A 72,089-nucleotide genomic window follows, 5' to 3' on the forward strand; every position below is an offset into this window, starting at 1 on the left:
GTTCTTTGATGCTGAAGAAGAGTTGATTTCTTAGTAAAACATTTCATACATTCTGAACATGAAAATGGCTTCTCCCCTGTGTGAGTTCTTTGATGTTTAACAAGATTTGATTTATCTCTAAAACATTTCCCACATTCTGCACATGAAAATGGCTTCTCCCCTGTATGAGTTCTTTGATGCTGAACAAGACTTGATTTATCACTAAAACATTTCCCACATTCTGCACATGAAAATGGCTTCTCCCCTGTGTGAGTTCTTTGATGTTTAACAAGTTCTGATTTCTTAGTAAAACATTTCCCACATTCTGAACATGAAGATAGCTTCTCCCCTGTGTGAATTCTTTGATGTACAACAAGGTATGTTTTCCGAGTAAAACATTTCCCACATTCTGCACATGAAAATGGCTTCTCCCCTGTGTGAATTCTTTGATGTACAAGAAGGTATGTTTTCTGAGTAAAATATTTCCCACATTCTGCACATGAAAATGGCTTCTCTCCTGTGTGAGTTCTTAGATGTACAACAAGATGTGATTTATCAGTAAAACATTTCCCACATTCTGCACATGGAAATGGCTTCTCTCCTGTGTGAGTTCTTAGATGTACAACAAGGTCTCCTTTCTGAGTAAAACATTTCCCACATTCTGCACATGAAAATGGCTTCTCTCCTGTGTGAGTTCTTTGATGCTGAAGAAGAGTTGCTTTATAAGTAAAACATTTCCCACATTCTGCACATGAAAATGGCATCTCTCCTGTGTGAGTTCCTTGATGCTGAACAAGATTTGATTTATAAATAAAACATTTCCCACATTCTAAACATGAAAATGGCTTCTCCCCTGTGTGAGTTCTTTGATGTACAACAAGGTATGTTTTCTGAGTAAAACATTTCCCACATTCTGCACATGAAAATGGCTTCTCTCCTGTGTGAGTTCTTTGATGTACAACAAGATGTGATTTATCAGTAAAACATTTCCCACATTCTGCACATGAAAATAGCTTCTCTCCTGTGTGAGTTCTTTGATGTACAACAAGATGTGATTTATCAGTAAAACATTTCCCACATTCTGCACATGAAAATGGCCTCTCTCCTGTGTGAGTTCCTTGATGCTGAACAAGATTTGATTTATTAATAAAACATTTCCCACATTCTGAACATGAAAATGGCTTCTCCCCTGTGTGAGTTCTTTGATGTATAACAAGGTATGTTTTCTGAGTAAAACATTTCCCACATTCTGCACATGAAAATGGCTTCTCTCCTGTGTGAGTTCTTTGATGCTGAATAAGACTTGATTTCGTAGTAAAACATTTCCCACATTCTGAACATAAAAATGGCTTATTCACTGTGTGAGTTCCTTGATGTACAGCAAGATGTGATTGCTGAGTAAAACATTTTCCACATTCTGAGCATGAAAATGGTTTCTCCCCTGTGTGAGTTCTTTGATGTTGAACAAGATTTGTTTTCTGAGTAAAACATTTCCCACATTCTGCACATGAAAATGGCTTCTCTCCTGTGTGAGTTCTTTGATGCTGAATAAGACTTGCTTTCGTAGTAAAACATTTCCCACATTCTGAGCATGAATATGGTTTCTTTCCTGTATGAGCTTGTTGATGTCCAACACCCCTTCTGTGACCTTTCTTTTGCTGAACATCCTGTGATGAGTGAGAAGACAGGACCTGTATATAAGGATGAGATGACAGATCTTGGCTGTGAAGGGCTGAGGGTGTATCTGGGATAATGGAATGTTCTTCATATGTATCTTGTGTGATATCATCATCTGCTTTATAATCTGAAGATATAAGATTCTCCTCTGATCTCCTGCTACAAGAATCTGCAGAGAATAACACAGATTTTATTATTAGTATTAACCCCTTATCAACCCAGGAAATTTTAGCTTTTGTGTTTTCACTTTTTCCTCCTCTCCTCATAGCCATAACTCTTATTTTTCCATCTACATTGCATTTGAGAGCTTGTTTTTTGTGGCACCAATCTTACATTGTATTAATGAGCATTAAAATTAAAAAGTCCGGTCCATACAATCACATCGATATCTAATTTGCTAATTTTTCTTTACACTTTACTACTTTTTAAAAACAATTACAACAAAAATAACTTTACATTTTTACAACAAAAAAGTTAAAATATTACAGGAGGGGGGTTTACATTTACATTTTTAAAAACATCTTTACATTTTTTTTTTTTACACTTTTTGGTCCCTCTATAGGACTTGTATGAGCAGTCATTGGATTGCTCATACAGATCAGTACAGTATTTACTGCATTGATCCATTAGAGCCGACCATAGACAGGTTGTATCAATAGCAGAGTCCCGGCAGTGACAGAGTCCTAGCAATCATGTTATGTGCCGTAAAATTGACTTGTTCTCCTCATAGATCAGGTTGGTACGATCGGTATGTATAACATAGCGTTATCTTTTACCCCATTTTTTTCTTTATTTAAACTTATTTTCCTAAAAAGTGAGTAAAGAGACGTACAGTGTAAGTACAGACCATGGAAGTCTATGACAAAATCCCATTCAGCACAGCATGATGTATACAGAGTGAGGACAGCTGCATAACACAGTCACTGACTACAGACACAATACAACCTAAACCGGGAACCTTAAAGGGGTACTCCGCTGCACAGCGTTTGGAACAAACTGTTCCTAACGCCGGCAGCTCATGACGTCATAGCTCCGCCCCGTCATGACGTCACACCCCACCCATCATGACGTCACACCCGCCCCCTCAATGCAAGTCTATGGGAGGGGGCGTGACAGCTGTCACGCCCCCTCCCATAGACTTGCATTGAGGGGGCGGGGTGTGATGTCATGACGAGCATGGCTATGAAGTCACGAGCTGTCGGCGGAACAGTTTGTTCCAAACGCTGAGCAGCGGAGTATCCCTTTAAGGTTCACGGTTTAGGGGTATTCCAAAAAGATAAAATGTCTGATCGTGGGGGAAGAAAGGAAGGAGAAAGACAGAAGAGGAAAGGGTTAAAAGGAGGAGCCAAGAGTGCGGAGGAGAGAAAAGAGGTGAAAGCCGAGGGTGAGTAACGGGAGAGAACCACATCGGGCCCCCCATACCTTATGGAACTTATCAGGGCACTTTTATTTTTTTTTTAAAGGAGATTTTTTAGACTTACCGTAAAATCTCTTTCTCGAAGGATCCATTGGGGGACACAGACCTTGGGTATATGCTGCTGTCTCTAGGAGGCTTGACACTATGGTAACCAAAAATTCGGCTCCTCCCAGCAGGATATACCCGCCTACAGGCCACTGAGCAATTCAGTTTTAGTTCCAGAGCAATAGGAGAAGACCGACAGGTCAAAGGAAAAAGATCATGAACTGTCCGAGAACCAGAAGAAAAATTAACTGAACACTCCCTCGGATAGATAACCAAAGAGAAACCCCAGAAAAGGCCGGGAGCTGTGTCCCTCAATGGATTCTTCGAGAAAGAGATTTTACGGTAAGTCTAAAAAATCTCCTTTTCTCTATCGGCTCCATTAGGGGACACAGACTCTGGGATGTACCAAAGCCGTCCCTTGGGTGGGCAGAGAAAAAAGGTCAGGCAGTCGGCTCTATCACCGCCGCCTGCAACACTTTACGGCCCAGACTAGCATCAGCCGATGCGAAAGTATAAACCTGGTAGAATCTTGAAAAGGTGTGCAAAGACGACCAGGTGGCCGCTTTACAGATCTGCGAGGCCGAGGCCTTGTTTCGGAGAGCCCAGGATGCTCCCACAGAGCGGGTGGAATGAGCCAAAACCCTGAAGGGTGGGATCCTCCCCTTGCAGCCGTAAGCTTCCGAAATAGCACATCGGATCCACCGAGAAATGGTGGCCTTGGAAGCAGGCTGACCCTTCCGACCACTTTCCGTAAGGAAGAAAAAAGAATCGCACTGATGAAAGGAAGAGGTGACAGAAAGATAAGTCCGAACAGCCCGTACCACATCCAAATTGTGGACCAGTCGCTCCCTGGGATGAGAAGGAGCGGGACAAAAGAACGGAAGGACGATCTCTTCGTTGAGATGAAAGGCCGAAACGACCTTAGGTAAGAAGGACGGATCTGGCCGGAAAACAACCTTGTCCTGATGAACTATTAGGAAAGGAGAATGGCAAGAGAGAGCTGCCAGTTCAGATACTCTCCTAATGGAAGTAATAGCTATAAGAAAAGCCACCTTCCATGATAGGAGGCAAAGGGGAACCTCCCTAAGAGGCTCAAAAGGTGAGTCCTGGAGAGCGCCTAGAACTAAGTTCAAGTCCCAAGGGGGAGAAGGGGACCGTTAAGGGGGGACAGCGTGTTTCACGCCCTGAAGGAAGGTCCGGACATGCGAATTGGAAGCCAGAGGACGCTGAAAGAGAATGGAAAGGGCCGAACCATGACCCTTAAGGGAGCTGAGAGCCAGCCCTTGTTCCAACCCCGACTGCAAAAAGGAAAGGAGACGGGGAATGGAAAAGATAACTGGAGAAAAGGTCTGAGTTTCGCACCAACGAAAGTAAGCCTGCCAGGTACGGTGATACATTTTTGCAGAGGAGGGCTTGCGAGCCCTGAGCCCTGGTGCGAATTACCTGGGAAGAGAAGCCGCGGGCCCTTAGAACCGCGGTCTCAACCGCTACGCCGTCAAATGCAGTGACTGTAAATTGGGGTGGCAAAGGGGACCCCAGTAGGTCTGGACGAAGTGGAAGACGGAACGGAATGTTGTCCAGAAGCAAGACCACGTCGGCGCACCATGCCCTTCAAGGCCAGTCTGGAGCCACCAGAATGCGGGGACTCCTACCGCCTTGAGCTTCCTCAGAACCCTGGGAAGGAGGGGGAGAGGAGGGAACAGGTAGGGCAGGACAAAGCCCGACCACGGAATTACTAGGGCATCCACGGCTAGAGCCAGGGGGTCCCTGGACTTTGACACAAACGTTGGAATTTTCCGGTTGTGTCGAGACACGAAGAGATCCACGTCTGGGGTCCCCCAGAGGTTGCAGATCTGTGCGAACACCTCCGGGGTCGGCTGAGGACTGACTGAGGAAATCCGCTTCCCAGTTGAGCACTCCCGGAATGTGAATTGCCGAAATGGCTGGAACTACTTGTTCCGCCCAGAGGAGGATCTTTGTCACCTCAGACATGGCTGCTGAGCTGCGAGTGCCACCCTGCCGATTGATGTACGCTACAGCCATGGCGTTGTCCGACTGGACACGGAGAGGCTGACCCTGAAGCAGGGACTCCCAATGCTTCAGACAAAGATAAAATCGCCCTCAGTTCCGGGATGTTTATGGAAAGAAGGGCTTCTTGGGGAGGCCAAAGGCCTTGAACCATCTGATCCCTTAAAACACCCCCCCCCCCCCCAGCCCGACAGACTGGCATCTGTCGTGATCACCTGCCAGAGGAGGGGAAGGAACGAACACCCCTGAAGAAGGGGGAAGCGGAGCCACCAGAACGATGGCTGAAGAGGACTGTAATGAAACTGGGCAAAGGGTACGGCCTCCATGGCTGCCACCATCCAACCCAGGACTTCCATGCAAGTACGGATGGTGACCGGGGATGGTATTCGGAGGGAGCGGACTCCCGACAAGAGGGCCAGACGTTTGTCCGGCGGGAGGCGAATCCGAGCTGAGGCCAAGTCGAACTGAAGCCCCAAGAAGACCAGAGACTGGGTGGGGGAGAGAACTGACTTGTCTCGGTTGACCATCCACCCGAAGCGACATAAGGTCTGAAGAGTGAGGCTCACATTCTCCAGAGCCTGGGCTCTAGAGGAGGCCTTGATGAGGAGGTCGTCCAAGTAGGGTATCACTGATACCCCTCTTGACCGTAACAGAGCTATCATAGGTGCCAGAATCTTGGTAAATACTCCTGGCGCTGTGGCCAGACCGAAGGGGAGAGCCACAAATTGATAATGACCTTCCGGAACCGCAAAGCGGAGGTACCCCTGGTGTCCGGGAAAAATTGGAATGTGAAGGTAGGCATCCTTGATGTCCACCAAGGAAAGAAACTCCCCTTGATCCATAGATGCCACCACCGAATGGAGAGATTCCATTCAGAAATGGTGGATAAGAAGATGTTGGTTGAGACGTTTGAGATCCAGGATTGGCCGCACAGAACCGTTTTTCTTGGGAACCATGAAAAGATTGGAATAGAAACCCCGAAAGCGTTCCCTTGAAGGAACCGGGACAATGACACCCTGGATGAGAAGGGACTGAATAGCCTCCCGAAATTCCCTTGCAAGCGAGGGAGATCGGGGAGCACGGGACTGAAAAAAATGATCCCTCGGAAGGGAGGCAAATTCTATCCGGTATCCATTGGACACCACGTCCCTGACCCAGGAGTCCTGAATGTGCATGGTCCAAACGTCTCGAAAGAGCTAGAGGCGACCTCCCACCCGAGAAAAAGCTGTGGGTGGGGGCATCCCTTCATGCACAAGTGGGTTTGCGGTTGCCCGTTTTGGCCGCAAAACAGTCAGAAAGGTTGGTGTCCGACTTCCAAGAAGGACGCGCCTTGAAAATGGGGACCTTCTTGTCACGTGGAGGTGCCTGGCTGGTCCCTTTAGAGGGGCCAGACATCTGAAAGGACCGAAAGGACGAAGGCTTCCTGCGGAAAGAAGTACTAGACTTATTTTGAGGTAATAAAGAGCTCTTGCCACCTGTCGCCTCAGAGATAATCTCATCCAGGCGCTTGCCGAAAAGTCGGGAACCGGTAAAAGGAATCTCGGTGAGAGACTTCTTAGATGCAGCATCCGCGTTCCATGTTTTAAGCCAAATGGAACGACGGAGGGCCACTAGATTACCGGAGCCAAAGGCAGCGCAGCGAGCTGAGTGCAAGGATGCAGAACACAGAAAGTCTCCAGCTTTGGAACATTGGAGGGCCAGAGCAGACAGTTCTTCCGGGGGAGATCCCGAAAGAATGCCCTGACGGAGTTGGGAATGCCAAACCGAAAGGGCCTTAGACACCCAGGTGGAGGCGAAGGCAGGAAGCAGAGAGGAACCCGTTGCTTCAAAGGCATACTTCGCTAAAGACTCAACCTTTTAGTCTGCTGGATCCTTGAAGGGAGCTGCATCCGCCAGTAGCTTTAGAGAGGCGGGAAACCGGAGGATCCACCGACGGAGAGGAAATCAATTTGGAGACAAGGTCCTTGGCAAAAGGATATCGCTCTTGAACTTTCTTCAGTCCCTGAAACTTCTTCTCAGGGTGCTTCCAGGCAGATTCTAGAATGGCATCAAATTCAGCGTGAGAGCTGAACATTTTGGGTGCCGGTCGGGCACGATGAAAGGATACATCTGGAGCTACGTCCGAAGTTCCTGGGTCCTCTAGGTTAACTCCTTAAGGACACATGGCGTACCGCTACGTCATGTGTCCCGGTCCTGCGATATAACGCGGGGTTACACGGTAACCCCGCATCATATCGCGGCGGGCCCGGCGTCATAGTGAAGCCGGGACCCGCCGCTAATAGCACGCAGCACTGATCGCGGTGCTGCGCGCTATTAACCCTTTAGCCGTGCGCTCAAAGCTGAGCCGCGATGCTAAAAACGAAAGTGAAAGTGCCCGGCTAGCTCAGGGTGCTGTTCAGGATCGCCACAGTATAATCGCGGCATCCCAAACAGCTGTACTACAGGAGGACGGTCTCTTACCTTCCTTCCTGCAGTCCGATCGCTGATTGAATGCTTCAAGCCTGAGATCCAGACTTGAGCAATCAATCACCGATTTCACTGATTGTTGCCATGCAACGGCAAGGCAGCAGTCTGTGAATGAAATCAGCCATTGCAAGCTGATAGGTCTCTATGGCACCTATCAGCTTGCAAAAAAAAAGTGTAAAAAACAAGTTAACCCTTTCAGGTATTCCCTTCTGAATTAAGTTAAGTTAAGAGTTAAGTTTGAATCACCCGGCATTTCCTAGTAACAAAATAAAACAGTGTAAATAAAAATACACATATGTGGTATCACCGCGTGCAGAAATGTCCGAATTATAAAAATATACCACTTTTTAAACCGCACGTTCAATGGCGTACGCGCAAAAAAATTCCAAAGTCCTAAATATTGCATTTTTGATCACTTTTTATACCACAAAAAAGTGAATAAAAAGTGATCAAAAAGTCTGATCAGAACAAAAATAGTACCGCTAAAAACGTCAGATGACGGCGCAAAAAATGAGTCCTCATAGCGCCCTGAACACAGAAAAATAAAAAAGTTATAGGGGTCAGAAAATGACAATTTTAAACGTATATGTCACGATGCCGGCTGGCAGGAGGTGGATCCTCTGTGCCAGAGAGGGATAGCGAGGACCGTGCTAGTGGACCGGTTCTAAGACACTACTGGTTTTCACCAGAGCCCGCCGCAAAGCGGGATGGTCTTGCTGCGGCGGTAGTGACCAGGTCGTATCCACTAGCAACGGCTCACCTCTCTGGCTGCTGAAGATAGGCGAGGTACAAGGGAGTAGGCAGAAGCAAAGTCGGACGTAGCAGAAGGTCGGGGGCAGGCGGCAAGGTTCGTAGTCAGGGGAGATAGCAGAAGTTCTGGTACACAGGGTTTTAAACACACAAAACGCTTTCACTAGGCACAAGGGCAACAAGATCCGGCAAGGAAGTGCAAGGGAGGAGGTTAGATATAGTCAGGGACCAGGTGGGAGCCAATTAAGCTAATTGGGCCAGGCACCAATCATTGGTGCACTGGCCCTTTAAGTCTCAGGGAGCTGGCGCGCGCGCGCCCTAGAGAGCGGAGCCGCGCGCGCCAGCACATGACAGCAGGGGACGGGAACGGGTAAGTGACCTGGGATGCGATTCGCGAGCGGGCGCGTCCCGCTGTGCGAATCGCATCCCCAACGGCCATGACAGAGCAGCGCTCCCGGTCAGCGGGACTGACCGGGGAGCTGCAGGGAGAAAGACGCCGTGAGCGCTCCGGGGAGGAGCGGGGACCCGGAGCGCTAGGCGTAACAGTACCCCCCCCCTTAGGTCTCCCCTTCTCTTTATCGGGTAACTGCCTCCCCTGGGATGAGGACACCGGGAAAGGATGGAGGGATTCCTCAACGGCAGGCAGAACCGCAGGAGTAGGAATGGGGAGAGAGGGCAGAGGGCGAGACCTGGCACGGGGCAGTGTGACACCAGGACGAGGGCCATGAGGGGACACAGAAGCTTGCCTGATGGAACTGGGAGGGGGGGAGGGGCATTTCCTGTGGCAGGCAGAGTCCTTAATGACCTTAGGGGGACCGGATACAGGAGGAACCACAGGGTCACGGCAGGGAGTACTGGGAACCGGTTGAAGGCAGTCCTTGGAACAAGAGGGACCCCAACTCTTGATCTCCCCAGTGGACCAATCCAGGGTTGGGGAATGGTGTTGAAGCCAGGGTAGTCCAAGGAGAACTTCAGAAGAGCAATTAGGAAGGACAAAAAATACAATCTCCTCGTGATGAGGTCCGATGCACATTAGGAGGGGCTCCGTGCGGTAACGCACGGTGCAATCCAACCTGGCTCCGTTGACCGCGGAAATGTGGAGTGGCTTGACAAGACGGGTCACCGGAATGCGGAATTTATTCACAAAGGACTCCCGAATAAAATTCCCAGAAGCTCCAGAGTCCAGGCAGGCCACGGCTGAGAGGGGAGAGCTGGCTGAAGTGGAAATCCGAACAGGTACCGTGAGACGTGGAGAAGCCGACTTGGCATCAAGAGACGCCACACCCACGAGAGCTGAGTGCGAGCGTGCGTTTCCCAGACGTGGAGGACGGATTGGGCAATCCACCAAAAAATGTTCAGTACTGGCACAGTACAGACAAAGATTCTCTTCCTTACGGCGATTCCTCTCTTCCAGGGTCAGGCGAGACCGATCCACTTGCATGGCCTCCTCGGCGGGAGGCCTAGGCGCAGATTGCAGTGGAGACTGTGGGAGAGGTGTCCAGAGATCTAAGTCTTTTTCCTGGCGGAGCTCTTGATGCCTCTCAGAAAAACGCATGTCAATGCGAGTGGCTAGATGAATGAGTTCATGCAGGTTAGCAGGAGTCTCTCGTGCGGCCAGAACATCTTTAATGTTGCTGGATAGGCCTTTTTTAAAGGTCGCGCAGAGAGCCTCATTATTCCAGGATAGTTCAGAAGCAAGAGTACGGAATTGTATGGCGTACTCGCCAACGGAGGAATTACCCTGGACCAGGTTCAGCAGGGCAGTCTCAGCAGAAGAGGCTCGGGCAGGTTCCTCAAAGACACTTCGAATTTCCGAGAAGAAGGAGTGTACAGAGGCAGTGACGGGGTCATCGCGGTCCCAGAGCGGTGTGGCCCATGACAGGGCTTTTCCAGACAGAAGGCTGACTACGAAAGCCACCTTAGACCTTTCAGTAGGAAACTGATCCGACATCATCTCTAAGTGCAAGGAACATTGCGAAAGAAAGCCACGGCAAAACTTAGAGTCCCCATTAAATTTGTCCGGCAAGGACAGGCGGAGGCTAGGAGCGGCCACTCGCCGCGGAAGGGGTGCTGGAGCTGGCGGAGGAGATGGTTGTTGCTGCTGTAGCTGCGACTGTACTTGCTGTAGTTGTGACTGGAGTTGCTGTGTCATGGTGGTCAAGTACGACAGCTGGTGATCTTGTTGTGCTATCTGTTGCGACTGCTGGGCGATCTGACGAGCTTGCTGGGCGACCAGCGTAGGGAGGTCAGCGACAACTGGCAGAGGAACTTCAGCGGGATCCATGGCCGGATCTACTGTCACGATGCCGGCTGGCAGGAGGTGGATCCTCTGTGCCAGAGAGGGATAGCGAGGACCGTGCTAGTGGACCGGTTCTAAGACACTACTGGTTTTCACCAGAGCCCGCCGCAAAGCGGGATGGTCTTGCTGCGGCGGTAGTGACCAGGTCGTATCCACTAGCAACGGCTCACCTCTCTGGCTGCTGAAGATAGGCGAGGTACAAGGGAGTAGGCAGAAGCAAAGTCGGACGTAGCAGAAGGTCGGGGGCAGGCGGCAAGGTTCGTAGTCAGGGGAGATAGCAGAAGTTCTGGTACACAGGGTTTTAAACACACAAAACGCTTTCACTAGGCACAAGGGCAACAAGATCCGGCAAGGAAGTGCAAGGGAGGAGGTTAGATATAGTCAGGGACCAGGTGGGAGCCAATTAAGCTAATTGGGCCAGGCACCAATCATTGGTGCACTGGCCCTTTAAGTCTCAGGGAGCTGGCGCGCGCGCGCCCTAGAGAGCGGAGCCGCGCGCGCCAGCACATGACAGCAGGGGACGGGAACGGGTAAGTGACCTGGGATGCGATTCGCGAGCGGGCGCGTCCCGCTGTGCGAATCGCATCCCCAACGGCCATGACAGAGCAGCGCTCCCGGTCAGCGGGACTGACCGGGGAGCTGCAGGGAGAAAGACGCCGTGAGCGCTCCGGGGAGGAGCGGGGACCCGGAGCGCTAGGCGTAACAGTATAAATTTTCCTGCATGTATTCATGATTTTTTTCTGAAGTGACACAAAATCAAACCTATATAAGTAGGGTATCATTTTAACCGTATGGACCTACAAAATAAAGATATGGTGTCATTTTTGCCGAAAAATGTACTGCGGAAAATCAGAAGCCCCCAAAACTTACAAAATAGTGTTTTTTCATCAATTTTGTCGCACATTGATTTTTTTCCCCGTTTCACCGTAGATTTTTGGGTAAAATGACTAATGTCATTACAAAGTAGAATTAGTGACGCAAAAAATAAGTCATCATATAGAATTTTAGGTGAAAATTTTTAAGAGTTATGATTTTTTAAAGTTAAGGAGGAAAAGTTGAAAATGAAAAAACGGAAAAAGCCCCGGTCCTTAAGGGGTTAAAGGTGTCTCTTATGGCCATAACCAATGAGCTCACCGTGTCCACTGAGTCCGAACGGTTCTCTGAATCGGATGCCGAATTGGAAACCTCGTCCGCCAGCTCTCCAGGAGAGTGCGAACGAGTAGAGGCGGCCCTAGAAGAGGGAGACTCCGACCTGGTACATGGCTCAGGAGAGCCAGAGTGGTGACCACAGGAACGTCTTCTGGAAGAGTGAGGCGCGTTGATTGAAGAAGCGGTCGGGCGAGACCTGCAAGAGGAACGCCCGTGTCTACCAGAAGACTCAGGGGATGAGTCAGAGGAGACACCCCTATTACACTTATGTGAAGCATAGGGAGAAGGGGAACGGGACCTTCTAGAGGGCCGGTGAAGGGTAGACCTCTCCAAGGCAGTCACCACAGAACGGGAGACCTGTGCCAAGTCGGATATAGACTGGGAGCGGGAGGAAACCCAGGCTGGAGGGGCGGCCGAACCCACCGGGTCTGAAGGAACACCTGGGTTAGAAATAGCAGGGGGGTCTGGGTCTGGGGGAGCAGTGGAGCAGGCAGAACAAGTGGGTTCAGCAGAACCTGGCATTTTTGCAGAGCAGTTTTTACAAGTGTAATGGGTAACTAATATTCCCGATATCTGCTTAGAGGGAGGAACAGTTTTGGGCACGGACATAGCAAAAAAATGAACAGTCTCACCCAAGTCTGTGTCCCAAGGCAGCTGCTGTGAGGAGAACTCTGCACCGTGGCTGTGAGGAGAGGGAGGAGATGCCGGCCAATAGGAGAAAGAGGCCGGGTCAGAGGCAAGGGCGCTGTGATTGGCCCCTACACGGCCCCAAATGTGCGCACAGCGCTAATTGGCGGCTCATTTCGCGCTGCTGAAGCGATTATGCTGCCTGGTGGGCGGAGCTAATGTCAGCCGGGCCGCTGAAGAAGAATACAGCGGGACATAGTAATGGCGCCCGCTCCGAACCCCGAGCGCACACGCCGCATGTAGTGAGCTCCTATGCGCCCGGGGAACGGAGCGGGCGAAGTGCCGTCGGCAGCCGCGGCTGCGCTGCCGAAAGTGAAACTAAAAGGCCGCACACGCCCGCAGAGAGAAGCCTGCGGCGCGTAGAAAAAACACACATTACCCAATAAAGTGCCCCTTACTGTGAAACACTGCCCCTTAGCTCCAATGCTCCCCCAACAATAAAAAACAATCCCCCTGCTGGGAAGAATAAAGTATCCCACGGCCAGCCCCAGCTTCAGTAAGGATAGGATCAAAAACGGGTCTCCAGCTGTTGCAAGACATAGGGAGAGAAAAATACTCACCTGTGCTGAAGTAATTTACGAATCTGTTTAACCTTCTGGCACCAGCTGATTTAAATAAATAAAGTTTTTCACCGGAGTACCCCTTTAATGAAGGAGTCCTAGGGACGCCTAAAGATAGAAGTAGTCTCCTTTGGCTATCAAACAAGTAGATAAACAATCAAACAGAGAACGAATCAGACAAACGCACAAACAGACATCGCACTAGGATTGATCTACTATGAAAATGGAATGTGTGTATGTGTGTGTGGGGGGGAGAGTAAGGATGAAGGAAGGGGGTTGGGGGTTTCCCAGCTAAATTCTTCAAGGAACCTTCAGAGCTCCTAATGATCCTCATAAAGATTCTAGAGCGTACCATTGCGTGCTAACAAATGGACACATTATAGTGATCCGTTCTACCTGAGTGAGAAATAGTTTCCATTTAGCAGAGAATTTTCTGGCTATACGTTCCTAATGTAAGAGGACTTCACATTTTTTCAAAAGTGAACAGATGCTGTAACCCCTTAAGGACCAGGCCCATTTTAACCTTAAGGACCAGGCCAATTTTATTTTTGCGTTTTCGTTTTTTCTTCCTCGCCTTCTAAAATCCCTTTATATTTCCGTCTACAGACCCATATAAGGGCTTGTTTTTTGCGTGACCAATTGCACTTTGTAATGAAATCTCTCATTTTACCATAAAATGTATGGCGAACCCCCCAAAAAATTTTTAGGGAGGAAATTTAAATGAAAACACCAATTTTGCACATTTTGGAGGGTTTTGTTTTCACACTATACAATTTACGGTAAAAATTACATGTGTTCTTTATTCTGTGGGTCAATACGATTAAAATGATACCCATGGCTAGATACTTTTATATTTTTGTACCGCTTAAAAAAAATCTAAAACTTTTTGTACAAAATCAGTAATCTAAAATCGCCCTATTTTGACCACCTTTATCTTTTTCATTTTTCCGTATATAGGGCGGTATAAGGGGTCATTATTTGCGCCGTCATCTGTAGTTTTTATCGATACCACATTTGCATATATAAAACTTTTAGATAATTTTTTATTAATTTTTTTAAATAAAATGTGACAAAAAAGCTGCATTTTTTGGACTTTTAAAATGTATTACGTTTACGCCATTCGCGTACGGAATAATTAACATTATATTTTGATAGTTCGGAAATTTATGCACGCGGCGATACCAAATATGTTTAGAAAAAAAAAATTACGCTTTTTGGGGGTAAAATGGGAAAAATGGACAATTTTCAATTTTAGCCCATTTTACCCATAAGGACCAGGCCAATTTTATTTTTGCGTTTTCGTTTTTTCCTCCTCGCCTTCTAAAATCCATTACTCCTTTATATTTCCATCTACAGACCCATATAAGGGCTTGTTTTTTGCGTGACCAATTGCACTTTGTAATGAAACCTCTCATTTTACCATAAAATGTACGGCGAACCAAAACATTTTTTTTTTTTAGGGAGGAAATTTTAATGAAAACCACAATTTTACACATTTTGGAGGGTTTTGTTTTCACACTGTACATTTTATGGTAAAAATGATGCGTTCTTTATTCTGTCGGTCAATATACGATTAAAATGATACCCATGGCTAGATACTTGTATATTTTTGTACCGCTTAAAAAAAATCTAAAACTTTTTGTACAAAATCAGTAATCTAAAATCGCCCTATTTCGACCACCTATAACTTTTTCATTTTTCCGTATATAGGGGGCGGTAGGAGGGCTAATTTTTTGCGACGTCATCTGTGTTTTTTAATAAAATGTGACAAAAAAGCTGAATTTTTGGACTTTTTAAATTTTTTATGTTTACGCCATTCGCCGTACGGGATAATTAACATTATATTTTGATAGTTCGGAGATTTACGCACGCGGCAATACCAAATATGTTTATTAAAAACATTTTTACGCTTTTTGGGGGTAAAATGTGAAAAACGGACAATTTTCATTTTTATTGGGAGAGGGAATTTTTGACTTTTTTTTTTACTTTTTATTTTTACAATTTCCATAGGAGACTATCTATAGCAATCCTTTGATTGCAAATACTGTTCAGTGCTATGTATAGGACATAGCACTGATCAGTGTTATCGGTGTTCTTCTGCTCTGGTCTGCTCGTTCTCACACCAGAGTAGAAGACCCCGGGAGACGGCCGGAGCCAGGTGAGAGGACCTCCGGCTGCCATGCTGGATGATCGGATCGCAGCGGCAGCGCTGCAGGCGATCTAATCATCCATTCAAAGTAACGCACTGCCGCAGATGCCGTGATCTGTATTGATCACGGCAACTGAGGGGTTAATGGCGGACATCCGTGCGATCGCGGATGTCGGCCATTACCGGCGGGTCCCCAACTGCTACTAGCAGCCTCTAACAACGGCCGGGACCCGTGGATAATAGCGCGCAGCACTGATCGTGGTGCCGCGTGCTATTAACCCTTCAGATGCGGCATTCAAAGTTGAACACCGCGTCTGAAGTGAAAGTAACCATGCCGGTTAGCTCAGGGAGGTGTTCGGGATCGCCACGGAGAAATCACGGCATCCCGAACAGCTTACATGACAGCCGGAGGGTCCCTACCTGCCTCCATGCTGTCCGGTCGCCGAATGACTGCTCAGTGCCTGAGATCCAGGCATGAGCAGTCAAGCGGCAGAATCATCGATCAATGGTTTCCTATGAGAAACCACTGATCAATGTAAAAGATCAGTGTGTGCAGAGTTATAGTCTACTATGGGATAACAATGATCAGTGTAAGAGATCAGTGTGTGCAGTGTTATAGTCTCCTATGGGATAACAATGATCAGTGTAAGAGATCAGTGTGTGCAGTGCTATAGTCTCCTATGAGATAACAATGATCAGTATACGAGATCAGTGTGTGCAGTGTTATAGTCTCCTATGGGATAACAATGATCAGTGTAAGAGTTATAGTCTCCTATGGGATAATAATGATCAATATAAGAAATCAGTGTGTGCAGTGTTATAGTCTCCTATGGGATAACAATGATCAGTATAAGAGATCAGTGTGTGCAGTATATTTCCCTATGGGATAACAATGTTCAGTGTAAGAGATCTGTGTGTGCAGTGTTCTACTCTCCTATGGGATAACAATGATCAGTGTAAGAGATCAGTGTGTGCAGTGTTATAATCTCCTATGGGATAACAATGATCAGTATAAGAGATCAGTGTGTGCAGTGTTATAGTCTCCTATGCGATAACAATGATCAGTATAAGAGATCAGTGTGTGCAGTGTTATAGTCCCCTATGGGATAACAATGATCACTTTAAGAGATCAGTGTGTGCAGTGTTATAGCCCCCTTATGGGATAACAATGATCAGTATTAGAGATCAGTGTGTACAGTGTTATAGCCCCCTATGGGATAACAATGATCAGTATAAGATATCAGTGTGTGCAGTGTTCTACTCTCCTATGGGATAACAATGATCAGTATAAGAGATCAGTGTGTGCAGTGTTATACTCTCCTATGGGATAACAATGATCAGTATAAGATATCAGTGTGTGCAGTGTTATAGCCCCCTATGGGATAACAATGATCAGTATAAGAGATCAGTGTGTACAGTGTTATAGCCCCCTATGTGATAACAATGATCAGTGTAAGATATCAGTGTGTGCAGTGTTATAGTCTCCTATGGGATAACATTGATCAATATAAGAGATCAGTGTGTGCAGTGTTATAGTCTCCTATGGGATAACAATGATCAGTATAAGAGATCAGTGTGTACAGTGTTATAGCCCCCTATGGGATAACAATGATCAGTATAAGATATCAGTGTGTGCAGTGTTATAGTCTCCTATGGGATAACAATGATCAGTATAAGATATCAGTGTGTGCAGTGTTATAGCCCCCTATGGGATAACAATGATCAGTATAAGATATCAGTGTGTGCAGTGTTATAGTCTCCTATGGGAGCTATAACATTGCAAAAAAAGGTGGAAAAAAAAGTGAATAAAGATAATTTAACCCCTTCCCTAATAAAAGTTTGAATCACCCCACTTTTCCCATAAAAAAACCCAATAAAAATAAACATATGTGTAAACTGATGTCATTACAAAGTAGAATTGGTGGCGCAAAAAAATAAGCCATCATATGGAATTTTAGGTGCAAAATTGAAAGAGTTATGATTTTTTAAAGGTAAGGAGGAAAAAACGAAAATGCAAAATCGGAACCCCCCCGGTCCTTAAGGGGTTAATACTGCAGAGCGGTTCTTAATAAATCCATCTTGTACTGGAGAGAGATTAGAAGGGGGAGCAGTTGGGACCTATCTGAGCCTATCTGCCATGATTTTGGAGAGGAGCTTGGAGTCTACGTTAATCAGTGAAAACGGTCTGTAAGAAAAGATATTTACATTATTCATATATAAATATACATATTTAATATTTACCTATATTTCTCTCAGAATCCCTTTATTCATTGCTCGGTGAGGTTTCTGTCCATGCAGAGGCAGGGGGCGTGTCCCTCTCTTCTCCTCACTGTGATGACTCCACCCCCTCCCTCGCTCTGACTCACATAGGGCCCTGGACCTGCCTGCAGCCCTGTCAATCACTCATGGTGTCCATGACATGTCGATGACCACTGGACACTGCAGGACTGGTATGTGTCCCAGGAAGCAGGGGGACCCCTAGTGGACAGTTTTTTTTATGGCTTTTTCAGTATGAAATACTGAAAATGTTCTGATGAAACCAAATGCAAAATATATTGGGGGAGAGTTATCAAAACCTGTGCAGAGGAAATGTTGCTGAATTGCTAATGGCAACCAATCAGATCGCTTCTTTTATTGTTCACAGGCCCTTTCTAAACTGAAAGAAGCAATCTGATTGGTTGCTAGGGGCAACTCAGCAACTTTTCCTCTGGACAGGTTTTGATAAATCTTCTCCATTGTTTATGCGTGCTTTATAATATAGCAAAAGTTATTGTATCTGACAGTGCCCATTTAAGAAATCGGCCTCGTACACATTGGGATATTTCTTGTCCATGTTCCAGCTGTAGTATCACATTAGTTTGTATTTTGGCTGAATAGAAGAATATACAGAAGAGACAGGACAGAGAGATTAAAGAATTCTACACAATTATTACAGCAGAAGAATCTGTGACTCTGCTCTATATTAAGTTGTTACTACTCACCTGGGCAGTTACCAGTAGGAATGTCCTCCTTATACTGCTCATCACCGCTCACATCTGTCTCTTCTTCTTCCTTTATATCTGAAGGATTAATATAGATTGGATCTTTCCCTGTAGGAATGTCCTCATTATACTGCTCATCACCGCTCACATCTGTCTCTTCTTCCTTTATATCTGAAGGATTAATATAGATCGGATCTTTCTCTGTAGGAATGTCCTCCTTATACTGCTCATCACCGTTCATATGTGTCTCTTCTTCTTCCTTTATATCTGTAGCATTAATATTGTTCAGATCTTTCCCTGTAGGAATGTCCTCCTTATACTGCTCATCACCGCTCACTTCTGTCTCTTCTTCTTCCTTTAGGTCTGTAGAATTATTACAGGTAAGATCTTTCCCTGTAGGAATGTCCTCCTTATACTGGTCATCACCGCTCACATCTGTCTCTTCTTCTTCCTTCATAACTGTAGCATTAATATAGATCCGATTTTTCCCTGTAGTAATGACCTCCATATTCTGCTCATCAAGAGGACGGGGACACCTCTCTGGTGCTGTTCTCTTACTGGATCTGACTGTAGGGAACACATACAGAGACTGAATTCATTCTTTACATACAAATAATGAGAGGACGTGTGTATATAGTCATGTCTATTACCTGGTGATGTGAGGGGCTGCTGATCCTCCATCATGACCTGATCCTTGTACTGATCCTTGTGTCCTTCTACATACTCCCACTCCTCCATGGAGAAATAGACCGCCACGTCCTGACACCTTATAGGAACCTGACACATAATGATACAGTCATCCCCCCGACCCCTCCAGTGGTGTTACTGTATAATGTCCCAGCATTCCCAGCAGTGTCACCTCTCCAGTCATCACCAGACCCCTCCATTACTGTATAATGTCCCAGCATTCCCAGCAGTGTCACCTCTCTAATCATCACCAGACCCCTCCATTACTGTATAATGTCCCAGCATTCCCAGCAGTGTCACCTCTCCAGTCATCACCAGACCCCTCCATTACTGTATAATGTCCCAGCAGTGTCACCTCTCTAATCATCACCAGACCCCTCCATTACTGTATAATGTCCCAGCAGTGTCACCTCTCCAGTCATCACCAGACCCCTCCATTACTGTATAATGTCCCAGCATTCCCAGCAGTGTCACCTCTCCAGTCATCACCAGACTCCTCCATTACTGTATAATGTCCCAGCAGTGTCACCTCTCCAGTCATCACCTGACCCCTCCATTACTGTATAATGTCCCAGCAGGGTCACCTCTCCAGTCATCACCAGACCCCTCCATTACTGTATAATGTCCCAGCAGTGTCACCTCTCCAGTCATCACCAGACCCCTCCATTACTGTATAATGTCCCAGCAGTGTCACCCCTCCAGTCATCACCAGACCCCTCCATTACTGTATAATGTCCCAGCATTCCCAGCAGTGTCACCTCTCCAGTCATCACCAGACCCCTCCATTACTGTATAATGTCCCAGCAGTGTCACCTCTCCAGTCATCACCAGACCCCTCCATTACTGTATAATGTCCCAGCAGTGTCACCTCTCCAGTCATCACCAGACCCCTCCATTACTGTATAATGTCCCAGCAGTGTCACCTCTCCAGTCATCACCAGACCCCTCCATTACTGTATAATGTCCCAGCAGTGTCACCTCTCCAGTCATCACCAGACTCCTCCATTACTGTATAATGTCCCAGCAGTGTCACCTCTCCAGTCATCACCAGACCCCTCCATTACTGTATAATGTCCCAGCAGTGTCACCTCTCCAGTCATCACCAGACCCCTCCATTACTGTATAATGTCCCAGCAGTGTCACCTCTCCAGTCATCACCAGACCCCTCCATTACTGTATAATGTCCCAGCAGTGTCACCTCTCCAGTCATCACCAGACCCTTCCATTACTGTATAATGTCCCAGCAGTGTCACCTCTCCAGTCATCACCAGACCCCTCCATTACTGTATAATGTCCCAGCAGTGTCACCTCTCCAGTCATCACCAGACCCCTTCATTACTGTATAATGTCCCAGCAGTGTCACCTCTCCAGTCATCACCAGACCCCTCCATTACTGTATAATATCCCAGCAGTGTCACCTCTCCAGTCATCACCAGACCCCTCCATTACTGTATAATGTTCCAGCAGTGTCACCTCTCCAGTCATCACCAGACCCCTCCATTACTGTATAATGTCCCAGCAGTGTCACCTCTCCAGTCATCACCAGACCCCTCCATTACTGTATAATGTTCCAGCAGTGTCACCTCTCCAGTCATCACCAGACCCCTCCATTACTGTATAATGTCCCAGCAGTGTCACCTCTCCAGTCATCACCAGACCCTCCATTACTGTATAATGTCCCAGCAGTGTCACCTCTCCAGTCATCACCTGACCCCTCCATTACTGTATAATGTCCCAGCAGTGTCACCTCTCCAGTCATCACCAGACCCCTCCATTACTGTATAATGTCCCAGCAGTGTCACCTCTCTAATCATCAGCAGACCCCTCCATTACTGTATAATGTCCCAGCAGTGTCACCTCTCTAGTCATCACCAGACCCCTCCATTACTGTATAATGTCCCAGCAGTGTCACCTCTCCAGTCATCACCAGACCCCTCCATTACTGTATAATGTCCCAGCAGTGTCACCTCTCCAGTCATCACCAGACCCCTCCATTACTGTATAATGTCCCAGCAGTGTCACCTCTCCAGTCATCACCAGACCCCTCCATTACTGTATAATGTCCCAGCAGTGTCACCTCTCCAGTCATCACCAGACCCCTCCATTACTGTATAATGTCCCAGCAGTGTCACCTCTCCAGTCATCACCAGACTCCTCCATTACTGTATAATGTCCCAGCAGTGTCACCTCTCCAGTCATCACCAGACCCCTCCATTACTGTATAATGTCCCAGCAGTGTCACCTCTCCAGTCATCACCAGACCCCTCCATTACTGTATAATGTCCCAGCAGTGTCACCTCTCCAGTCATCACCAGACCCCTCCATTACTGTATAATGTCCCAGCAGTGTCACCTCTCCAGTCATCACCAGACCCCTCCATAACTGTATAATGTCCCCGCAGGGTCACCTCTCCAGTCATCACCAGACCCCTCCATTACTGTATAATGTCCCAGCAGTGTCACCTCTCCAGTCATCACCAGACCCCTCCATTACTGTATAATGTCCCAGCAGTGTCACCTCTCCAGTCGTCACCAGACCCCTCCATTACTGTATAATGTCCCAGCAGGGTCACCTCTCCAGTCATCACCAGACCCCTCCATTACTGTATAATGTCCCAGCATTCCCAGCAGTGTCACCTCTCCAGTCATCACCAGACCCCTCCATTACTGTATAATGTCCCAGCAGTGTCACCTCTCCAGTCATCACCAGAACCCTCCATTACTGTATAATGTCCCAGCAGTGTCACCTCTCCAGTCATCACCAGACCCCTCCATTACTGTATAATGTCCCAGCAGTGTCACCTCTCCAGTCATCACCAGACCCCTCCATTACTGTATAATGTCCCAGCAGTGTCACCTCTCCAGTCATCACCAGACTCCTCCATTACTGTATAATGTCCCAGCAGTGTCACCTCTCCAGTCATCACCAGACCCCTCCATTACTGTATAATGTCCCAGCAGTGTCACCTCTCCAGTCATCACCAGACCCCTCCATTACTGTATAATGTCCCAGCAGTGTCACCTCTCCAGTCATCACCAGACCCCTCCATTACTGTATAATGTCCCAGCAGTGTCACCTCTCCAGTCATCACCAGACCCCTCCATTACTGTATAATGTCCCAGCAGTGTCACCTCTCTAGTCATCACCAGACCCCTCCATTACTGTATAATGTCCCAGCAGTGTCACCTCTCCAGTCATCACCAGACCCCTCCATTACTGTATAATGTCCCAGCAGTGTCACCTCTCCAGTCATCACCAGACCCCTCCATTACTGTATAATGTCCCAGCAGTGTCACCTCTCCAGTCATCACCTGACCCCTCCATTACTGTATAATGTCCCAGCAGTGTCACCTCTCCAGTCATCACCAGACCCCTCCATTACTGTATAATGTCCCAGCAGTGTCACCTCTCCAGTCATCACCAGACCCCTCCATTACTGTATAATGTCCCAGCAGTGTTACCTCTCCAGTCATCACCAGACCCCTCCATTACTGTATAATGTCCCAGCAGTGTCACCTCTCTAGTCATCACCAGACCCCTCCATTACTGTATAATGTCCCAGCATTCCCAGCAGTGTCACCTCTCCAGTCATCACCAGACCCCTCCATTACTGTATAATGTCCCAGCAGTGTTACCTCTCCAGTCATCACCAGACCCCTCCATTACTGTATAATGTCCCAGCAGTGTCACCTCTCCAGTCATCACCAGACCCCTCCATTACTGTATAATGTCCCAGCAGTGTCACCTCTCCAGTCATCACCAGACCCCTCCATTACTGTATAATGTCCCAGCAGTGTCACCTCTCCAGTCATCACCAGACCCCTCCATTACTGTATAATGTCCCAGCAGTGTCACCTCTCCAGTCATCACCAGACCCCTCCATTACTGTATAATGTCCCAGCAGTGTCACCTCTCCAGTCATCACCAGACCCCTCCATTACTGTATAATGTCCCAGCAGTGTCACCTCTCCAGTCATCACCAGACCCCTCCATTACTGTATAATGTCCCAGCAGTGTCACCTCTCCAGTCATCACCAGACCCCTTCATTACTGTATAATGTCCCAGCAGTGTTACCTCTCTAATCATCACCAGACCCCTCCATTACTGTATAATGTCCCAGCAGGGTCACCTCTCTAATCATCACCAGACCCCTCCATTACTGTATAATGTCCCAGCAGGGTCACCTCTCTAATCATCACCAGACCCCTCACCCCTTTGATTCCCGGCCTTCTGGTTAGGATCAGGGACATTATTATAGATCGGGTCTGATATCCGGTCAGTACCTCACGGCGCACACATTTATTTATTTGGCTTTTGATCACTGCGCCATCTTATACGTGTTTTTCATCACTAGTATACGGTTTTGCGGGCGGATTCTTGGGATAACACGTAGGTTGATGCCGGGAGAACTTGTGGCCCCCAGTACATTGAACCTTGGACCCTGCAGGGACCCTCTGGCCCGGAGGAGAAGGGCGGTTACATTGGGGGTCTCTCTTCTTTCGGAGAAGGGTTTTGTGTCAGACCGCGTCCTCATGTAACACGGGAGATAGAGAGCGCGTTCTCCACTGACCATGTGACCTGCAGTCCTCCACACATCCTCTGGGGGCAGTATAGGAGGGAAATCAGGGGGAAAAGCGCTGACACAAAGCTTCTAGACGTCATCACAGCGTCATGTCTAAGCCACGCCCACCTACATTATTAGAAATATGGGAGAAGTGGGGGCGGTATAAACTTATTAGGGGAGGGGCTTCTATTACAACCCCTGAATAACGCTCGGACATAGTGATCAGTGTTATCGCTGATCTTCTATACTTAGAGGTGATCAGAGCCCGGAGCAAGTAAGGGGCCCTCCGGCCATCATCTCAGCTGATCCCACCCCCCAAACCACCCGGAACTGTCTATAAAGGGTTAATAATAAACATCCCCAATAATCCTGATGGTGACCGAACCCACCTACCTGTATCTGTAGAGGAGCCGTGTACTTACAGGACCTGCGATGATGTCACCGTCATGTGATCAGTCACATGGAGGAGGAGGAGTCACATGATCAGGGGCTGCTGCTCTAGGCTCATCTGCTCAGTGTATGCAGGACTCTGCTGTGCTGGTTGTGATCGCTGCTGGATGAGCTGAAGTTATGTGTATGCAGCAGAGCTGTGTGTGTGTGATGTGCGTGGTGCAGAGCTGTGTATGTGTGTGTTATATATGTCTGCAGCAGAGCTGTGTGTAATGTGCATGTAGCTGAGCTGTATGTGTACACAGTAGAGCTGTATATGTGTAATGTACATGTAGCTGGGCTGTATGTGTACACAGTAGAGCTGTATATGTGTAATGTGCATGTAGCTGAGCTGTATGTGTACACAGTAGAGCTGTATATGTGTAATGTACATGTAGCTGAGCTGTATGTGTACACAGTAGAGCTGTATATGTGTAATGTGCATGTAGCTGAGCTGTATGTGTACACAGTAGAGCTGTATATGTGTAATGTACATGTAGCTGAGCTGTATGTGTACACAGTAGAGCTGTATATGTGTAATGTACATGTAGCTGAGCTGTATGTGTACACAGTAGAGCTGTATATGTGTAATGTGCATGTAGCTGAGCTGTATGTGTACACAGTAGAGCTGTATATGTGTAATGTGCATGTAGCTGAGCTGTATGTGTACACAGTAGAGCTGTATATGTGTAATGTACATGTAGCTGAGCTGTATGTGTACACAGTAGAGCTGTATATGTGTAATGTACATGTAGCTGAGCTGTATGTGTACACAGTAGAGCTGTATATGTGTAATGTGCATGTAGCTGAGCTGTATGTGTACACAGTAGAGCTGTGTGTAATGTACATGTAGCTGAGCTGTATGTGTACACAGTAGAGCTGTATATGTGTAATGTACATGTAGCTGAGCTGTATGTGTACACAGTAGAGATGTATATGTGTAATGTACATGTAGCTGAGCTGTATGTGTACACAGTAGAGCTGTGTGTAATGTGCATGTAGCTGAGCTGTATGTGTACACAGTAGAGCTGTATATGTGTAATGTACATGTAGCTGAGCTGTATGTGTACACAGTAGAGCTGTATATGTGTAATGTACATGTAGCTGAGCTGTATGTGTACACAGTAGAGCTGTATATGTGTAATGTACATGTAGCTGAGCTGTATGTGTACACAGTAGAGCTGTATATGTGTAATGTACATGTAGCTGAGCTGTATGTGTACACAGTAGAGCTGTATATGTGTAATGTGCATGTAGCTGAGCTGTATGTGTACACAGTAGAGCTGTATATGTGTAATGTGCATGTAGCTGAGCTGTATGTGTACACAGTAGAGCTGTATATGTGTAATGTACATGTAGCTGAGCTGTATGTGTACACAGCAGAGCTGTATATGTGTAATGTGCATGTAGCTGGGCTGTATGTGTACACAGTAGTGCTGTATATGTGTAATGTACATGTAGCTGAGCTGTATGTGTACACAGTAGAGCTGTATATGTGTAATGTGCATGTAGCTGGGCTGTATGTGTACACAGTAGAGCTGTATATGTGTAATGTACATGTAGCTGAGCTGTATGTGTACACAGTAGAGCTGTATATGTGTAATGTACATGTAGCTGAGCTGTATGTGTACACAGTAGAGCTGTATATGTGTAATGTACATGTAGCTGAGCTGTATGTGTACACAGTAGAGCTGTATATGTGTAATGTACATGTAGCTGAGCTGTATGTGTACACAGTAGAGCTGTATATATGTAATGTACATGTAGCTGAGCTGTATGTGTACACAGTAGAGCTGTATATGTGTAATGTACATGTAGCTGAGCTGTATATGTGTAATGTGCATGTAGCTGAGCTGTATATGTGTAATGTGCATGTAGCTGAGCTGTATATGTGTAATGTACATGTAGCTGAGCTGTATGTGTACACAGTAGAGCTGTATATGTGTAATGTGCATGTAGCTGAGCTGTATGTGTACACAGTAGAGCTGTATATGTGTAATGTACATGTAGCTGAGCTGTATGTGTACACAGCAGAGCTGTATATGTGTAATGTGCATGTAGCTGAGCTGTATGTGTACACAGTAGAGCTGTATATGTGTAATGTACATGTAGCTGAGCTGTATATGTGTAATGTGCATGTAGCTGAGCTGTATATGTGTAATGTACATGTAGCTGAGCTGTATGTGTACACAGTAGAGCTGTATATGTGTAATGTGCATGTAGCTGAGCTGTATGTGTACACAGTAGTGCTGTATATATGTGTAATGTACATGTAGCCGAGCTGTAGGTGTACACAGTAGAGCTGTATATGTGTAATGTACATGTAGCTGAGCTGTATGTGTACACAGTAGTGCTGTATATGTGTAATGTACATGTAGGTGAGCTGTATGTGTACACAGTAGAGCTGTATATGTGTAATGTGCATGTAGCTGAGCTGTATGTGTACACAGTAGAGCTGTATATGTGTAATTTGTATGTAGCTGAGCTGTATGTGTACACAGTAGAGCTGTATATGTGTAATGTACATGTAGCTGAGCTGTATATGTGTACACAGTAGTGCTGTATATGTGTAATGTGCATGTAGCTGAGCTGTATGTGTACACAGTAGTGCTGTATATGTGTAATGTACATGTAGCTGAGCTGCATGTGTACACAGTAGAGCTGTATATGTGTAATGTACATGTAGCTGAGCTGTATGTGTACACGGTAGAGCTGTATATGTGTAATGTACATGTAGCTGAGCTGTATGTGTACACAGTAGAGCTGTATATGTGAAATGTACATGTAGCTGAGCTGTATGTGTACACAGTAGAGCTGTATATGTGAAATGTACATGTAGCTGAGCTGTATGTGTACACAGTAGAGCTGTATATGTGTAATGTACATGTAGCTGAGCTGCAAGTGTACACAGTAGAGCTGTATATGTGTAATGTACATGTAGCTGAGCTGTATGTGTACACAGTAGAGCTGTATATGTGTAATGTACATGTAGCTGAGCTGTATGTGTACACAGTAGAGCTGTATATGTGTAATGTACATGTAGCTGAGCTGTATGTGTACACAGTAGAGCTGTATATGTGTAATGTACATGTAGTTGAGCTGTATGTGTACACAGTAGAGCTGTATATGTGTAATGTACATGTAGCTGAGCTGTATGTGTACACAGCAGAGCTGTATATGTGTAATGTACATGTAGCTGAGCTGTATGTGTACACAGTAGAGCTGTATATGTGTAATGTACATGTAGCTGAGCTGTATGTGTACACAGTAGAGCTGTATATGTGTAATGTACATGTAGCTGAGCTGTATGTGTACACAGTAGAGCTGTATATGTGTAATGTGCATGTAGCTGAGCTGTATGTGTACACAGTAGAGCTGTATATGTGTAATGTGCACGTAGCTGAGCTGTATGTGTACACAGTAGAGCTGTATATGTGTAATATACATGTAGCTGAGCTGTTTGTGTACACAGTAGAGCTGTATATGTGTAATGTACATGTAGCTGAGCTGTATGTGTACACAGTAGAGCTGTATATGTGTAATGTACATGTAGCTGAGCTGTATGTGTACACAGTAGAGCTGTATATGTGTAATGTGCATGTAGCTGAGCTGTATATGTACACAGTAGAGCTGTATATGTGTAATGTACATGTAGCTGAGCTGTATATGTACACAGTAGAGCTGTATATCTGTAATGTACATGTAGCTGAGCTGTATGTGTACACAGTAGAGCTGTATATGTGTAATGTACATGTAGCTGAGCTGTAGGTGTACACAGTAGAGCTGTATATTTGTAATGTGCATGTAGCTGAGCTGTATGTGTACACAGTAGAGCTGTGTGTAATGTACATGTAGCTGAGCTGTATGTGTACACAGTAGAGCTGTATATGTGTAATGTACATGTAGCTGAGCTGTATGTGTACACAGTAGAGCTGTATATGTGTAATGTACATGTAGCTGAGCTGTATGTGTACACAGTAGAGCTGTATATGTGTAATGTGCATGTAGCTGAGCTGTATGTGTACACAGTAGAGCTGTATATGTGTAATGTACATGTAGCTGAGCTGTATGTGTACACAGTAGAGCTGTATATGTGTAATGTACATGTAGCTGAGCTGTATGTGTACACAGTAGAGCTGTATATGTGTAATGTACATGTAGCTGAGCTGTATGTGTACACAGTAGAGCTGTATATGTGTAATGTACATGTAGCTGAGCTGTATGTGTACACAGTAGAGCTGTATATGTGTAATGTACATGTAGCTGAGCTGTATGTGTACACAGTAGAGCTGTATATGTGTAATGTGCATGTAGCTGAGCTGTATGTGTACACAGTAGAGCTGTATATGTGTAATGTACATGTAGCTGAGCTGTATGTGTACACAGTAGAGCTGTATATGTGTAATGTACATGTAGCTGAGCTGTAGGTGTACACAGTAGAGCTGTATATGTGTAATGTACATGTAGCTGAGCTGTATTTGTGGTCAGGACTTTGAACCGTGCATGGGCTTACCTGTTACCTCCTGCCAAGGCCACCTGCAAGAAACTAGATTTACCAAGACCTAACACAAAACTCTACTTATAACATAGAACAGCGGTTGAGGTGTGCCTGAAAACCGCGTCGAGGGTCCGCCTATAGAGGGCAAAAATACACCACCAGTTAGGGTAAATTAAGTATCATTTATTTATAATGCCAAACATTGAAATGCCTCTGCCATTTCCCTTGAGGGATCTGGGACATAAGTGGTATATGCATCAGACCGCCACCTCCCCAACTTCTGGATGACATGTACGGGCACCTTGTGTCTGGAGGCCGCTGATGCTGCTCCTATGCGGAATGAGTGACCTGAGAACTCTCTGGGGTTGTGTCCTAAAGTGCCAAGCAGCGTGCGGACATGCGATGTGAAAAGAGAAGTGGTAAGAGCACCCCCACCGAAAGGCAACAGTGGCGACTCCGGAGGCTTATCATGGAGGAACTCAACCAGTTGTGCCAACACCGCCACCGGGCACCAGTTGTTACCTGAAGGAAAATACTTAACCACCGCCCCCCACCTGCAAGTTTTTGTGACGGACAGTGAAACTTCGAACCAAGAACCCTGCCACCTTAAATGAGCCTTCTGTGGATGTGTCGCTCCCCGCCTGACACATGAAAATTCACCCGGCCGGAGGAAGCCATAGAAGGCTAGATAAATGGCAGATTTAATTATCAGACTGCGCTCAAAGCCAAACGGGTTATTGGCTAATGCGTCAGACATGGCTCGGAACAGCTCGCCGCTGATCGGTTTCCTGAGAGGTGGAGCTGCGAGCCACCACCCCTCTGAGCCTTGACAGCCTTAGATGATTGGATAGATAGCCTGTCTGGGTGGATAAAGAAATGAAATGCTGAATGCCCGAAAGGTAAGATTTAATAGTGCTATGAGACAGGTGCAGAGAAGAGTGGCAGAAACCGATGAAAGATAGAATGATAGTGGTGTCGTAAGAAAAGGGGATGCTATGTTGCAACAGATATGACCTGAAGGTGTCTTGTGCTGCATGATAGGCCTTTCTGGTATTGGGGGCTAAGGCGTCCGACATTAACTCCCGTGCCACCTGTGTGTAATACTTCAGTCCAAGATTAATTGTGCCAGGCAAGGGGGTTGTGTTCCTACTGCGTCTGCTTGCTGAGCCACCTGTGAAAAGAGATGGAAATTAGCCCTGGACAGAGCATCTGCGGCCGTGTTGTCTACCCCCAGTATGTGTCTGGCTACAAAATTGAAGTTGTGTTGTAAGGACACCCAGACTAACCTGCGCATGAAAGACATGACAGTAGCATGCCTGGAACTGCCCTTGTTGACTATGGCCACTGTCGCCTGATTGTCACACTGAAACTCCACCGTCTGCCCTGACCACTTGTCGCCCCATGTCACTGCAGCTGCTACAATGGGGAAAACCTCAAAAAGTGCCGAAATGCTGCTGAAGCCTGCCAGAGCCAATACCTGATTGGACCATTGGCCCGCCATCCACCTGCCGCCCCACACTGCACCAAAACCGGTGGAAGATGACGCATCAGTGCAGATCTTGGGGGACAACTCAGAGGCTGGCAGGACAAACATAGCCGTCCCATTCCATTGTGCCATGTACCTATCCCACATGTTCAGGTCAGCCAGGGCTTGGCAATCTAACCAAACCCTACTGTGTTGTTGAAGGACACCATGCAGCAAAGACAATATTCTGGATACGAACGCTCTGCCCTGCGGAATTGCTCGCATAGCAAATGCCAGCATTCCCAGCAAGCTCTGCAACTCGCCCTTGGTCGTGACCTGGGAGACCGTGTACTTGTGGATAGTGTCTCTGTTAGGTTGAGTTTGTCCGTGGGCAAGCTGACTTGCATTGCGACTGAATCTAGGATTACTCCCAGAAAGGTGAGACACTTAGTTGGACCGACCGTTTTCTTGGGAGACACTGACACCCCAATATCAGTGAACAGATTCAGCAATCTGACCAACTGGTCCGGCTCTTCCCTTGGGCGACTGAGCAGAAGAAAGTCATCCAAATAATCCAGAGACATTAACCAGCAGCCAGTGCAATGCCTGGGCCAGTTGGTCAAACAGCCACGGGCTGCTCTTGCATCCGAAAGTCAACTTGGAAGCAAAATAATATGCATCCTGCCATTTGAGCCCGAACCATTGCCACTGGTCCCTGTGCAACGGCAGCAACTTGAAGGCATCTGTGATATCCGCCTTCTCCATCCAAGTCCCTGGGCCGAGCGCCAAGATGACCTGAATAGCCTGGTCTATGGAAGAATAGTGCATACTAAACTCCTCGGATGGAATGAGAGAGTTGATACTGGGGACAAGTGACCCATGAGGAGCCGACAAGTCAAATATCAGTCTCTTTTTCCCATTGAACTTGCCTGTTACCACCCCTACCGGACTGACCCTCCAAGACCTGAATGGAGAAACTAACAAGGGGCCAATTATATAACCTTTCATTAGCTCAGCATTTATTAATTCAGTGACAACAGCGGGATCGTTTACGGCAGACAGCAGATTGTCACATTCAAATGCGGCCTGTGGCAGTGTGACCATGCCGGCGTGGAAGCCTCTATCAAAAACTATTGATCAACCACTGGACCCAGTCTGGGTCCGGGTGATCCACGAGCAGAGCGGCCAGGACTGGGGTACGTACCCTGCCTAGTCATGCTGGCCCTTTCTGCCTACTTGCAGAGCCCGGATGTGCCCTGAAGCAGTAGAAGCAGACGTGTAATAACCTGCAATTACTGAAGTTGCACGAAGACATGTTATAGTTGTTACAAATTTGTGAGCCTCCGAGATAGTGTACTGGATGGCCCAACTTATCCACGGAAGGTGCGGACCTGCTGAAACTGTCCGTGGAAGTGTAAGGTCTGGCAGCGCCCTGGTCGCCCTGTTGAGCCAGCCCTACACACCACGCCGTAGTATGCGTGATTGATTGACAGGCGGCACATGCGGGGAATTTGAGATTTGTGAAGTGGCTGCAGAACATCTGTGAATCTTCAATGCTCCAGTCCGTGAGGTACCCATCTTGGCTGAAGGCCGCCGCTGCCATGGCTGAGAAACTTCTATGATAGTCGTAGAAATGGGTACCACCGTATTTGTATGCGTATTCAGTAACCCTCAGCAAATACAGGTCGAGCTCCTCTCTGCGCTCCGGCCTGGCTGAGCATATCACCTCCCTGTATTTGCTGAAGGCAATCACAAACTCGTGGATATTTAGCTTCCGTTTCAGCCTGGTGTCCTTACTCTTAAGGACAACAGATAAGTCAGCGCACGCTACCGTTCTAGTGTCCTCAACGTCGAAGGCAGATAGCAACAGGGACGCCAAATTGATGTCCTTCCCTTCCAGTATGTCCTTTCTCAGGGCCGCTGGGACAAATGGACTGGTGACACCCTTGGTGGCCCAGAGTGCCTACCTGGGTTGCCTTCTGGAATAGGGGCAGACATCTGTGTAGGCGTTGGCGCCTGCAATACTGCTGGAGCTGGGGGCCCCTGAATGCCCCTTTTCTCCAGAGAATCCAGCCGGCCCAACATGGAAGTCATCATTGCATGCAGTTCAGAGAGGGTGGACTGGCCCGAGGTCCCCTCCTGACTGTCGCTAGCCCCCTGATCCACCATGAGGAGTTTGTATAACTCTGCTTTGCGGGCGGTTGCTGGAAATGGAATTGCCCTCTTGCGCAACTCCTCCATCAACTTGGGGATCGTCCAAGCCCTGTAAGCTGCACAGTAGGGCGTCCCTCGCACGGAGCTTCTAGCTGGTGTCTCAGGGATGGACATCGGGTCCTCTATGTCTGACACGTGAGACATGACCCGTCCGGGCCGTAACGGGTGCCGGGGAAAAAAACGGTAATCATGAATGACCTGATATGAGAAACGTGTACCCCCCTTGCTGAGTACTGACTGACCTTACCACCACTGTAACGCAACAGTAAGACGCCTGAAACGAACAGCAAATCGACTGTAACACCTGCGGACAACCGAATACATACTTAATGTTAGCTTACAGCTGCAGGTGACTGCCCGTGCAATGTGGCCGAACCCAAGAGTGCTGACCGTAGTGCCAGTGCGACCCAGAGTACCACCTGAATAGATTGAAACGAGGCCTGACCGTGTGTCTGACCGAGAACGTGTGCATGACGCGTATAGTCATGAATAATTAAACCGTGAACACCTCCTGACTGCGAGTCAAGATTACAGTGTGCACCGTTTCTAACTAACTAGCGATGGCTCTGAAGACGTGTCAGCAACCACCGCAGGCAAGTGGTCACCCTTGAAGAAGAGTCAAGATCGCAGTGACCACTACCCGTGTAAACGAAATGCTCTGTATGCGTGACAGTAGCAATGACGCCTTGAACCCTATCTGACATGTCGAGTCAGATATACAGTGATTCAGGGCCTATGTGTAACAGCAGCAGTGCGTAACATTAACCAATGTAACAGGAGTATTAAGCATTTGAACTGAAATAACGTGAACTAGCGTCTGCTAGCGAAAGTGATGACCACCGTGAAACGTGAATAAATAACATAAACCACCGCCGTACGGTTGGTACTGACCGTAGCCAAGTTTGCATTGACCAGGAACGTAATGACCACCTAACTGGATACAGACCACCCAATCTGCAAGAGAAACCATCAGTGTTCTAACCATATGTGTAACGCGCCACCTACCACCTCTGACAGATAACTGCTGTGACTACCCCAAGCATCCGACCCGGTACCCCGATATGTATGACCACCCCCCCCCCCCTAAACCGAAGCCACAGTAATATGGATTATAGTATTATTAACTTACAAGCTGCCCCTTGTCTGCGACAGTGCATGTGTCAGGAAACTGTGGCCTGACATCGGTGCACCATAAACCAGCCCCTCATTACTGCATGGTACCAATACACTCTATAAGCCTGACACATTTCCTCACACACATTTTTTTTTTTTCAGCGCCACCTGCTGGCCATCCGTGGAGCTATGCCGCCGGGCTCACTGGCATGCTGTGACTCCGCCCGTTCAGAGCCCCGCGTTACACGTGAGACGCCAGCACAGGGAGACCCACGTGGGTCGCGTCTCCCCGCGCCTGCCATGCCGCCGGCTGGACCCAGAGGCCGTGTACACTGCGGCCAGCCCGGGCACGCGCTGCACCGTCGGACCGCCGCCTACATAACGCGCTGGGTGCCGGAGCCTGCCCGCCAAATGAGGGGAGCAATTGCAACAGACCAGGGCCCCAGTAAATGAAACCTGCCGGACACCCGGCACTTACCTGCACCACCACACACGCAACGAAAGAACCCCCGCAATTTCGCCAACCCAGCATACGCCCAGAGGGAGGGGCCGATGGCTGTTAAATAGCCAAAGCCCCTCCCACAAATTCAGCCTGATAGGCTTCCCACGTGTACACAGTAGAGCTGTATATGTGTAATGCACATGTAGCTGAGCTGTATGTGTACACAGTAGAGCTGTATATGTGTAATGTACATGTAGCTGAGCTGTATGTGTACACAGTAGAGCTGTATATGTGTAATGTGCATGTAGCTGAGCTGTATGTGTACACAGTAGAGCTGTATATGTGTAATGTACATGTAGCTGAGCTGTATGTGTACACAGTAGAGCTGTATATGTGTAATGTGCATGTAGCTGAGCTGTATGTGTACACAGTAGAGCTGTATATGTGTAATGTACATGTAGCTGAGCTGTATGTGTACACAGTAGAGCTGTATATGTGTAATGTGCATGTAGCTGAGCTGTATGTGTACACAGTAGAGCTGTATATGTGTAATGTACATGTAGCTGAGCTGTATGTGTACACAGTAGAGCTGTATATGTGTAATGTGCATGTAGCTGAGCTGTATGTGTACACAGTAGAGCTGTATATGTGTAATGTGCATGTAGCTGAGCTGTATGTGTACACAGTAGAGCTGTATATGTGTAATGTACATGTAGCTGAGCTGTATGTGTACACAGTAGAGCTGTATATGTGTAATGTACATGTAGCTGAGCTGTATGTGTACACAGTAGAGCTGTATATGTGTAATGTACATGTAGCTGAGCTGTATGTGTACACAGTAGAGCTGTATATGTGTAATGTACATGTAGCTGAGCTGTATGTGTACACAGTAGAGCTGTATATGTGTAATGTACATGTAGCTGAGCTGTATGTGTACACAGTAGAGCTGTGTGTAATGTACATGTAGCTGAGCTGTATGTGTACACAGTAGAGCTGTATATGTGTAATGTACATGTAGCTGAGCTGTATGTGTACACAGTAGAGCTGTATATGTGTAATGTACATGTAGCTGAGCTGTATGTGTACACAGTAGAGCTGTATATGTGTAATGTGCATGTAGCTGACTGTATGTGTACACAGTAGAGCTGTATATGTGTAATGTGCATGTAGCTGAGCTGTATGTGTACACAGTAGAGCTGTATATGTGTAATGTACATGTAGCTGAGCTGTATGTGTACACAGTAGAGCTGTATATGTGTAATGTACATGTAGCTGAGCTGTATGTGTACACAGTAGAGCTGTATATGTGTAATGTGCATGTAGCTGAGCTGTATGTGTACACAGTAGAGCTGTATATGTGTAATGTGCATGTAGCTGAGCTGTATGTGTACACAGTAGAGCTGTATATGTGTAATGTACATGTAGCTGAGCTGTATGTGTACACAGTAGAGCTGTATATGTGTAATGTACATGTAGCTGAGCTGTATGTGTACACAGTAGAGCTGTATATGTGTAATGTACATGTAGCTGAGCTGTATGTGTACACAGTAGAGCTGTATATGTGTAATGTACATGTAGCTGAGCTGTATGTGTACACAGTAGTGCTGTATATGTGTAATGTACATGTAGCTGAGCTGTATGTGTACACAGTAGTGCTGTATATGTGTAATGTACATGTAGCTGAGCTGTATGTGTACACAGTAGAGCTGTATATGTGTAATGTACATGTAGCTGAGCTGTATGTGTACACAGTAGAGCTGTATATGTGTAATGTACATGTAGCTGAGCTGTATGTGTACACAGTAGAGCTGTGTGTAATGTGCATGTAGCTGAGCTGTATGTGTACACAGTAGAGCTGTATATGTGTAATGTACATGTAGCTGAGCTGTATGTGTACACAGTAGAGCTGTATGTGTGTAATGTGCATGTAGCTGAGCTGTATGTGTACACAGTAGAGCTGTGTGTAATGTGCATGTAGCTGAGCTGTATGTGTACACAGTAGAGCTGTATATGTGTAATGTACATGTAGCTGAGCTGTATGTGTACACAGTAGAGCTGTATATGTGTAATGTACATGTAGCTGAGCTGTATGTGTACACAGTAGAGCTGTATATGTGTAATGTGCATGTAGCTGAGCTGTATGTGTACACAGTAGAGCTGTATATGTGTAATGTACATGTAGCTGAGCTGTATGTGTACACAGTAGAGCTGTATATGTGTAATGTGCATGTAGCTGAGCTGTATGTGTACACAGTAGAGCTGTATATGTGTAATGTACATGTAGCTGAGCTGTATGTGTACACAGTAGAGCTGTATATGTGTAATGTGCATGTAGCTGAGCTGTATGTGTACACAGTAGAGCTGTATATGTGTAATGTACATGTAGCTAAGCTGTACAGCGGGTGAAATAGAAAGTATTGAACACAAGGGGAGGATGTATTGGACGGAGGGGGGGGAGGGATGTATTGGACGGAGGGGGGGAGGGATGTATTGGACAGAGGGGGAGGGATGTATTGGACAGAGGGGGAGGGATGTATTGGACTGAGGGGGGGGATGTATTGGACTGAGGGGGGGATGTATTGGACGGAGGGGGGGATGTATTGGACCGAGGGGGGATGGACGGGGGGGGGGGTGGACGGAGGGGGGGATGTATTGGACGAAGGGAGGGGGGGATGTATTGGACGAAGGGAGGGGGGGATGTATTGGACGAAGGGAGGGGGGGATGTATTGGACGAAGGGAGGGGGGGATGTATTGGACGGAGGGGGGGGATGTATTGGACGGAGGGGGGGGGATGTATTGGACGGAGGGGGGGGGATGTATTGGACGGAGGGGGGGGGGATGTATTGGACGGAGGGGGGGGGATGTATTGGACGGAGGGGGGGGGATGTATTGGACGGAGGGGGGGGGATGTATTGGACGGAGGGGGGGGGATGTATTGGACGGAGGGGGGGGGATGTATTGGACGGAGGGGGGGGATGTATTGGACGGAGGGGGGGGATGTATTGGACGGAGGGGGGGGATGTATTGGACGGAGGGGGGGGATGTATTGGACGGAGGGGGGGGATGTATTGGACGGAGGGGGGGATGTATTGGACGGAGGGGGGGATGTATTGGACGGAGGGGGGGGGAGGGATGTATTGGACGGAGGGGGGGGGAGGGATGTATTGGACGGAGGGGGGGGGAGGGATGTATTGGACGGAGGGGGGGGGAGGGATGTATTGGACGGAGGGGGGGGGAGGGATGTATTGGACGGAGGGGGGGGGGGAGGGATGTATTGGACGGAGGGGGGGGGGAGGGATGTATTGGACGGAGGGGGGGGGGGAGGGATGTATTGGACGGAGGGGGGGGGAGGGATGTATTGGACGGAGGGGGGGGAGGAGGGATGTATTGGACGGAGGGGGGGGAGGAGGGATGTATTGGACGGAGGGGGGGGGAGGGATGTATTGGACGGAGGGGGGGGGAGGGATGTATTGGACGGAGGGGGGGGGGAGGGATGCATTGGACGGAGGGGGGGGGAGGGATGCATTGGACGGAGGGGGGGGGAGGGATGCATTGGACGGAGGGGGGGGGAGGGATGCATTGGACGGAGGGGGGGGGAGGGATGCATTGGACGGAGGGGGGGGGAGGGATGCATTGGACGGAGGGGGGGGGAGGGATGCATTGGACGGAGGGGGGGGGAGGGATGCATTGGACGGAGGGGGGGGAGGGATGCATTGGACGGAGGGGGGGGGAGGGATGCATTGGACGGAGGGGGGGGGAGGGATGCATTGGACGGAGGGGGGGGAGGGATGCATTGGACGGAGGGGGGGGAGGGATGCATTGGACGGAGGGGGGGGGAGGGATGCATTGGACGGAGGGGGGGGAGGGATGCATTGGACGGAGGGGGGGGGAGGGATGCATTGGACGGAGGGGGGGAGGGATGCATTGGACGGAGGGGGGAGGGATGCATTGGACGGAGGGGGGGGAGGGATGCATTGGACGGAGGGGGGGGAGGGATGCATTGGACGGAGGGGGGAGGGATGCATTGGACGGAGGGGGGGAGGGATGCATTGGACGGAGGGGGGGAGGGATGCATTGGACGGAGGGGGGGAGGGATGCATTGGACGGAGGGGGGGGATGTATTGGACGGAGGGGGGGGATGTATTGGACGGAGGGGGGGGGATGTATTGGACGGAGGGGGGGGATGTATTGGACGGAGGGGGGGGGATGTATTGGACGGAGGGGGGGGATGTATTGGACGGAGGGGGGGATGTATTGGACGGAGGGGGGGGGAGGGATGTATTGGACGGAGGGGGGGGGAGGGATGTATTGGACGGAGGGGGGGGGGAGGGATGTATTGGACGGAGGGGGGGGAGGAGGGATGTATTGGACGGAGGGGGGGGAGGGATGTATTGGACGGAGGGGGGGGGGAGGAGGGATGTATTGGACGGAGGGGGGGGAGGGATGTATTGGACGGAGGGGGGGGGAGGGATGTATTGGACGGAGGGGGGGGGGAGGGATGCATTGGACGGAGGGGGGGGGAGGGATGCATTGGACGGAGGGGGGGGGAGGGATGCATTGGACGGAGGGGGGGGGGAGGGATGCATTGGACGGAGGGGGGGGAGGGATGCATTGGACGGAGGGGGGGGGAGGGATGCATTGGACGGAGGGGGGGGAGGGATGCATTGGACGGAGGGGGGGGGGAGGGATGCATTGGACGGAGGGGGGGGAGGAGGGATGCATTGGACGAAGGGGGGGGGGGAGGGATGCATTGGACGGAGGGGGGGGGGGGAGGGATGCATTGGACGGAGGGGGGGGGGAGGGATGCATTGGACGGGGGGGGGGAGGGATGCATTGGACGGAGGGGGGGGGGAGGGATGCATTGGACGGAGGGGGGGGGAGGGATGTATTGGACGGAGGGGGGGGGGGAGGGATGTATTGGACGGAGGGGGGGGAGGAGGGATGTATTGGACGGAGGGGGGGGGAGGGATGTATTGGACGGAGGGGGGGGGAGGGATGTATTGGACGGAGGGGGGGGGAGGGATGTATTGGACGGAGGGGGGGGGGGAGGGATGTATTGGACGGAGGGGGGGGGGGAGGGATGTATTGGACGGAGGGGGGGGGGGAGGGATGCATTGGACGGAGGGGGGGGGGGAGGGATGCATTGGACGGAGGGGGGGGGGGAGGGATGCATTGGACGGAGGGGGGGGGAGGGATGCATTGGACGGAGGGGGGGGGGGGAGGGATGCATTGGACGGAGGGGGGGGGGAGGGATGCATTGGACGGGGGGGGGAGGGATGCATTGGACGGAGGGGGGGGGAGGGATGCATTGGACGGAGGGGGGGGAGGGATGCATTGGACGGAGGGGGGGAGGGATGCATTGGACGGAGGGGGGGAGGGATGCATTGGACGGAGGGGGGAGGGATGCATTGGACGGAGGGGGGGAGGGATGCATTGGACGGAGGGGGGGAGGGATGCATTAGACGGAGGGGGGGAGGGATGTATTGGACGGGAGGGGGAAAGGGATTATGATGGAGGGGGATGTGGAGTGATAAAGCACAAGGCAATAAAATGTAATGCCTTGTGCTTTATTACTCCCCATCTCCCCTTTCCCCCTCCATCTTTTTTTTATTTAACAATTTTTCTTTTATTGAACAAAATGCAAGAAAGGTTGATATATAAGATGCATCAGGAAAATCAGGCAGTAACACAGTACTGGAAATGGAAACACAAATCAAAATAAGAGAAACATTGGTTCATGTACATCGGAAGTATTTAAGGAACCAGAGTCCTCCCTGAGAAATGAGGAATAGTCCTGGGGGTATTTAGCACCTTCCAGGAGGTCCTCTAGATTGCCAGCGGTATATAGGATTACCGTTATATGTAACCCTAGTCAGTCAAGTAGTCGGTTACCAATAAGACAACAAAACAGCACACAATGTGGCCTAAGCCATGTATAGAAGATATCTCGGTCATGACGGCAATTGGCCAAACAGAGAAATTGTAATAGAACCAATAACTGAGTCGTATAAAAGAGGAAACATGAGTATAGAAAAACTTTCTCCATCTCAAAGATGATGTACATGGAAGGCACAACGTACCGACACCATAGGAAAACAAAACCTGACGGACAAGGGAAAGCATACCGAGACAATAAGACAGTACACATAATATAACGGACGCCCCCCAGAACCCCACACCCGCATATTTATATAGGGAAGTCCAGCCGAATCCATACGTAAAGTAGAGAAAAACGTCCCTACTGTTCAATAACTCTGTGGAGATATCACGGGACTTTCAGAGCACCTAGAGAGCCTGCCAGAGCCTCCATGATATACCATTGCGTGGAAACAAAAGGGCGGACAATAGTAAGGATATCTGAGGCACTATAGTGCGAGATGAGAAGTGGCCTCCATTTTTTAAAGAGGCGTTTCGCCATTGATTCTTTCCGATGGAGCGCCTCCCTGTGCTCCAGGGAAAATAGGAGTTTCAATGCTTCAATGAGGTGAACAATCGTGGGTGAAGAGGGGGAGAGCCATTCACGTAATATATGTATTTTGGCTAAAATAATGATCGTGTGCTCTAACGAGGAGAGACGTTCATAGGAACAAGAGTTCCCAGAACCCTTCACTCCTATATGAAATAGTGCCTCAGAAACACTTAGAGTAGACGTGTGTACCTTCAGTGACATAAGTAAACGTGATACTTGTTCCCAGTAGGCGTGAGTGTGTGAGCATAGCCATATACAGTGATACAGATCGGCATTTGGAGTGTCACATTGAGGGCAGCGATTAATTCTGGATGGATTACTAATGGATGGGGGAATGTTGAATGCATATATAGCCCAATGTATTAATTTCAGCTGAGTCTCCCGCCATCTTTCGTTCAGAACATGTCTTCTGAAATCCACCCATCCCGTCAGTATATGATCTGGAGTGTTGGGGTCTCGTAAGACTCCCGCCCACTTCGTTACCACTTTTTTTGGAGGTGGCGGGATGAACCATCTACGGAGCTTAGAGTATAGGTCTGAAATAGATCTGTCTGTGTTGGAGGTTAGAATGGGATCAAAATCTGTTACTCCAACCTCCCTGCTGATACCTTTAAGTCTAGATCTGCAGAAAGATCGGATCTGGGCATATGGGAGAAAGTGCGTGGAGGGAATAGCATATTGGGAAGTCAATTCCCCTAGCCTGTACCAGCGTTTTTCAACTACATTAAATAGGTCTCCCATTGTGTGGATTCCACTCTGCCTCCACAGATTAAACAAGGGATTGTCTCTCCCTGCTGGGAAGTCAGGTGTATGCCAGGGGGAAAGATGTTTGGAGCAAGCAAACGATAGACCCGTACGTTTTCTCAATTCTCGCCACGTGGCCAGGGTGTCTTTGAAGAGTAGAGAGCGCTTGATGGCTGGAGGCAAAGAGGAAATTGGGCGATGTAAGAGTGCGAATGGGTGCCATGGAGCCGCGAAGGCGGATTCCAGGAAGAAATTTTGAATATAGCGATGAGTTATGGGACCAATCCATAATATGTCGCAGGATACATGCTAAGTTATAACCTCTGATATCAGGTAAGTTCACCCCCCCCCCCCCCCGTCATTGATCGGAAGCATCTGGGTTCTCAAGGCTATTCTAGGTTTCTTCCCCGCCCAAATTAAGTTGATGAACATTGAAGTTAACGTTTTGACATCCGCATGTTTCAGTAATAGTGGTATGGTTTGTAGCGGATATAGTAATCTTGCAAAACTGCACATCTAAGGCTGGGTTCACACTACGTTTTGTCCCATACGGGAGCGCATACGGCAGGGGGGAGCTAAAATCTCGCGCTCCCGTATGTCACCGTATGCGTTCCCGTATGTCATTCATTTCAATGAGCCGACCGGAGTGAAACGTTCGGTCCGGTCGGCTCATTTTTGCGCCGTATGCGCTTTTACAACCGGACCTAAAACCGTGGTTGACCACAGTTTTAAGTCCGGTTGTAAAAGCGCATACGGCGCAAAAATGAGCCGACCGGACCGAACGTTTCAATCCGGCCGGCTCATTGAAATGAATTACATACGGGAGCGCATACGGTGACATACGGGAGCGCGAGGTTTTAGCTCCCCCCTGCCGTATGCGCTCCCGTATGGGACAAAACGTAGTGTGAACCCAGCCTTAATCAAGTGACACCTCCCCAGCAGCGACAAAGGTAAACTATGCCATTTATGTAGTTCCGATTGAATTTTATCTATCAGTGGTGGGTAATTTAAAGCATATAAAGATCTGGGAAGTTTACCAATTTTAATACCTAAATAAGTGATGTGGTGCGATGCAATTGGGATACCGAAGGAACGAATAAGGAGATCATGGGCAGGAGAGGGTCTCCTCAGCGGAAGGAGGGAGGATTGATTAGCGTTAACTTTGTAGCCTGAGTATTCACCAAACTGTGTCAGGGCATCAAGAACATTGGGAACATCAGTTGCCGGGTCTTGGAGATAAAGGATAACATCATCTGCGTAGAGGGAGGCTTTAACCTCAGCCTCTCCAACCCTGATGCCCCGAAACAGTGTGGATGTAGTCAGGTATTTCGTCAGTGGTTCCAAGGCAATGTTAAACAAAAGTGTGGATAGAGGGCATCCTTGTCGGGTGCCCTTAGTAAGTGAGAATATGGGAGACAAGAATCCTGGAAGGTGTATTCTAGACCTTGGTGAGGCATATAAGGAATCTAGCAGAGTGCGAAAGGCCCCCCTGAAGCCCATAGCGTCCAGCACCGCATCCAACCATTGCCAATTTACATTGTCAAATGCCTTTTCGGCGTCTAGAGTCAGTAAGGAAGGGCAGCCAAACGAGTCAGAGCGGTGCTGAACGGTATCAAGAACTGTGAGGACTGTCCGCAAATTCATGACAGCAGATCTATGTTTGATGAACCCAGCCTGCGTGGTAGAGATGAGATGGGGCATAATTTGCGCCAATCTATCCGCCATAATGGAGGACAGAAGTTTGGAGACTACATTTATAAGTGAAATGGGTCTGTAGGATCCCGGGTCTAGTGGATCTTTATTGGGTTTGGGTATAAGTTTAACATAGGACATAGAGGCTGATGCCAGGGTAGCCTGACCCTGTAGCATTTGGCTATACAGGCCAGCAAGCGTATCAGAGACCTGGTCCTGGAGTAGTTTGTAAAACTCAACAGTTAACCCGTCTGGGCCAGGAGCCTTTGAGTTCTTGAGTCGCCTGATGGTCTGTACCACCAAATCCGGGGGTATGGGCGCATTTAAAAGCTCTATTTGTTCTGCAGTGACTTTCTGGAGATCCATCGTACTAAGTAATGTGTCTGTAGGCAAGGGGACGAGGTTGAATAAAAGTTTGAGTAATATTTCCCCATATATTCTGCAATGTGTTTGGGGTCTGTGAGGAGGGTGCCAGTGGAAGAGCGGAGGGACATTATGGAAGCATGGGGAGCCTGTCCTTTAGCTAGAGAGGCTAGTAATCGACCTGATTTATTGCCAAATCTATGTAATAGGGTCTAAAATTCTGTATGGTAATACTGTTCCCTCTTTGCCAACCAGCCATCAAACTCTTCCTTTGCTGCAGTCCAAGCTAGTTTATGTGCCTGGGAGGGATTAGCTACTAAAGTCGTGTATGCTATCCGTAAAGAATTACTGGCGTCAGTATATTTGGCAGCCAGTTCCCTCTTTTTCCCCACTACATAAGATATAATGTGTCCTCTCAGGACTGCCTTAGCCGTGTCCCAGAGGATCGCCAGGTTATCTGAATGCTCCTGATTGGCCACCACATATTCCAGCCACCACCACCGCAGCAAAACGGCAAAAGATTCATCTTTATACAATGCGGCCGGGAAATTCCACAGTATATTGGTGCCGCGAGGATGACGGTCGGCCAGGTGGAGGGTCACCGGCGCATGGTCAGAAATCACCATGTCCTCTATGCATGCATCGAGGACAGAGGACCCCAGGGAGGCATGTACGAAGATGTAGTCAATACGCGACCAGGTCGACTGAGCATGAGAGAAAAAGGAAAATTGTCGTTCAGCTGGGTTAAAGTAATCTCCATGGATCATTTAGAGAGGCATGTTCTATGAGGGGGAGGAGGACCTGGTCATGCCTTGACTCCAATCTAGCAGTAGTATAAGATCTATCTTCCTTGGGGTGTACCACTGAGTTAAAGTCGCCTCCGATTATTTTTGCGAGTATCGGATCTGCCAGAATGCGAGCCTCTAAAGAGGTGAAATACGGGTCATTTGCTCCATTTGGGCCATATATGTTGTATATGCTATAGGTGCCATTAGGCGAGTCCAGCAGTAAGGCATGCATCCTACCTTCACTATCAGAGTGGGATTGCAAGACCGTATGTTGGAAGTGCTTACTAATCAGGGTAATAACTCTTGCTTTACGATCTAAGGAGGGTGACCCCAATAGAGTTCCCACCCACAATTTACGCAACCTAGTGAAATCAGATTCTGGCAGATGCGTTTCCTGCAATAGCGCCACGTCCACTTTTAGCTTGCGGAGGTGTCTAAGCACCATCATTTGCTTTTGAGGGGGAGCGCAGCCCCTTAACCTTCCAAGATATTACTCTCATGTCGGAAAATACGACACAGATTCATACCGGAGATGACTTTCAAGTGGGACATAGGGCTGGGGGCTCCTGGAGGTCGTCACTGACAGACAGGGGAACATATAACAGATAAGAAAAAAGAGCATACAGTGTAAGCAATTTGTCCGTTCTTACAAGAACGGAAGTTGTATAATAAAGAAAGGCACAGCACTATATACCCCGAAAAGCTTGTGACTTCACCTATTTCGGGGAGAGTACCAACTCCTAGCTGTGCCGCATAATTAAAACAGAGCAACCTAAAGTGAATAGGTCTATAGGATAGGTAGCATACGATCCCGTCACTGGAGTTCTAATGCCAGAAAAGAAAAGGTACACCGGGAAGGAAGAGGAAAAAAAAAAGATCTAGAAGAAGGAAGCATCGCACGTAATTGGACTGAGCCAACCTCAACAGCAGTAGTTACAGATGAAACTTTGCACCAGAGCTGGGGCCAACATTAAAATGTATCAGCAATTAAGGTACTTAAACTAAGAGAACCGTTCAGGAGCGAGAGCGACAGTCATGAGAGGTTCTGCCCTCGGAGTCCTCCGAAGATGGGAGGGAGATAAACTGTGTTGTAACAATATCCCCCCATATACCGTCCCAGCTAATGAACTCTGCAGGAGGGCAAAAGTCATCCGAAGAGTCATCCATAGTTATGAGAGAACAATTGCAAACACAGAGGTACCCCCATCATAGTCAGAGTCAGGTTTGAGGGTCCAGGCTTCGGCCGTCTTCCCTAGCAAGACCCGGAACAGGTGTACTCGACATCATCCTCTCTGGTGTGAATGGTGAAGACCATTGAAAAGGAAGAGTCTCCAAGGCAAGTCGGTGTGGGTGACGTTTACGTCTCTTCTTATCAGGACTTACAAAGGCGGCAGCTGTAATAGGGAGGGAAGAGTTCTCTTCCATGGGAGCCTGAAGATCTGGGAGAAGATGGAAAAATGTTGCAGCCTCATCTGGGTGGTGGAAGGTATGGGCGGAGCCATCAGTGGTATGCACGTGAAGTACCGCTGGGTATTGTAGCCTGAATTTTAACCCCTTTTTGTACAGGAAAGTGCACACCGTGCTAAACGCTTTTTTCTTTTTTTTCGGAACCTCCGCAGAATAGTCAGCAAAAAGGACAACTTTGAATCCTCTAATGAGTAGTGGAGTTTTGCGTGCCCTGAAAGTGCGCAAGATTTCCTCTTTATCATTATAGTCTAGGTAGCGCATAATGACCTGTCGCCGGCGGTTATCCGCTTGATTATTTCCTTCCCCTGGCGGCACTGGTGGGCCTACCCTGTGTGCCCTTTCCACCCTTCTCCTGTTTGCAAGTCCCAGAGTCTCTGGCAGTTCCGTTTCACACAGAGCCTGTAATTGTTGGAGTTTTATCAATTCTGGTAAGCCTACCAGTCTTAGATTGTTCCTTCTAGATCTGTTTTCTAGATCCTCTATCTTGTCTTTGAGATACGTAGTATCGTGTAAGACATGTTTAATTACAGGTAAGGAGGCTGCTGCTGATTCCTCCAGTTTCTGTACCCGTCCTTCCACTTCAGACACCCTCTGTGTAGTTTGCGAGAGAGTCATTTGCATAGAATGTAGAGTAGCAGATAGTGTTTCGATCATGGCGGCTTTTAGTTCCGGGAACAAGCGCTCCGCCACTGCTCCTGCATGCAGCTTAAAATCTATGTCCGTAAAGGCTCCCCCCGGTTCCCCCCCATCTTAATCCCCTTCTTATTATTCCTCCTCCATCTTTATCCCCTTGTGTTATTATTCCTCCTCCTCCATCTTTATCCCCTTGTGTTATTATTCCTCCTCCATCTTTATCCCCTTGTGTTATTATTCTTCCTCCTCCATCTTTATCCCCTTGTGTTATTATTCCTCCTCCATCTTTATCCCCTTGTGTTATTATTCCTCCTCCATCTTTATCCCCTTGTGTTATTATTCCTCCTCCATCTTTATCCCCTTGTGTTATTATTCCCCCTCCATCTTTATCCCCTTGTGTTATTATTCCCCCTCCATCTTTATCCCCTTGTGTTATTATTCCTCCTCCTCCATCTTTATCCCCTTGTGTTATTATTCTTCCTCCTCCATCTTTATCCCCTTGTGTTATTATTCCTCCTCCTCCATCTTTATCCCCTTGTGTTATTATTCCTCCTCCATCTTTATCCCCTTGTGTTATTATTCCTCCCCCATCTTTATCCCCTTGTGTTATTATTCCTCCTCCATCTTTATCCCCTTGTGTTATTATTCCTCCTCCATCTTTATCCCCTTGTGTTATTATTCCTCCTCCATCTTTATCCCCTTGTGTTATTATTCCCCCTCCATCTTTATCTCCTTGTGTTATTATTTCCTCTCCATCTTTATCCCCTTGTGTTATTATTCCTCCTCCATCTTTATCCCCTTGTGTTATTATTCCTCCTCCATCTTTATCCCCTTGTGTTATTATTCTTCCTCCTCCATCTTTATCTCCTTGTGTTATTATTCCTCCTCCATCTTTATCCCCTTGTGTTATTATTCCTCCTCCATCTTTATCCCCTTGTGTTATTATTCCTCCTCCATCTTTATCCCCTTGTGTTATTATTCCTCCTCCATCTTTATCCCCTTGTGTTATTATTCCTCCCCCATCTTTATCCCCTTGTGTTATTATTCCTCCTCCATCTTTATCCCCTTGTGTTATTATTCCTCCTCCATCTTTATCCCCTTGTGTTATTATTCTTCCTCTCCATCTTTATCCCCTTGTGCCATTATTCCCTCCTCCATCTTTATCCCCTTGTGTTATTATTCTTCCTCCTCCATCTTTATCCCCTTGTGTTATTATTCCTCCTCCTCCATCTTTATCCCCTTGTGTTATTATTCCTCCTCCATCTTTATCCCCTTGTGTTATTATTCCTCCTCCATCTTTATCCCCTTGTGTTATTATTCCTCCTCCATCTTTATCCCCTTGTGTTATTATTCCTCCTCCATCTTTATCCCCTTGTGTTATTCCTCCTCCTCCATCTTTATCCCCTTGTGTTATTATTCTTCCTCCTCCATCTTTATCTCCTTGTGTTATTATTCCTCCTCCATCTTTATCCCCTTGTGTTATTATTCCTCCTCCATCTTTATCCCCTTGTGTTATTATTCCTCCCCCATCTTTATCCCCTTGTGTTATTATTCCTCCCCCTCCATCTTTATCCCCTTGTGTTATTATTTCCTCTCCATCTTTATCCCCTTGTGTTATTATCCCTCCTCCATCTTTATCCCCTTGTGTTATTATTCTTCCTCCTCCATCTTTATCTCCTTGTGTTATTATTCCTCCTCCATCTTTATCCCCTTGTGTTATTATTCCCTCCTCCATCTTTATCCCCTTGTGTTATTATTCCTCCTCCATCTTTATCCCCTTGTGTTATTATTCCTCCCCCATCTTTATCCCCTTGTGTTATTATTCCTCCTCCATCTTTATCCCCTTGTGTTATTATTCCTCCTCCATCTTTATCCCCTTGTGTTATTATTCCCTCCTCCATCTTTATCCCCTTGTGTTATTATTCCTCCTCCATCTTTATCCCCTTGTGTTATTATTCCTCCCCCATCTTTATCCCCTTGTGTTATTATTCCTCCTCCATCTTTATCCCCTTGTGTTATTATTCCTCCCCCATCTTTATCCCCTTGTGTTATTATTCCTCCTCCATCTTTATCCCCTTGTGTTATTATTCTTCCTCTCCATCTTTATCCCCTTGTGTTATTATTCCTCCTCCATCTTTATCCCCTTGTGTTATTATTCCTCCCCCATCTTTATCCCCTTGTGTTATTATTCCTCCCCCATCTTTATCCCCTTGTGTTATTATTCTTCCTCTCCATCTTTATCCCCTTGTGCCATTATTCCCTCCTCCATCTTTATCCCCTTGTGTTATTATTCTTCCTCCTCCATCTTTATCCCCTTGTGTTATTATTCCTCCTCCTCCATCTTTATCCCCTTGTGTTATTATTCCTGCTCCATCTTTATCCCCTTGTGTTATTATTCCTCCTCCATCTTTATCCCCTTGTGTTATTATTCCTCCTCCCCCATCTTTATCCCCTTGTGTTATTATTCCTCCCCCATCTTTATCCCCTTGTGTTATTATTCTTCCTCTCCATCTTTATCCCCTTGTGCCATTATTCCCTCCTCCATCTTTATCCCCTTGTGTTATTATTCTTCCTCCTCCATCTTTATCCCCTTGTGTTATTATTCCCTCCTCCATCTTTATCCCCTTGTGTTATTATTCCCTCCTCCATCTTTATCCCTTGTGTTATTCCTCCTCCTCCATCTTTATCCCCTTGTGTTATTATTCCTCCTCCATCTTTATCCCCTTGTGTTATTATTCCTCCTCCTCCATCTTTATCCCCTTGTGTTATTATTCCTCCTCCATCTTTATCCCCTTGTGTTATTATTCCTCCTCCATCTTTATCCCCTTGTGTTATTATTCCTCCTCCTCCATCTTTATCCCCTTGTGTTATTATTCCCCCCTCCATCTTTATCCCCTTGTGTTATTATTCCTCCTCCATCTTTATCCCCTTGTGTTATTATTCCTCCTCCATCTTTATCCCCTTGTGTTATTATTCCCCCTCCATCTTTATCCCCTTGTGTTATTATTCCTCCTCCATCTTTATCCCCTTGTGTTATTATTCCCCCCTCCATCTTTATCCCCTTGTGTTATTATTCCTCCTCCATCTTTATCCCCTTGTGTTATTATTCCTCCTCCATCTTTATCCCCTTGTGTTATTATTCCTCCTCCTCCATCTTTATCCCCTTGTGTTATTATTCCTCCTCCATCTTTATCCCCTTGTATTATTATTCCCCCCTCCATCTTTATCCCCTTGTGTTATTATTCCTCCTCCATCTTTATCCCCTTGTGTTATTATTCCTCCTCCATCTTTATCCCCTTGTGTTATTATTCCTCCCCCATCTTTATCCCCTTGTGTTATTATTCCTCCTCCATCTTTATCCCCTTGTGTTATTATTCCTCCTCCTCCATCTTTATCCCCTTGTGTTATTATTCCTCCTCCTCCATCTTTATCCCCTTGTGTTATTATTCCTCCTCCTCCATCTTTATCCCCTTGTGTTATTATTCCCCCTCCATCTTTATCCCCTTGTGTTATTATTCCTCCTCCATCTTTATCCCCTTGTGTTATTATTCCTCCTCCATCTTTATCCCCTTGTGTTATTATTCCTCCTCCATCTTTATCCCCTTGTGTTATTATTCCTCCTCCATCTTTATCCCCTTGTCCCATTATTCCCCCTCCATCTTTATCCCCTTGTGTTATTATCCCTCCTCCATCTTTATCCCCTTGTGTTATTATTCCTCCTCCATCTTTATCCCCTTGTGTTATTATTCCTCCTCCATCTTTATCCCCTTGTGTTATTATTCCTCCTCCATCTTTATCCCCTTGTGTTATTATTCCTCCTCCATCTTTATCCCCTTGTCCCATTATTCCCCCTCCATCTTTATCCCCTTGTGTTATTATTCCTCCTCCATCTTTATCCCCTTGTGTTATTATTCCTCCTCCATCTTTATCCCCTTGTGTTATTATTCCTCCTCCATCTTTATCCCCTTGTGTTATTATTCCTCCTCCTCCATCTTTATCCCCTTGTGTTATTATTCCTCCTCCATCTTTATCCCCTTGTGTTATTATTCCTCCTCCATCTTTATCTCCTTGTGTTATTATTCCTCCTCCATCTTTATCCCCTTGTGTTATTATTCCTCCTCCATCTTTATCTCCTTGTTATTATTTCTCCTCCTCCATCTTTATCCCCTTGTGTTATTATTCCTCCTCCATCTTTATCCCCTTGTGTTATTATTCCTCCTCCATCTTTATCCCCTTGTGTTATTATTCCTCCTCCATCTTTATCCCCTTGTGTTATTATTCCTCCCCCATCTTTATCCCCTGGTGTTATTATTCCCTCCTCCATCTTTATCCCCTTGTGTTATTATTCCTCCTCCTCCATCTTTATCTCCTTGTGTTATTATTCCTCCTCCTCCATCTTTATCCCCTTGTCTTATTATTCCTCCTCCTCCATCTTTATCTCCTTGTGTTATTATTCCCTCCTCCATCTTTATCCCCTTGTGTTATTATTCCTCCTCCTCCATCTTTATCCCCTTGTGTTATTATTCCCCCTCCATCTTTATCCCCTTGTGTTATTATTCCCCCTCCATCTTTATCCCCTTGTGTTATTATTTCTCCTCCATCTTTATCCCCTTGTGTTATTATTCCTCCTCCATCTTTATCCCCTGGTGTTATTATTCCTCCTCCATCTTTATCCCCTGGTGTTATTATTCCTCCTCCATCTTTATCCCCTGGTGTTATTATTCCTCCTCCATCTTTATCCCCTTGTGTTATTATTCCTCCTCCATCTTTATCCCCTTGTGTTATTATTCCTCCTCCATCTTTATCCCCTTGTGTTATTATTCCTCCTCCATCTTTATCCCCTTTGTGTTATTATTCCTCCTCCATCTTTATCCCCTTGTGTTATTATTCCTCCTCCATCTTTATCCCCTTGTGTTATTATTCCTCCTCCATCTTTATCCCCTTGTGTTATTCCTCCTCCTCCATCTTTATCCCTTTGTGTTATTATTCCTCCTCCATCTTTATCCCCTTGTGTTATTATTCCTCCTCCATCTTTATCCCCTTGTGTTATTATTCCTCCTCCATCTTTATCCCCTTTGTGTTATTATTCCTCCTCCATCTTTATCCCCTTGTGTTATTATTCCTCCTCCATCTTTATCCCCTTGTGTTATTATTCCTCCTCCATCTTTATCCCCTTGTGTTATTCCTCCTCCTCCATCTTTATCCCCTTGTGTTATTATTCCTCCTCCATCTTTATCCCCTTGTGTTATTATTCCTCCTCCATCTTTATCCCCTTGTGTTATTATTCCTCCTCCATCTTTATCCCCTTGTGTTATTATTCCTCCTCCATCTTTATCCCCTTGTGTTATTCCTCCTCCTCCATCTTTATCCCCTTGTGTTATTATTCCTCCTCCATCTTTATCCCCTTGTGTTATTATTCCCCCTCCATCTTTATCCCCTTGTGTTATTATTCCTCCTCCATCTTTATCTCCTTGTGTTATTATTCCTCCTCCATCTTTATCCCCTTGTGTTATTATTCCCCCTCCATCTTTATCCCCTTGTGTTATTATTTCCTCTCCATCTTTATCCCCTTGTGTTATTATCCCTCCTCCATCTTTATCCCCTTGTGTTATTATTCTTCCTCCTCCATCTTTATCTCCTTGTGTTATTATTCCTCCTCCATCTTTATCCCCTTGTGTTATTATTCCTCCTCCATCTTTATCCCCTTGTGTTATTATTCCTCCTCCATCTTTATCCCCTTGTGTTATTATTCCTCCCCCATCTTTATCCCCTTGTGTTATTATTCCTCCTCCATCTTTATCCCCTTGTGTTATTATTCCCCCTCCATCTTTATCCCCTTGTGTTATTATTTCCTCTCCATCTTTATCCCCTTGTGTTATTATCCCTCCTCCATCTTTATCCCCTTGTGTTATTATTCTTCCTCCTCCATCTTTATCTCCTTGTGTTATTATTCCTCCTCCATCTTTATCCCCTTGTGTTATTATTCCTCCTCCATCTTTATCCCCTTGTGTTATTATTCCTCCTCCATCTTTATCCCCTTGTGTTATTATTCCTCCTCCATCTTTATCCCCTTGTGTTATTATTCCTCCTCCATCTTTATCCCCTTGTGTTATTATTCCTCCTCCATCTTTATCCCCTTGTGTTATTATTCTTCCTCCTCCATCTTTATCCCCTTGTGTTATTATTCCTCCTCCATCTTTATCCCCTTGTGTTATTATCCCTCCTCCATCTTTATCCCCTTGTGTTATTATTCTTCCTCCTCCATCTTTATCTCCTTGTGTTATTATTCCTCCTCCATCTTTATCCCCTTGTGTTATTATTCCTCCTCCATCTTTATCCCCTTGTGTTATTATTCCTCCTCCATCTTTATCCCCTTGTGTTATTATTCCTCCCCCATCTTTATCCCCTTGTGTTATTATTCCTCCTCCATCTTTATCCCCTTGTGTTATTATTCCTCCTCCATCTTTATCCCCTTGTGTTATTATTCTTCCTCTCCATCTTTATCCCCTTGTGCCATTATTCCCTCCTCCATCTTTATCCCCTTGTGTTATTATTCTTCCTCCCCCATCTTTATCCCCTGGTGTTATTATTCCCTCCTCCATCTTTATCCCCTTGTGTTATTATTCCTCCTCCTCCATCTTTATCTCCTTGTGTTATTATTCCTCCTCCTCCATCTTTATCCCCTTGTCTTATTATTCCTCCTCCTCCATCTTTATCTCCTTGTGTTATTATTCCCTCCTCCATCTTTATCCCCTTGTGTTATTATTCCTTCTCCTCCATCTTTATCCCCTTGTGTTATTATTCCCCCTCCATCTTTATCCCCTTGTGTTATTATTCCTCCTCCATCTTTATCCCCTTGTGTTATTATTCCCCCTCCATCTTTATCCCCTTGTGTTATTCCTCCTCCTCCATCTTTATCCCCTTGTGTTATTATTCCTCCTCCATCTTTATCCCCTTGTGTTATTATTCCTCCTCCATCTTTATCCCCTTGTGTTATTATTCCTCCTCCATCTTTATCCCCTTGTGTTATTATTCCTCCTCCATCTTTATCCCCTTGTGTTATTCCTCCTCCTCCATCTTTATCCCCTTGTGTTATTATTCCTCCTCCATCTTTATCCCCTTGTGTTATTATTCCCCCTCCATCTTTATCCCCTTGTGTTATTATTCCTCCTCCATCTTTATCCCCTTGTGTTATTATCCCTCCTCCATCTTTATCCCCTTGTGTTATTATTCTTCCTCCTCCATCTTTATCTCCTTGTGTTATTATTCCTCCTCCATCTTTATCCCCTTGTGTTATTATTCCTCCTCCATCTTTATCCCCTTGTGTTATTATTCCTCCCCCATCTTTATCCCCTTGTGTTATTATTCCTCCTCCATCTTTATCCCCTTGTGTTATTATTCCCCCTCCATCTTTATCCCCTTGTGTTATTATTTCCTCTCCATCTTTATCCCCTTGTGTTATTATCCCTCCTCCATCTTTATCCCCTTGTGTTATTATTCTTCCTCCTCCATCTTTATCTCCTTGTGTTATTATTCCTCCTCCATCTTTATCCCCTTGTGTTATTATTCCTCCTCCATCTTTATCCCCTTGTGTTATTATTCCTCCTCCATCTTTATCCCCTTGTGTTATTATTCCTCCTCCATCTTTATCCCCTTGTGTTATTATCCCTCCTCCATCTTTATCCCCTTGTGTTATTATTCTTCCTCCTCCATCTTTATCTCCTTGTGTTATTATTCCTCCTCCATCTTTATCCCCTTGTGTTATTATTCCTCCTCCATCTTTATCCCCTTGTGTTATTATTCCTCCTCCATCTTTATCCCCTTGTGTTATTATTCCTCCCCCATCTTTATCCCCTTGTGTTATTATTCCTCCTCCATCTTTATCCCCTTGTGTTATTATTCCTCCTCCATCTTTATCCCCTTGTGTTATTATTCTTCCTCTCCATCTTTATCCCCTTGTGCCATTATTCCCTCCTCCATCTTTATCCCCTTGTGTTATTATTCTTCCTCCTCCATCTTTATCCCCTTGTGTTATTATTCCTCCTCCTCCATCTTTATCCCCTTGTGTTATTATTCCTCCTCCATCTTTATCCCCTTGTGTTATTATTCCTCCTCCATCTTTATCCCCTTGTGTTATTATTCCTCCTCCGTCTTTATCCCCTTGTGTTATTATTCCTCCTCCATCTTTATCCCCTTGTGTTATTATTCCCTCCTCCATCTTTATCCCCTTGTGTTATATTCCCTCCTCCATCTTTATCCCTTGTGTTATTCCTCCTCCTCCATCTTTATCCCCTTGTGTTATTATTCTTCCTCCTCCATCTTTATCTCCTTGTGTTATTCTTCCTCCTCCATCTTTATCCCCTTGTGTTATTATTCCTCCCCCATCTTTATCCCCTTGTGTTATTATTCCTCCTCCATCTTTATCCCCTTGTGTTATTATTCCTCCCCCATCTTTATCCCCTTGTGTTATTATTCCTCCTCCGTCTTTATCCCCTTGTGTTATTATTCCTCCTCCATCTTTATCCCCTTGTGTTATTATTCTTCCTCCTCCATCTTTATCTCCTTGTGTTATTCTTCCTCCTCCATCTTTATCCCTTGTGTTATTCCTCCTCCTCCATCTTTATCCCCTTGTGTTATTATTCTTCCTCCTCCATCTTTATCCCCTTGTGTTATTATTCCTCCTCCATCTTTATCCCCTTGTGTTATTATTCCTCCCCCATCTTTATCCCCTTGTGTTATTATTCCTCCTCCATCTTTATCCCCTTGTGTTATTATTCCCCCTCCATCTTTATCCCCTTGTGTTATTATTTCCTCTCCATCTTTATCCCCTTGTGTTATTATTCCCTCCTCCATCTTTATCCCCTTGTGTTATTATTCCCTCCTCCATCTTTATCCCTTGTGTTATTCCTCCTCCTCCATCTTTATCCCCTTGTGTTATTATTCTTCCTCCTCCATCTTTATCTCCTTGTGTTATTATTCCTCCTCCTCCATCTTTATCCCCTTGTGTTATTATTCCTCCTCCATCTTTATCCCCTTGTGTTATTATTCCTCCTCCTCCATCTTTATCCCCTTGTGTTATTATTCCTCCTCCATCTTTATCCCCTTGTATTATTATTCCCCCCTCCATCTTTATCCCCTTGTGTTATTATTCCTCCTCCATCTTTATCCCCTTGTGTTATTATTCCTCCTCCATCTTTATCCCCTTGTGTTATTATTCCTCCCCCATCTTTATCCCCTTGTGTTATTATTCCTCCTCCATCTTTATCCCCTTGTGTTATTATTCCTCCTCCTCCATCTTTATCCCCTTGTGTTATTATTCCTCCTCCTCCATCTTTATCCCCTTGTGTTATTATTCCCCCTCCATCTTTATCCCCTTGTGTTATTATTCCTCCTCCATCTTTATCCCCTTGTGTTATTATTCCTCCTCCATCTTTATCCCCTTGTGTTATTATTCCTCCTCCATCTTTATCCCCTTGTGTTATTATTCCTCCTCCTCCATCTTTATCCCCTTGTGTTATTATTCCTCCTCCATCTTTATCCCTTTGTGTTATTATTCCTCCTCCTCCATCTTTATCCCCTTGTGTTATTATTCCTCCTCCATCTTTATCCCCTTGTGTTATTATTCCTCCTCCATCTTTATCTCCTTGTGTTATTATTCCTCCTCCATCTTTATCCCCTTGTGTTATTATTCCTCCACCATCTTTATCCCCTTGTTATTATTTCTCCTCCTCCATCTTTATCCCCTTGTGTTATTATTCCTCCTCCATCTTTATCCCCTTGTGTTATTATTCCTCCTCCATCTTTATCCCCTTGTGTTATTATTCCTCCTCCATCTTTATCCCCTTGTGTTATTATTCCTCCTCCATCTTTATCCCCTTGTGTTATTATTCCTCCCCCATCTTTATCCCCTGGTGTTATTATTCCCTCCTCCATCTTTATCCCCTGGTGTTATTATTCCCTCCTCCATCTTTATCCCCTTGTGTTATTATTCCTCCTCCATCTTTATCTCCTTGTGTTATTATTCCTCCTCCTCCATCTTTATCCCCTTGTGTTATTATTCCTCCTCCTCCATCTTTATCCCCTTGTGTTATTATTCCTCCTCCTCCATCTTTATCTCCTTGTGTTATTATTCCCTCCTCCATCTTTATCCCCTTGTGTTATTATTCCTCCTCCTCCATCTTTATCCCCTTGTGTTATTATTCCTCCTCCATCTTTATCCCCTTGTGTTATTATTCCCCCTCCATCTTTATCCCCTTGTGTTATTATTCCTCCTCCTCCATCTTTATCCCCTTGTCTTATTATTCCTCCTCCTCCATCTTTATCCCCTTGTGTTATTATTCCTCCTCCATCTTTATCCCCTTGTGTTATTATTCCTCCCCCATCTTTATCCCCTTGTGTTATTATTCCTCCTCCTCCATCTTTATCTCCTTGTGTTATTATTCCCTCCTCCATCTTTATCCCCTTGTGTTATTATTCTTCCTCCTCCATCTTTATCTCCTTGTGTTATTATTCCTCCTCCATCTTTATCCCCTTGTGTTATTATTCCCTCCTCCATCTTTATCCCCTTGTGTTATTATTCCTCCCCCATCTTTATCCCCTTGTGTTATTATTCCTCCTCCATCTTTATCCCCTTGTGTTATTATTCTTCCTCTCCATCTTTATCCCCTTGTGCCATTATTCCCTCCTCCATCTTTATCCCCTTGTGTTATTATTCTTCCTCCTCCATCTTTATCCCCTTGTGTTATTATTCCTCCTCCTCCATCTTTATCCCTTTGTGTTATTCTTCCTCCTCCATCTTTATCCCCTTGTGTTATTATTCCTCCTCCATCTTTATCCCCTTCTGTTATTATTCCCTCCTCCATCTTTATCCCCTTGTGTTATTATTCCTGCTCCATCTTTATCCCCTTGTGTTATTATTCCTCCTCCTCCATCTTTATCCCCTTGTTATTATTCCTCCTCCTCCATCTTTATCCCCTTGTGTTATTATTCCTCCTCCATCTTTATCCCCTTGTGTTATTATTCCTCCTCCTCCATCTTTATCCCCTTGTGTTATTATTCCTCCTCCATCTTTATCCCCTTGTGTTATTATTCCTCCCCCATCTTTATCCCCTTGTGTTATTATTCCTCCTCCTCCATCTTTATCCTCTTGTGTTATTCCTCCTCCTCCATCTTTATCCCCTTGTGTTATTATTCCTCCTCCATCTTTATCCCCTTGTGTTATTATTCCTCCCCCATCTTTATCCCCTGGTGTTATTATTCCTCCCCCATCTTTATCCCCTTGTGTTATTATTCCCTCCTCCATCTTTATCCCCTTGTGTTATTATTCCTCCTCCTCCATCTTTATCCCCTTGTGTTATTATTCCCTCCTCCATCTTTATCCCCTTGTGTTATTATTCCCTCCTCCATCTTTATCCCCTTGTGTTATTATTCCTCCTCCTCCATCTTTATCCCCTTGTGTTATTATTCCTCCTCCATCTTTATCCCCTTGTGTTATTATTCCTCCTCCTCCATCTTTATCCCCTTGTGTTATTATTCCTCCTCCATCTTTATCCCCTTGTGTTATTATTCCCTCCTCCATCTTTATCCCCTTGTGTTATTATTCCTCCTCCTCCATCTTTATCCCCTTGTGTTATTATTCCTCCTCCTCCATCTTTATCCCCTTGTGTTATTATTCCTCCTCCTCCATCTTTATCCCCTTGTGTTATTATTCCTCCTCCTCCATCTTTATCCCCTTGTGTTATTATTCCCTCCTCCATCTTTATCCCCTTGTGTTATTATTCCTCCTCCTCCATCTTTATCCCCTTGTGTTATTATTCCCTCCTCCATCTTTATCCCCTTGTGTTATTATTCCTCCTCCTCCATCTTTATCCCCTTGTGTTATTATTCCTCCTCCATCTTTATCCCCTTGTGTTATTATTCCCCCTCCATCTTTATCCCCTTGTGTTATTATTCCTCCTCCTCCATCTTTATCCCCTTGTGTTATTATTCCTCCTCCATCTTTATCTCCTTGTGTTATTATTCCTCCTCCATCTTTATCCCCTTGTGTTATTATTCCTCCTCCTCCATCTTTATCCCCTTGTGTTATTATTCCTCCTCCATCTTTATCTCCTTGTGTTATTATTCCTCCTCCATCTTTATCCCCTTGTGTTATTATTCCTCCTCCATCTTTATCCCCTTGTTATTATTTCTCCTCCTCCATCTTTATCCCCTTGTGTTATTATTCCTCCTCCATCTTTATCTCCTTGTGTTATTATTCCTCCTCCATCTTTATCCCCTTGTGTTATTATTCCTCCTCCATCTTTATCCCCTTGTTATTATTTCTCCTCCTCCATCTTTATCCCCTTGTGTTATTATTCCTCCTCCATCTTTATCCCCTTGTGTTATTATTCCTCCTCCATCTTTATCCCCCTGTGCCATTATTCCCTCCTCTCTCTGATCCTTTTTTGCCATATTGGCAAAATCTGGCACAAGGGGATTAAGATGGAGGGGGATAATAGCCCAAGGGGATTAAGATGGGAGGGATGCATTAGTATAAAGGTAAGAACAAGCCTTTTGTCCGCGGGTACCCCCTCGCACGCAAGATCCGCACGAGGGAGTACCCACGGACATACTTTCAGGCTTTGGGGGAACAGTTGCCAAAAAGGTTGAGAACCACTGATCTAAGTGATTTCTACATAATAAACAAATAAGATCAGAAATGATTTTTAATAATGTGAAATGATTCTGGGAAAAGCATTGACGACATTTCCTGATATTTCTGTAATACTTTGTACAGACCCTTTGTTGGTGATGACGTCTTCATCCTCTTGTATGGAGACTGTAGTGTGCTACATTGCTCTCTGGGGGAGTCTGTCCCATTCTTTCACACAAACAGTCTTCAAATCCTGAAGGTTCCGCGGGCCTCTTCTATGAATCCCGATCTTCTGTTCTTTCCATCGACTTTCTATGGGATGTAAGTCATGTGATCGGCCCTTCTAGAGCTTTATTTTCTGTGGAACCATTTGAGAGTCTCCTGTGTGTTTAGGATCGTTTTCCTATTTAAAATGTCCACCCTCATCTCATCATCATCATGATCCCTTTAGATGGCAGCGGAGCTTTGTCTAGATGAGACTGTAAATTTGCCCATTCATCCTTCGCCAGTACCAGGGGCCTTGTTAGGTCTTTAAAAGATCAGGGGCACATAAGGCAGAGCCACAAAATGGAGGGGCTAGAGAGAGGGAGGTGCTAGAGAGGGGAGGGGCTAGAGGGAAGGAGGGGCTAGGCTTAGCCCACACATATAGTTTTAGGCCCCACATAAGTGGAATTTGCGTAGAATTCCGCACAGATTTTCCGTGTGGAATATAGGAGGAACCTGTTTTTATTTATTTATTTTTTTGCTGGACTACAACCACCAATTGGAATTTCCCTTTTTATTTATTTAGGTGCGGAATTTCCGTGCAAATTCCGTGCGGAAACGATTTCGAGCGGAATTTTTTTTTTACCATTGACTTCAATGGACTTCTGCTCGCGTGTTCCGCAAGAAGAATGTACATGTTCTTTCTTCTAGCGGAACGGAATTCCGGGAGCGGAATTTACGCAGTGTGAACAGTTCAGAGTAAAATACATTGAAGTCAATGGCAAAACAGATGTTAAAGGGGTACTCCGCTGCTCAGCGTTTGGAACAAACTGTTCTGAACGCCGGCAGCTCGTGATGTCATAGCTCCGCCCCCTCAATGCAAGTCTATGGGAGGGGGCATGACTGCTGTCACGCCCCCTCCCATAGACTTGCATTGAGGGGTCGGGGTGTGATGGCATGAGGGGGCGGGGCTATGACTTCACAAGCTCCCGACTCCAGCGTTCGAAACAGTTTGAGCTGAGCTGCAGAGTACCCCATTAATTATTTCTAAGCGGAGAACTCGAATTACTCAGTGTGAACGCACCCTTAGTGTGTTGGCGGCAGTCAGCGGGTGTGTTGCAGGACCTTAAAGGGGTACTTCAGTTTTCTGAACATTTTCTTCAGAACGCTCTGAGCCGGAGGCCGCGATCGTGACGTAACAGCCACACACCCTTGTGATGTCACGCTACGCCCCCTCCATTCATGTCTATGGGAGGGGGCGTGTCAGCAGACACGCCCCCTCCCATAGACATGAATAGAGGGGTGTGGCTTGACATCACAGTCAGACATCCCCTATCCTTTGGATAGGGGATAAGATGTGTAGCATCGGAGTACCCCTTTAACGACGCAGGATGTAAATGTACGTCCTGTACATCACAGCGCGCACTGGAGCGATGCATGAGTCATGCACGGCAGTTCACGCCACCGGTAATGGCGGACAAAATTGCTGCTTTTTAATAACATTTTATTTAAAAAATTAATTTTATTAAGTTTTATATCTGCAAATGTGGTATAAAAAAAAATGTATTTTCTTTTTGGAACACATATCCGTAAATTACTTCTATAAAAAAAAAAATCTTAAAGGGGTACTCCGATGGAAATTTTTATTTTTTAAATCAACTGGTGCCAGAAAGTTAAACAGATTTGTAAATTACTTCTATTACAAAATATTAATCCTTCCAGTACTTATTAGCTAATGAATACTACAGAAGAAATTATTTTCTTTTTTGGAACACAGAGCTCTCTGCTGACATCATGACCACAGTGCTCTCTGCTGACACCTTGGTCCATTTTAAGAACTGTCCAGAGCAGCATATGTTTTCTATGGGGATATTCTCCTACTCTGGACAGTTCTTAAAATGGACAGAGGTGTCAGCAGAGAGCACTGTGTTCCAAAAAAGAAAAGAATTTCCTCTGTAGTATTCAGCAGCTAATAAGTACTGGAAGGGTTAAGAGTTTTTAATAGAAAGTAATTTACAAATCTGTTTAACTTTCTGGCACCAGTTGATGTAAAAAGTTTTCCTACCTGGTTGAGTTTTATTTTTTTAATACTTTTTCAATGTTAGTTTATTGCTCTCTCTTGTCACTCTGACTGCAATAGTCGTAGTATTTGTACTATTTGTCAAGTTGAAAGGTTACTTTCAACTTTTCTCTTTGGTGTATAAGAAGATTTGCTTTGCAAGTAAAACATTTCCCACATTCTGACCATGAAAATGACTTCTCTCCTGTGTGAATTCTTTGATGTTCAACAAGATCCGATTTCCACTTAAAACATATTCCACATTTTGAACATGGAAATGGCTTCTACCCTGTGTGGGTTTTTTGATGCGAAGCAAGATGTGACTTCCGAGTAAAACATTTCCCACATTCTGAACAGGAAAACGGCTTCACCCCTGTGTGAGTTCTTTGATGAACAACAACCTGCGACTTACAAATAAAACATTTCCCACATTCTGGGCATGAAAATGGCTTTTCCCCTGTGTGAGTTCTGTGATGTTTGAAAAGATTTGATTGCTGAGTAAAGCATTTTCCACATTCTGAACATACAAATGGCGTCTCCCCTGTGTGAGTTCTTTGATGTCTAATAAGACTTGGCTGATGAGTATAACATTTTCCACATTCTGAACATGAAAATGGCTTCTTTCCTGTGTGAGTTCTTTGATGTACAACAAGATCTGATTTCCAAGCAAAACATTTCTCACATTCTGCACATGAAAATCGCTTCAACCCTGTGTGAGTTTTTTGATGTCTAATAAGACTTGGCTGATGACTATAACATTTTCCACATTCTGAACATGAAAATGGCTTCTCTCCTGTGTGAGTTATCTGATGTATTACAAGATTTGATTTCTTAGTAAAACATTTCCCACATTCTGAGCATGAATATGGTTTCTTTTCTGTATGAGCTCGTTGATGTCCAACACCCCTTCTGTGACCTTTCTGTGATGACTGAGAAGACAGGACCTGTATATAAGGATGAGATGAGAGATCTTGGCTGTGAAGGGCTGAGGGTGTATCTGGGATAATGGAATGTTCTTCATATGTATCTTGTGTGATATCATCATCTGCTTTATAATCTGAAGATAGAAGATTCTCCTCTGATCTCCTGCTACAAGAATCTGCAGAGAATAACAAAGATTTTATTATTTAAAATATATAATAAAAAATAAAAACTGCGCCCATATTTATAGTCTTTTTAGTAGAACATTATAAGTGCAGGATGTAACATCATGGAACCTTCTCCCCGTCCTCCGGATAATAAATAGTTAATGCGCACATAATATAGGTTCCCTAGTACAATGATGGGGTAACTCCGCCCCCGTGTACTAGCAGGACCTTAGAATAATTTAAACGAAAATAAATAATTAACTAAGGAATTAAAGTGTTACTCCACCCACAGACATTTTCTCCTCTATCGATAGGATCGGGGATATGATGTCTGATCGCGGGGGTATGTTTAGAATGCTGGTTTTGGCAGCCAGAGATGTCACACCACACCCCCTCGTAATGTCATGTCACGCCCCCTCCATTCATTTCTATGGGAGGGGGCGTGACGACAGTCACGCCCCCTCCCATAGACATGAATGGAGGAGGCGTGGCATGATGTCAGGTCTCCGGCTGCCATAACCCAGCATTCTAAACATACTGTTTAGAATGCTGGTTGCTGCAGGGGGCCCCAGTAGCCCCAGTTGTGGGTTAATGCCAGGCATCACCATGATCGGCAATGTCCGGCATTAGACACGGCTGATAGCCGCCGGGACCACCACGTCATAGCAGAGGAGTGGGTGCAGGGTGTACAAATTACAATTCTTCTTGAAATTCTACTAAGGGTCGTCAATTAACTAGTTCACGACCATCGACATACATTTACGTCGTGGAAGACCACTCCGGCGCTGGTTTTCATTTAACTGTTTACATGCCGCATTCACTAATGACCGCAGGATTAAAACTGTTTTGCTGCGCATCCCTGGTGTTTAGAGGACCAATCGCGCCCCCCCCCGATACTTTGTGCACCCAGCCGTAACTCTTCTCTGCATTTAGTGGTTAATACTCACCTGAGCGGTTACCTGTAGGAATGTCCTCCTTATACTGCTCATCACCGCTCACATCTGTCTCTTTTTCTTCCTTTATATCTGTAGCATTAATATAGATCAGATCTTTCCCTGTGGGAATGTCCTCCTTATACTGCTCATCACTGCTCACATCTGTCTCTTCTTCTTCTTCTTCTCTAATGTCTGTAGCATTAATATAGATCAGATCTTTCCCTGTAGGAATGTCCTCTTTATACTGCTCATCACTGCTCGCAACTTTCTCTTTCTCTTCCACATCTTCTCCCTGATTCATAAGATGTGGAAGAAATATAGTAAAAGTCATCAGACAGTAGGAGAAGTCACGTGGGATGTTATAGATGAGCAGGAGATGAGGAGTCATGGAGGGTGAGGGGACTGACCACAAGAGCTTCACAGCCCTTCTACAGATCATAGGGAATATCTCCATCTACCTGATCATCCTGTGGAAGAAGAGGACGGGGACACCTCTCTGGTGCTGTTCTCTTACTGGATCTGACTGTAGGGAACACATACAGAGACTGAATTCATTCTTTACATACAAATAATGAGAGGACGTGTGTATATAGTCATGTCTATTACCTGGTGATGTGAGGGGCTGCTGATCCTCCATCATGACCTGATCCTTGTACTGATCCTTGTGTCCTTCTACATACTCCCACTCCTCCATGGAGAAATAGACCGCCACGTCCTGACACCTTATAGGAACCTGACACATAAAGATACAATCATCACCCCGACCCCTCCAGTGGTGTTAATGTATAATGTCCCAGCATTCCCAGCAGTGTCACCTCTCCAGTCATCACCAGACCCCTCCATTACTGTATAATGTCCCAGCATTCCCAGCAGTGTCACCTCTCCAGTCATCACCAGACCCCTCCATTACTGTATAATGTCCCAGCAGTGTCACCTCTCCAGTCATCACCAGACCCCTCCATTACTGTATAATGTCCCAGCAGTGTCACCTCTCCAGTCATCACCAGACCCCTCCATTACTGTATAATGTCCCAGCAGTGTCACCTCTCCAGTCATCACCAGACCCCTCCATTACTGTATAATGTCCCAGCAGTGTCACCTCTCCAGTCATCACCAGACCCCTCCATTTCTGTATAATGTCCCAGCAGTGTCACCTCTCCAGTCATCACCAGACCCCTCCATTTCTGTATAATGTCCCAGCATTCCCAGCAGTGTCACCTCTCCAGTCATCACCAGACCCCTCCATTACTGTATAATGTCCCAGCAGTGTCACCTCTCCAGTCATCACCAGACCCCTCCATTACTGTATAATGTCCCAGCAGTGTCACCTCTCCAGTCATCACCAGACCCCTCCATTACTGTATAATGTCCCAGCAGGGTCACCTCTCCAGTCATCACCAGACCCCTCCATTACTGTATAATATCCCAGCAGTGTCACCTCTCCAGTCATCACCAGACCCTTCCATTACTGTATAATGTCCCAGCAGTGTCACCTCTCCAGTCATCACCAGACCCCTCCATTACTGTATAATGTCCCAGCATTCCCAGCAGTGTCACCTCTCCAGTCATCACCAGACCCCTCCATTACTGTATAATGTCCCAGCAGTGTCACCTCTCCAGTCATCACCAGACCCCTCCATTACTGTATAATGTCCCAGCAGTGTCACCTCTCCAGTCATCACCAGACCCCTCCATTACTGTATAATATCCCAGCAGTGTCACCTCTCCACTCATCACCAGACCCCTCCATTACTGTATAATGTCCCAGCAGTGTCACCTCTCCAGTCATCACCAGACCCCTCCATTACTGTATAATGTCCCAGCAGTGTCACCTCTCCAGTCATCACCAGACCCCTCCATTACTGTATAATGTCCCAGCAGTGTCACCTCTCCAGTCATCACCAGACCCCTCCATTACTGTATAATGTCCAGCAGTGTCACCTCTCCAGTCATCACCAGACCCCTCCATTACTGTATAATGTCCCAGCAGTGTCACCTCTCCAGTCATCACCAGACCCCTCCATTACTGTATAATGTCCCAGCAGTGTCACCTCTCCAGTCATCACCAGACCCCTCCATTACTGTATAATGTCCCAGCAGTGTCACCTCTCTAATCATCACCAGACCCCTCCATTACTGTATAATGTCCCAGCAGTGTCACCTCTCCAGTCATCACCAGACTTCTCCATTACTGTATAATGTCCCAGCAGTGTCACCTCTCCAGTCATCACCAGGCCCCCTCCATTACTGTATAATGTCCCAGCAGTGTCACCTCTCCAGTCATCACCAGACCCCTCCATTACTGTATAATGTCCCAGCAGTGTCACCTCTCCAGTCATCACCAGACCCCTCCATTACTGTGTAATGTCCCAGCAGTGTCACCTCTCCAGTCATCACCAGGCCCCCTCCATTACTGTATAATGTCCCAGCAGTGTCACCTCTCCAGTCATCACCAGACCCCTCCATTACTGTATAATGTCCCAGCATTCCCAGCAGTGTCACCTCTCCAGTCATCACCAGACCCCTCCATTACTGTATAATGTCCCAGCAGTGTCACCTCTCCAGTCATCACCAGACCCCTCCATTACTGTATAATGTCCCAGCAGTGTCACCTCTCCAGTCATCACCAGACCCCTCCATTACTGTATAATGTCCCAGCAGTGTCACCTCTCCAGTCATCACCAGACCCTCCATTACTGTATAATATCCCAGCAGTGTCACCTCTCCAGTCATCACCAGACTCCTCCATTACTGTATAATGTCCCAGCAGTGTCACCTCTCCAGTCATCACCAGACCCCTCCATTACTGTATAATGTCCCAGCAGTGTCACCTCTCCAGTCATCACCAGACCCCTCCATTACTGTATAATGTCCCAGCAGTGTCACCTCTCCAGTCATCACCAGACCCCTCCATTACTGTATAATGTCCCAGCAGTGTCACCTCTCCAGTCATCACCAGACCCCCCCATTACTGTATAATGTCCCAGCAGTGTCACCTCTCCAGTCATCACCAGACCCCTCCATTACTATATAATGTCCCAGCAGTGTCACCTCTCTAGTCATCACCAGACCCCTCCAGTACTGTATAATGTCCCAGCAGTGTCACCTCTCCAGTTATCACCAGACTCCTCCATTAATGTATAATGTCCCAGCAGTGTCACCTCTCCAGTCATCACCAGACCCCTCCATTACTGTATAATGTCCCAGCAGTGTCACCTCTCCAGTCATCACCAGACCCCTCCATTACTGTATAATGTCCCAGCAGTGTCACCTCTCCAGTCATCACCAGACCCCTCCATTACTGTATAATGTCCCAGCAGTGTCACCTCTCCAGTCATCACCAGACCCCTCCATTACTGTATAATGTCCCAGCAGTGTCACCTCTCCAGTCATCACCAGACCCCTCCATTACTGTATAATGTCCCAGCAGTGTCACCTCTCCAGTCATCACCAGACCCCTCCATTACTGTATAATGTCCCAGCATTCCCAGCAGGGTCACCTCTCCAGTCATCACCGGACCCCTCCATTACTGTATAATGTCCCAGCAGTGTCACCTCTCCAGTCATCACCAGACCCCTCCATTACTATATAATGTCGCAGCAGGGTCACCTCTCCAGTCATCACCAGACCCCTCCATTACTGTATAATGTCCCAGCAGTGTCACCTCTCCAGTCATCACCAGACCCCTCCATTACTGTATAATGTCCCAGCAGTGTCACCTCTCCAGTCATCACCAGACCCCTCCATTACTGTATAATGTCCCAGCAGTGTCACCTCTCCAGTCATCACCAGACCCCTCCATTACTGTATAATGTCCCAGCAGTGTCACCTCTCCAGTCATCACCAGACCCCTCCATTACTGTATAATGTCCCAGCAGTGTCACCTCTCCAGTCATCACCAGACCCCTCCATTACTGTATAATGTCCCAGCAGTGTCACCTCTCCAGTCATCACCAGACCCCTCCAATACTGTATAATGTCCCAGCAGTGTCACCTCTACAGTCATCACCAGACCCCTCCATTACTGTATAATGTCCCAGCAGTGTCACCTCTCCAGTCATCACCAGACCCCTCCATTACTGTATAATGTCCCAGCAGGGTCACCTCTCCAGTCATCACCAGACCCCTCCATTACTTTATAATGTCCCAGCAGTGTCACCTCTCCAGTCATCACCAGACCCCTCCATTACTGTATAATGTCCCAGCAGGGTCACCTCTCCAGTCATCTCCAGACCCCTCCATTACTGTATAATGTCCCAGCAGTGTCACCTCTCTAATCATCACCAGACCCCTCCATTACTATATAATGTCCCAGCAGTGTCACCTCTCCAGTCATCACCAGACCCCTCCATTACTGTATAATGTCCCAGCAGTGTCACCTCTCCAGTCATCACCAGACCCCTCCATTACGGTATAATGTCCCAGCAGTGTCACCTCTCCAGTCATCACCAGACCCCTCCATTACTGTATAATGTCCCAGCAGTGTCACCTCTCCAGTCATCACCAGACCCCTCCATTACTGTATAATGTCCCAGCATTCCCAGCAGTGTCACCTCTCCAGTCATCACCAGACCCCTCCATTACTATATAATGTCCCAGCAGTGTCACCTCTCCAGTCATCACCAGACCCCTCCATTACTGTATAATGTCCCAGCAGTGTCACCTCTCCAGTCATCACCAGACCCCTCCATTACTGTATAATGTCCCAGCAGTGTCACCTCTCCAGTCAACACCAGACCCCTCCATTACTGTATAATGTCCCAGCAGTGTCACCTCTCCAGTCATCACCAGACCCCTCCATTACTGTATAATGTCACAGCAGGGTCACCTCTCCAGTCATCACCAGACCCCTCCATTACTGTATAATGTCCCAGCAGTGTCACCTCTCCAGTCATCACCAGACCCCTCCATTACTGTATAATGTCCCAGCAGTGTCACCTCTCCAGTCATCACCAGACCCCTCCATTACTGTATAATGTCCCAGCAGTGTCACCTCTCCAGTCATCACCAGACCCCTCCATTACTGTATAATGTCCCAGCAGTGTCACCTCTCCAGTCATCACCAGACCCCTCCATTACTGTATAATGTCCCAGCAGTGTCACCTCTCCAGTCATCACCAGACCCCTCCATTACTGTATAATGTCCCAGCAGTGTCACCTCTCCAGTCATCACCAGACTCCTCCATTATTGTATAATGTCCCAGCAGTGTCACCTCTCCAGTCATAACCAGACCCCTCCATTACTGTACAATGTCCCAGCAGGGTCACCTCTCTAATCATCACCAGACCCCTCCATTACTGTATAATGTCCCAGCAGTGTCACCTCTCTAGTCATCACCAGACCCCTCCATTACTATATAATGTCCCAGCAGTGTCACCTCTCCAGTCATCACCAGACCCCTCCATTACTGTATAATGTCCGAGCAGTGTCACCTCTCCAGTCATCACCAGACCCCTCCATTAGTATATAATGTCCCAGCAGTGTCACCTCTCCAGTCATCACCAGACCCCTCCATTACTGTATAATGTCCCAGCAGTCACCTCTCTAATCATCACCAGACCCCTCCATTACTGTATAATGTCGCAGCAGTGTCACCTCTCCAGTCATCACCAGACCCCTCCATTACTATATAATGTCGCAGCAGTGTCACCTCTCCAGTCATCACCAGACCCCTCCATTACTGTATAATGTCCCAGCAGTGTCACCTCTCCAGTCATCACCAGACCCCTCCATTACTGTATAATGTCCCAGCAGTGTCACCTCTCCAGTCATCACCAGACCCCTCCATTACTATATAATGTCCCAGCAGGGTCACCTCTCCAGTCATCACCAGACCCCTCCATTACTATATAATGTCGCAGCAGTGTCACCTCTCCAGTCATCACCAGACCCCTCCATTACTGTATAATGTCCCAGCAGTGTCACCTCTCCAGTCATCACCAGACCCCTCCATTACTGTATAATGTCCCAGCAGTGTCACCTCTCCAGTCATCACCAGACCCCTCCATTACTGTATAATGTCCCAGCAGTGTCACCTCTCCAGTCATCACCAGACCCCTCCATTACTGTATAATGTCCCAGCAGTGTCACCTCTCCAGTCATCACCAGACCCCTCCATTACTGTATAATGTCCCAGCAGTGTCACCTCTCCAGTCATCACCAGACCCCTCCATTACTGTATAATGTCCCAGCAGTGTCACCTCTCCAGTCATCACCAGACCCCTCCATTACTGTATAATGTCCCAGCAGTGTCACCTCTCCAGTCATCACCAGACCCCTCCATTACTGTATAATGTCCCAGCAGTGTCACCTCTCTAGTCATCACCAGACCCCTCCATTACTATATAATGTCCCAGCAGTGTCACCTCTCCAGTCATCACCAGACCCCTCCATTACTATATAATGTCCCAGCAGTGTCACCTCTCCAGTCATCACCAGACCCCTCCATTACTATATAATGTCCCAGCAGTGTCACCTCTCCAGTCATCACCAGACCCCTCCATTAGTATATAATGTCCCAGCAGTGTCACCTCTCCAGTCATCACCAGACCCCTCCATTACTGTATAATGTCCCAGCAGTGTCACCTCTCCAGTCATCACCAGACCCTCCATTACTGTATAATGTCCCAGCAGTGTCACCTCTCCAGTCATCACCTGACCCCTCCATTACTGTATAATGTCCCAGCATTCCCAGCAGTGTCACCTCTCCAGTCATCACCAGACCCCTCCATTACTGTATAATGTCCCAGCAGTGTCACCTCTCCAGTCATCACCAGACCCCTCCATTACTGTATAATGTCCCAGCAGTGTCACCTCTCCAGTCATCACCAGACCCCTCCATTACTGTATAATGTCCCAGCATTCCCAGCAGTGTCACCTCTCCAGTCATCACCAGACCCCTCCATTACTATATAATGTCCCAGCAGTGTCACCTCTCCAGTCATCACCAGACCCCTCCATTACTGTATAATGTCCCAGCAGTGTCACCTCTCCAGTCATCACCAGACCCCTCCATTACTGTATAATGTCCCAGCAGTGTCACCTCTCCAGTCATCACCAGACCCCTCCATTACTGTATAATGTCCCAGCAGTGTCACCTCTCCAGTCATCACCAGACCCCTCCATTACTGTATAATGTCCCAGCAGTGTCACCTCTCCAGTCATCACCAGACCCCTCCATTACTGTATAATGTCCCAGCAGTGTCACCTCTCCAGTCATCACCAGACCCCTCCATTACTGTATAATGTCCCTGCAGGGTCACCTCTCCAGTCATCACCAGACCCCTCCATTACTGTATAATGTCCCTGCAGGGTCACCTCTCCAGTCATCACCAGACCCCTCTATTACTGTATAATGTCCCAGCAGTGTCACTTCTCCAGTCATCACCAGACTCCTCCATTACTGTATAATGTCCCAGCAGTGTCACCACTCCAGTCATCACCAGACCCCTCCATTACTGTATAATGTCCCAGCAATGTCACCTCTCCAGTCATCACCAGACCCCTCCATTACTGTATAATGTCCCAGCAGTGTCACCTCTCCAGTCATCACCAGACCCCTCCATTACTGCATAATGTCCCAGCAGTGTCACATCTCTAGTCATCACCAGACCCCTCCATTACTGTATAATGTCCCAGCAGTGTCACCTCTCCAGTCATCACCAGACCCCTCCATTACTGTATAATGTCCCAGCAGTGTCACCTCTCCAGTCATCACCAGACCCCTCCATTACTGTATAATGTCCCAGCAGGGTCACCTCTCCAGTCATCACCAGACCCCTCCATTACTGTATAATGTCCCAGCAGTGTCACCTTACCAGTCATCACCAGACCCCTCCATTACTGTATAATGTCCCAGCAGTGTCACCTCTCTAATCATCACCAGACCCCTCCATTACTGTATAATGTCCCAGCAGTGTCACCCCTCCAGTCATCACCAGACCCCTCCATTACTGTATAGTGTCCTAGCAGTGTCACCTCTCCAGTCATCACCAGACCCCTCCATTACTGTATAATGTCCCAGCAGTGTCACCTCTCTAATCATCACCAGACCCCTCCATTACTGTATAATGTCCCAGCAGTGTCACCTCTCCAGTCATCACCAGACCCCTCCATTACTGTATAGTGTCCTAGCAGTGTCACCTCTCCAGTCATCACCAGACCCCTCCATTACTGTATAATGTCCCAGCAGTGTCACCTCTCCAGTCATCACCAGACCCCTCCATTACTGTATAATGTCCCAGCAGTGTCACCTCTCCAGTCATCACCAGACCCTCCATTACTGTATAATGTCCCAGCAGTGTCACCTCTCCAGTCATCACCTGACCCCTCCATTACTGTATAATGTCCCAGCATTCCCAGCAGTGTCACCTCTCCAGTCATCACCAGACCCCTCCATTACTGTATAATGTCCCAGCAGTGTCACCTCTCCAGTCATCACCAGACCCCTCCATTACTGTATAATGTCCCAGCAGTGTCACCTCTCCAGTCATCACCAGACCCCTCCATTACTATATAATGTCCCAGCAGTGTCACCTCTCCAGTCATCACCAGACCCCTCCATTACTGTATAATGTCCCAGCAGTGTCACCTCTCCAGTCATCACCAGACCCCTCCATTACTGTATAATGTCCCAGCAGTGTCACCTCTCCAGTCATCACCAGACCCCTCCATTACTGTATAATGTCCCAGCAGTGTCACCTCTCCAGTCATCACCAGACCCCTCCATTACTGTATAATGTCCCAGCAGTGTCACCTCTCCAGTCATCACCAGACCCCTCCATTACTGTATAATGTCCCTGCAGGGTCACCTCTCCAGTCATCACCAGACCCCTCCATTACTGTATAATGTCCCTGCAGGGTCACCTCTCCAGTCATCACCAGACCCCTCTATTACTGTATAATGTCCCAGCAGTGTCACTTCTCCAGTCATCACCAGACTCCTCCATTACTGTATAATGTCCCAGCAGTGTCACCACTCCAGTCATCACCAGACCCCTCCATTACTGTATAATGTCCCAGCAATGTCACCTCTCCAGTCATCACCAGACCCCTCCATTACTGTATAATGTCCCAGCAGTGTCACCTCTCCAGTCATCACCAGACCCCTCCATTACTGCATAATGTCCCAGCAGTGTCACATCTCTAGTCATCACCAGACCCCTCCATTACTGTATAATGTCCCAGCAGTGTCACCTCTCCAGTCATCACCAGACCCCTCCATTACTGTATAATGTCCCAGCAGTGTCACCTCTCCAGTCATCACCAGACCCCTCCATTACTGTATAATGTCCCAGCAGTGTCACCTCTCCAATCATCACCAGACCCCTCCATTACTGTATAATGTCCCAGCAGTGTCACCTCTCTAATCATCACCAGACCCCTCCATTACTGTATAATGTCCCAGCAGTGTC

General features: G+C 46.8%; 1 protein-coding gene across 1 annotated transcript; it reads right to left on the reverse strand.

Moving 5' to 3' along the window:
• Positions 1-2,342: 2,342 nt before the first annotated feature.
• Positions 2,343-23,916, reverse strand: LOC130298492 (uncharacterized). The gene is made up of 4 exons (XM_056551342.1): positions 23,833-23,916; positions 18,838-18,964; positions 18,188-18,754; positions 2,343-2,463 (listed from the first exon to the last, which is right to left on the reverse strand). The coding sequence occupies exons 2-4, from the start codon at positions 18,923-18,925 to the stop codon at positions 2,456-2,458; spliced, it is 663 nt and encodes a 220-aa protein (XP_056407317.1). The 5' UTR covers positions 18,926-18,964; positions 23,833-23,916; the 3' UTR covers positions 2,343-2,455.
• Positions 23,917-72,089: the final 48,173 nt, after the last annotated feature.

The sequence above is a fragment of the Hyla sarda genome, chromosome 1 (assembly GCF_029499605.1).
Source record: "Hyla sarda isolate aHylSar1 chromosome 1, aHylSar1.hap1, whole genome shotgun sequence".
NCBI lineage: Eukaryota > Metazoa > Chordata > Amphibia > Anura > Hylidae > Hyla > Hyla sarda.

Bases quoted from the DNA above. Each gene is read 5' to 3' on its own strand.
- LOC130298492 (XM_056551342.1), bottom strand. From the start codon at position 18,925: ATGGAGGAGTGGGAGTATGTAGAAGGACACAAGGATCAGTACAAGGAT. The intron at 18,755-18,837 runs GTAATAGACATG...TGTTCCCTACAG, and splicing joins GCAGCCCCTCACATCACCAG to TCAGATCCAGTAAGAGAACA.